This window comes from Ictalurus furcatus, chromosome 28, assembly GCF_023375685.1.
Source record: "Ictalurus furcatus strain D&B chromosome 28, Billie_1.0, whole genome shotgun sequence".
Lineage (NCBI taxonomy): Eukaryota > Metazoa > Chordata > Actinopteri > Siluriformes > Ictaluridae > Ictalurus > Ictalurus furcatus.
Window position 1 is genome coordinate 11,021,885 of NC_071282.1, and position 58,519 is coordinate 11,080,403.

The following is a 58,519-nucleotide window of genomic DNA, read 5'->3' on the forward strand; positions in this document are numbered from 1 at the left end:
TACTGCAAATATGACATAAATTGAGTCCTCTGAGCTCATTGCCTTATAGTCAAATGGGATCTGGAGCTTAATAAATCTGTTATGAGTCACCACTGAAATGGTAAGATGACATATTCCGTTCTGCCTTTGCATGTTTGTTACTGCACGCTCCAAAAAGCCTCAAATAATCTCTATGGAAGTCCCCTTTTACAAGTTTGTATAACATGGTCTGTAATGAATTGTATGAGGAATGCTGAAAAAATCTTCGAGAAAGTGAGTTCTGTGATGTGGTTCAATGTGCCAGCTAAGTGTAGTTTACACTGTGCTAATTACTTAGCACTCAGAGCTTTTACAAACTTTATAAATATGCATTTATCCCAGGCTAGGGAAAAACACTACCTCTGGAAAATAAGGTCATTTTCACAAATAATAACTGTTCCAAGTGCACTAGATGCACTTGAAGAAGAGACTTAAGTGTGAATTATATATCAAAAAAGAAGCATCCAGATACTATAGCAGTAATTACTATCCTGTTTCTGGAGAGCTACCACCCTACAGAATTTAGTTTCACCCATAATCTAACACACCTGCTTCAGCTCATCAGTCTTCTTTATTAGCCACATCAGCTCTATTTGATGATAACTTGAACTGATTTCTGTATATGGGTAGAGCTTGATTAACAGGGATGGTGATCAGTGCTCTGTAGGACTCCCCCTTAACCACAATCCCAGTTGGGAATGATCAGAGTCCTTCATTACAGATACCCTCACTCCCTTTGCTCACGTCTTCAGTGGTTCTATGTGGTAGCTATAGACTTAAAAACATTATTAAGCATTATTAAACCTGTTAAAATGCCCTTTTACTAAGTTGCCTTGATATGTAGAAGTTGCAGTGCTTGCCATGGGCCAATTAAATAAATCACACTCCTCATTGGCTTAAAGGGCGCAACCTAGAGACAACAGAGTAGATGAGTCTGAGGAAGGAGCTTGTGCTAAAAGTGCTGGTGGAAAAATGGGAATAACTTGGAAGAAATGTTGCAGAGCCCCAGAGAGTGACTTTCTCATGCTACAGCTGGAACGGGTTTCTACAGCAGGTGGGCCTTGACAAGGTGGGATTTAGGGGTCTCTCCCTCTCTCTTTGGTAATGGAAAACAGGCTTTTACTGAGATGGGCGGATGGGGAGAAGGGACATGGGAGAGAAGGTATCAGATCTTTCCCAGCTGAACGTGTGGTTAAAAGAAGATCCCCTAGAAATGGGACATTTCTTTGGGTTTCAAATGATACAGCCCTACACAAAAGCCCCATTTACCTACTTGTACATGGTGACCACAGCTGCAATAAGCCAGTGAAGTTATTTGGTTATCTGGACTGTATTATGATCAATATGATTATATTGTTTTGTAAAGTCTTGAATTCTGGTGAAAAACAAAATCCCTAAACATGACAAAAATATAACATAAGCTTTCTTTTAACATTACTAGAATGACAAAAGGCATTAGCTAGTGTGTGAGAAGTGCAGTATATCAGATTGCATGTTGGAATTCTCAGAGGAACCAAGGCCTGGCTCCTGTCACTGTCTGTTTAAGTCGTTCACAGAGTACTGTTGAACCAGATTTGTACAGCTCTGAATGCTTGAACTAACTAGACTATCCACTGAACTTTGGATCCATGTTTATGTAAGCTACACTACTGAATCTCCCTCTCCCCTGTGGACCACAAATGATTTATGTAGTCCAATATGTCCATGTCCTTAGAGGGCAATAACTGCAATAACTGAAAAAAATGCATGCAGGAACAAGCTGCACTTGGGCTCTGACACTTTGCTGTCTCTCAGCAGAGAAGAAATGCTAAATCTTCAAGATCACTGGCTCAGGCCACGTGTGACTCAGGCGCTTAGTTAGGGGAAAAAGTCTGGTGTGTGAAGGACTGGCTGAGTGCCTGCACATGTGGGCGTTCCTGAGCAACAGCTGACAGTGAATGCTGACTTCAGTGTAGGTTTGTTAGGGGTGAATCAGTGCAAAGCATTACTCTTCTGCATGTTTTAAACACAAACTGTAGAGATTGAAATCTTGAGCACTGCTGCTGTGAATATAAACAGGCACAGATATGAATGAGCAGTCAAATGAAGATATGCATAATGTCTGTCCTGTACACATGACTGTAAAGACAGCATGTGAGACATGCATATTCTGCGTATCTACATGCTCTAACTATGATTAAAGGGTTTTCTGTTCATGTCTGTGTAATACTCTACATAATTTAAAGTAAATTATCTAAAGCGGACGTGCTACATTGGTGTTTTGTGTATTTCTTAGGTGCACAATAAGATCCATATTCAGTTGCCAAAGGAGGCAGTAACTTGTAGTCATAACTGACCATTTATAACATTTCATTAACCCAAAGAGTTACCCTGAGGGACAAGAGATATACACTATTTGTACCTTGTACATTGTGCAACAATACTCCAGTGATCAGAGTGGGTTTAGTTCTGATGTTTCTTTCTTGACTGAGACTAATTATGAAGGACAACACTGAGTGGGTATGTATTTGAAATTTTCACGTGATGCACGTACATAACGGATAGGTTAATATTTATATTAAGTCACATATAGGAAGCAAATTCACAAATGCTTATAAACCAATTGACATGATGGCTGCATCATGAATACGGATATCACGCAGCTTTTCCTCACCTCTCTGGTGAATAGGATGGCGGTGTCCCAATACTCCGGGTGCTTGTCGCTGTTCTTGTTCATCTTCTTTTGCCACGTGCAGAAATTGCGCAATGTCATGGCTGCGTTGCCGGTCACCTTGGGCCCTTTATCCTCGTCGGTAATCACTAGGAACTTGACCACCACGATGTTAATGGGGTTCAGGATGCTTGGGTGTTTGTAGAGGCGAGCCGCCACTGCCATGAGTGTAAGCACGTAATGCCTCAGATCGTCACCGTGGAAATTGGCCATGGACTCGTCGGCCACCACAAGCGTTTCAACGTACCGAGGCACCGATGCGAATCGCTTGAGCCGGCTCCTATGTGCGGTGGTTTTATCGCCAGCATTAGCTTCGTCGGAGCGTTTAAACTTCTCCAGGGACCGTGCAACCTCCAGTGTCGGGCCACCGTCCACGCCACATCGCGTCGTGCCGTTGCCTCCAAGCTCGGCGTTGGCGCGTCGTCGCAGAAGGTGCTCGCTCTCCGCGCTCCGGCGCGCACCCGAAAACACGGAGTCGTCGCTTGCCGGATTGACAAAATATTCCCAGCCGTCGTATCCAAACGCGCCGTGCAGGCCGTCGCACAGACTGAGAGCCACGTACGAGAGTGGATCTGAATTCACGGTGCCCGCGTAGAAACAGCGCCGAAGGTCCGCGCGCTCGGACACAAGGGGCATACCCAATGTCGAGAGCGTGGGTGCGATAAAGCTAGAATCCGCGTGCAAGTCAAGAACAAAATCCTGCCCAAATGCACTTATTTGGAAAGCCACTTTATTCGGCGGTGCGCTCATTTCAGAGCCAACGAAGTTGTTATTTGCATAGTCATGATTATCCACTCTGACAGGTTCGCACAGTTGACTCTGCATGGAGCGCGCAACTTTGCAAATCACAAATAAAACGTTCACAATAAGCACAGCCCTTGTGAATAAAAACATGATTGCATATGCAAAATGCTATAAGATTTATACGAACCAGTAGGGACAGGACGCAATGTTTATAGCTTCCTGCACAGGCTTCCTGCACAAACTATATTGCTGGACCAGTTAAAGGTGCATTTAAGAATAATCCGAATAACGGAGACGGACTAAAATGTCGTCCGCGAACGTTAGATCCATTCCCTTCTTGCACCTGGATGCTCAAACGTCCTTCCGCGTGTGCCGGCTTTATGCGCGCAGGTCATGTGTAAACAGTGAGTGCCTGTCACCGGAGCTTTTGAGGAAGGTCTTCAGTTGAGCTGATTGGCTAGCGCCTCTCTGCTCGCGACATCATTGTGGCGCGCGCAGTGCAACTAAGGTGGGGCTTCCCTCCCACTTTGCCTATTCTTGCGCACTTGCAGCCATGTGAAAAATGATGAGAACAAAGGTACACTTATTATACACTTGCAACATGCCAACCCGCATTCTACCATACTAGTAAGTAAAATTAATGTGACACCATATATAGATACTTTATTTTAACATAAAATTTAGCATGGTACTTTGGGATTTGGGATGTAATCTGTGTTTCTTAAACGGTTTCAAATTTTGAAACATCTTCCTTTCTTTGCAGTGTTAGAGCAAAGAAAACATTTTGACAGTTTGAGATATTGGCAAACTGCAATGCCTTCCTGCACATTTTGACAGTTTGAGATATTGGCAAACTGCAATGCCGTCCTGCACAAACTATATTGCTGATCAGGACTTAAAACAAATCGACAACTTTATGTAAAAGTACACAACGTATAACTTTTATATTTGTTTTGTCATCAGTATGTAAAAAAAAAAAAACATTTTGGAGGCTGTCACATAAGCTTTGTCAAAAGTAAGAAGCTATGCAGATATCAAACCTTGCAGTGGATGCACTACAACAGCAAAAGACCACATCAGGTTCCACCCCTGTCAACCAAGATCAAGAATCTGAAGCTATCATGGGCACAGCCTCAGCTAAATGGGACAGTTGAGGAACACCTGGTCTTTTTTCCAGTCTTCAAATGTCTGTGCCCACAATAGCCTCAGCTTCTGACTCCACAATCCCAGGAGATCAGCAGTTTCTGAAATACTCAAACCAGCCCATCTGGTACCAACATCCATGCCATGTTCAGATTCACAGAGATCACACTTTTACTTCATTCTGATGTTTGATGTGAACATTACCCCAAGCTCTTGACCTCTTTCTGCATGATTTTTTGCATTATGCTGCTGCCACATGATTGGCTACTTAGATAAGTGCATGAACATGCAGGTGTACAGGTGTTCCTAAAAAATAGGTAATTTTGAATTTTTACCTATTTCACAAAATAGGTAATTTTGAATTTTATGGTCGCAACACGTCTCAAAAAAGTTGGGGTGGGGGCAACAAAAGGCTGGGAAAGTAAGTGTTACTAAAAAGAAACAGCTGGAGGTTAGATGGCAACAGGTCAGTAACATGATTGGGTATAAAAAGAGTATCTTAGAGAGGCAAAGTCTTTCAGAAGTAAAGATGGGATGGAATCTGGATGGACGCATATCTTGCTCTAAAACCTGTATAAACCTTTCAGCATTGATGGTGCCTTTCCAGCTGTGCAACATGCCCATTCCATAGGCACTAATGCACCCGCATACCATCAGAGATGCACACTTTTTTCGTTGAGGAACATCATTCTGAAATTGTTCCACAAATTGTAGATGCAGTTTATCGTAGATGGGTGAACCTCTGCCCAGCTTTACTTCTGAAAGACTCTGCCTCTCTAAGACACAATTTATACCCAATCATGTTACTGACCTGTTGCCAATTAATCTCAAGCCGTTTCTTTTTCGTAACACTTATTTTTCCAGCCTTTTGTTGCCCCATCCCAACTTTTTTGAGATGTGTTGCAGCCATCAAATTAAAAATTACCTTATTATTTTCTTAAAATAGTAGATTTACTCAGTTTAAACATTTTATATATTTTCTATGTTCTATTGTGAATAACAAATGGGTTTATGCGATTTGCAAATCATAGCATTCTGTTTTTATTTACATTTTACACCATGTCCCAACTTTTCTGGAATTGGGGTTGGATGTGTGTGTGTGTGTGTGTGTGTGTGTGTGTGTGTGTGTGTGTGTGTGTGTGTGTCCAGCCGTTGTCATTCATTTCTATGTATGGTATATAAATGGGTTATCAGTTCTCTTTGTCATAGATGATATCATTTCAATGATGAAAATATTATGATTTTGTTTTGGATTATGGAATGCTTGAAAAACATGTACTGCATATGCGTATCATGATCACTTTCAGGAACTACTTAATTCTGGTCAGGGTTGCATTTGATTCAGAACCTATCCTGGAAACACTGGGCGTGAGGCAGGAATACACCCTGCAAAGCCAAGCCACCTACTGGAGGTGGGAGGAAACTGGAGAACTTGGAGGAAACCCACACAGACATGGATAGATCATGCACAGTATCTCCACACAGACAGTAACCCAAGCTCAGGATCGAACCTGAGACCCTGAAGGTGGCAACACTACCTACTGAACCACCACATCGCCCATTTGATGTTTGTGTTGTGTACTGTATGGTGTTATGTATAAAACTTTATATGGTTCACAAACTCCTGCCCCAATGACTGAGTGCTTGTGGCCACAAGAACAATGAATTAGGATTTCATGTCAGAAAATAACTGTTATGTCACCGTTAAAAAGTACAGCACCATTAAAAAGTACAGCAATTTTCATTAAAAACAACAGTCATAATAAAAGGTCAGATCGTGCACCTTTAAGGGGTTTTTTTATTGTCCATCTAGGAGAATCACTAAAGGTTTTGTGTAGAACCCTTCAATCAAGTGGTTCCCATCAGGAAGGGTTTCAAACTAGAACCTTATTAATGGGCTAAGAAAAAGCCTTAAACCCATTTTAAGTGTTGATGTGGCAAATATATATATATATATATATATAAAGTAATTCAATTAATTGCATCTCTTCGCAGTGCAACAACAACAAAAAAATAAGTTAAAGCTGATGTATGTAGAGTCTTGTAATACAAACGTGCCATCTGGTGGTGAACGAACCTGAGTTAGAATTCGACCTATGGATTTGCTGATGCTTTATACAGCAATGGACATTAAGTATATTTTGTGGTCTTTTGTCTTTTGTATTGTTTCTTTTTTTTTCTTGTTGATGTTTGTTTGTTTGTTTGTAAAAGAATAGCAAAGCAAGAATATCACAGTAAAAATGATGCAGTGGCGTCACCTACTGGAGCTGTGAGAATCGTCAATATCTAAAAGTTTACAAACTACTTTGCTACGTGTTAAATCTACTTTGTTTTCACGCTTTTGCTCATTTTAACAGTAGTCTATTAAAGCAATTTGTTGTTTAATACTGTTAAAGATATGCAATTTATTAACAGAAAGACGTGACATAAAAAAACAAGCTGTACATGTTCACAATCCCAATCGAGTAACTTGCAGAAATCACATTTTGCCTAACTTGCATCTCCTCATTCATTTTTTACAATAAAATTTTGATAATCATTGATGTCATAAATAGCCTAACTTGTACTGTTCGAACTGTTGTTCAAATCACCTTCATTCCAGGGATGAGTGGTTGGGAGTGCCAGACTGTTTACTGTTTTCCAGCCAGTCACGAGTTAAAACCCACCCCGACTCGCACCACCATAAACTTGTATGAGCTGTAACTGTGCCAAACAATATATATTGGGCCAAGGCCATTTTTCCAGCCCATTATGATTAAAAATAGCCTAATTTGCGAGAAACATTTCAGACGGGAAACACTATCACCGGGGTAGAGCAGCTTGTGCGTGTGTGCGCGCGCGCTCCATGCAGTCGGGTAATAATAGGCAGCGCTGCGCTGTTCAAAAGGGGGCGTGGCCGGGAGTCCCCATTGGCTCGGAATACTCGCGGTCGGTGTGAGTATCGGAAATAAACCGCGCAAGTTCAAGAAGATTGCGAGTGTATAAATACCGCGGTCAAGGACGCGCACACACTGAGTGTACACAGGTCGAAGAGCGTTTTCTTTAACGGCGACCTCATGTTCAAAAGTGTCACTTTGGTCTTTTCTGTGAATGGAAACGGGCCGTTTGTTTCAGCTCAAGCCGGTGACTTCATCTAGTTTCATCAAGTACAATAAGTGTAGTTTGTTGTTAAAACATTTTGCATTTATATTTGAACGTAAGTAGCGAGTTAAGGTCTTGTATTTTATGTAAACTTTTATGACAATATTTGCATATCACCAGTCACCATGATTTTCACCGCACATTTAATCTTGGCCACTGTTTTGTTCTCCGGACTTGTGAAATGTAATAATGTGGATTTGGACGAGACCGAGACAGTACCTGTCAAAATGTCTTTAAAAAGAAATGGCCTTTGGACTGAGGACTGGAATGTTTTCCAAATTAAGGCGTTCGGGCACGTTTTCACGCTGTACCTGAGGCCGGACGACAGTTTCATGGCTCCAACGTTACAGGTTCAGCGCGTAAAAGTCAAACAGCTCTCGGCTGTTGTGAACGGTTCCGGGCACGAGCGCGTCCCGAAGGATATATTGCCTGAGCCCAGAAAAAGCGAACAGGAGCTCAGGGGCTGTTTCCACACGGGTACAGTAAATAAGGACGAGGAGTCGCTGGTCTCCGTCAGTCTCTGTCGTGGCATCCGGGGAACTTTCGTAACGCGCGGTCAAGAGTACTTCATTGAACCAGTCGGTGCGCGCACTGGAGACGCGAGAGGCACTTTCTCTCAGCCTCACGTCGTTAAAAGGCGAGTGTTCTCCAAAAGGTCCGGCGTCGAGGGAGAGGAAGAGGACAACAGTTACGTGAAGAATGATATAGATCAGTCTGACGAATATGAACAAAGAGAGCAAAAGCGGGAACGGAGGTTCGTGTCAGCAGCCAGGTACATCGAGACCCTGGTAGTAGCGGACGCTTCCATGACGCGTTTCTATGGAGACGAGATCAAGGTAAAGTTCCTGGAAGTTATGTCTGATACGTGTTAGCTTCTTAGCAGAATAAACTGAACTCACTGTTCTAATTTTCAAGGAAGTCACCTGCCCTGAAACGTCTATCCTTATAATATTGATTAATCTGATTATAATAGGCTATTGTTGAACCATTATAGCTTTATATTGTTTAACCATTGTAATAGCTATTAATGTTCATTAGTCTAAGCAGGAAAAATATCTAGAGTAGTATTTGTGAAATTCGTACTAATAAATATGTATTTATGCACTGTAATATTTTCCGTTTCAACTGAGATATGACGGATTCCAAGAAACGATTCATTGCGTGTGAGGTCGGACGTGCGTGGGCGGAGGAACATAGAGGAACCACGGCGCTCGCGCGATGAACCCGAGCAGAGCCTATGAGATGTCAAAAACAGCAGACTGCCGCATTAAATTGTATGGGTGTATCTAAGTGCTGTGGACGAGAATACGAGCCAACAAACAAATGTGTGATAAAACCATGTCCGAAAGCGCACCAAAAGCGTGTCCGTAGCATTTAAACTTGTATTATTCGCGTCTCAAGGAAAATACAGGCTTCCATTTTAACGTACACTTAAATACATATCAGTACTTAAACATCTTTCACAATCACGGATGGATTTTAAAATGTAGCTGATATGGTTTGTCACCTACATTACCTACATACTAAGGGTCTTGGAAGGAAAAAGAAAATAATCCAAGCAGGGTGATACTGCGGACTGGTTAAATAGGTTATTATTATTACAACAGTTGGTACAGTGCCTAACCTTATAAACACATAGGCTACAATATCATGATTTAATATATATATATATATATATATATATATATATATATATATATATATATATATATACACACACACATTAATGTATGTGTTAGGGTTACTCCGGGTTCTCTGGTTTTCTCCCACTTCCCTAAAAATGTTGGTAGGTTGATGGCCTACTCTGAATAGTTCCCAGGTGTGAATAAGTGTGCAAATGTGTGCAAATGTGTGCTTTGTGCCCTGCAATGGACAGGCATCCTATCCAGCATGAATTCCCTTCCCACGCCCAGTGTGATAGAGCGCTGAAGTGATATTTTTAATATACTTTTGGATCAGTTTGTGCAGCAAACTATTACATTAAATTTTTTAATGGACTACACATTCAAAAAGTGGTAGGACATTTAATCATACACAATTATACACCTACGTATATGCTAAATACTGTAGTATGTAAAAATAGGGATCATCAACAGGCAACCTACTCTCTGGTCCCATGTATATACCTCATTTATGTATATGAGTAAATGAAGTTTGTGAATGCATCATGCAGCATTGCTCGAGAAACATACTGCATACACTTACATATTAATACACTTACACATTAATGAATGAGACTTTTTTTTGTCCTGCGAGCTTCAAATCCCACTGCCCACTCTCCACCTGCTCCCATGACTTTTATTGCTTGTCGGCAAAGTATCCCTGTCCCAATGCACACCTCTACCACATGCTACTGTATTAAATGGTACTGTCAATTTTAAACATAATCTCCAGCCTGGGGAACAAAGTAAACTTTTCCAGCTCTTCCTCATATGCATCATGCATTGCAACTGCTTGTTCAGCGCATCCCTCTCTGTTTACTAATAACAGGGTCTTTAATACATTTCTTTACATGAATGAGGCCACACAATCCAGCCATGTTTATCATCTCAGACTTTGCACACAAAGTCTGCGATCACAAATGTTTACCATGCTCCCTGTTTTGTTGATAGCATTTTACCATCATCATGTCCCTCTGTAAACAGAGGATACAGGGGAGAATTCTTTCAAACTATGCTGTTGATACTTCCAAATCATGTGTAATTAACTGAAGGTGATGGTTGACAGAGCTGCTTGAGACAAACTTTTTCTGTCTTCTTCTTCTTCTTTTTAATATAATACAGAACATTTCCTTTTACATATTGACTGGAGTGAACAATTTTTTGGGAAACTGTTATGATATTATCAGTATAGTAGCAGTTTTTCTTCATGCTAGATGCAGAACTAATTTTAGCATTTCAGACTGTGAAGAAATAATATAGATTATAGATTTAAAAATTGCTTATATGGTGTCTAACAGTTTCCCCTATAATAACATTAAGTACTTGTATTATATCATAACAAGAGGGTCATCTCTTCGCAGCAATACTTCTCATATCTTAGCTTATGTATCATGCCATCAGACCTTAATGCAACTGTCTGAGCATGAAATACTCTACCAACTCATTAGTTCATTTGTTCATTCATTGCTTCATCTTCCCGAATGTGAATGTTGTGTTACAGCCCTGAATGGGATGCTAGTCAATCGCAAGGCATCATGCACACACACATTCACCCACTAATTCACACCAAGGGAAATTTAGAGAAGTCAATCCACCTGCCAGCATGTTTTAGGGAGGTGGAAGGAAACTGGAGAACCTGGAGGAAACCCACATGGAGGCAAGAAGAACATGCTCAGTAACCCGAGCTCATAATAAAACCGCATACCCTGCAAGTGTGAGGAGGCAGCACTACCTGTTACGCTACCATGCCTCCCCATTCCAATTACACAGAATATTTAGTATATGATTGGTGTGAATGGGTCTCTCAGCATATGTTGGTATTGTCAGAATTAGAAAATTAATCTGTATTGTTATTAGATGTGATATCTCCATCTGCTGTGACATGATATATAGAGACAAAGAACTAAAGAGATCAATGAAATAAAAATGCTGGCATTAGAGACTTGGAGTTAGATGCACCACCATCTGGAAGAGAGGGAGGCCAAGAGGAGTTTGTTTTTGAGCTGTTTCCACCCATTTTATTGACAGAAAAAAAAGTTGTGTTATATTATATCTAAATATTTGACTTCAAGAGGCTTGTAGATTTTAGTGGCTGAACTGATCAGCTGTACAGTGTTTGAACCTTCAAAAGACTAGATTATAACTGTTCTATCATCGTCTTTTTCTGCTATTTCTCTGCAGCACTACCTATTAACCATAATGGGGATGACTGCACAACTTTTTGGCCACCCTAGCATTAAGAATGCAGTGAGCCTAGTGGTGGTCAAGATGTTGGTAGTGGAGGATGAGGATGTTGGACCTGAGGTGTCCAGAAATGGCGGGATGGCCCTACGCAACTTCTGCACCTGGCAACAGCTCTTTAACCCAGCAAGTGCACGCCACCCTGAGCATTACGACACAGCCATTTTGTTCACTAGGGAGGTGAGCCATTATCTCTGTTTCAAAAGTTGCACATTTAAAAAACTAGTTTGGTTCTTTTCATGCAAGAAACGTCTTTAACAATAAAATGGGACCCATATTGTGTATCTACCCAAATGTGAATGATGTGTTAAATTATAGATAATCCTTCAATGCATACATTTTCATTTTTTGAGTGGTGGGAGGAAACTAGACAACCCTGAAGAAACCAACATGGATACTGTGAGAATCCAAGTTCCACACAACAGTAACCTGTTTCTCTGAGAACAGTTCTCTGAGAACTAAACAAACTGAACAAAAAACTACACCTTGCATTCTGCATTATATACCCAAGAAGCTCCAACATAGGAAAATATTTGGCAGAATTTTGACCACATGGCTCATCAGAGAACCACTTCTTAGGTGAAAATAGACAAAGTGTGAGACTATACTTCTGCCAAGTACTGAAGGTGACCAGTAAAAGAGCTGAACTTAAAGCTGATGTTTGGCCAGACCTCCTGTCGCTAAAAACAACAGAATTCATGTTTGTCTCAGTTGGAGACAAAACTGTTTGTCTCAGTTTGTCTCAGTTGGGCCAGATGTCTTACAGAGGCAAAGCTGTCCCTACTTTTCTCCAAAGGTTTCTGTGGAGTCCTAATTCATGGGCAAGGTTACTCAAGTCAGGGATGGCACACATTTGAGAAAGGTCTCAGTTCTGGAAGTGAACTGTGCAAACCAGCCATCACACAGTTAAAAGTCTTCCCTCACTTTTTTTAGTCTTCCATGTATTTGCTTCATTTTATGATGGAAACACTGACAAATATGTTTTGCTGGCGAGAGCCTATTTGGGGGGAAAAAGGTCTGTCTGGAACTAATGGAGCGATGTCTGGATATCAGTGTCTGAAATCTGTCCCTCCTCTCCTCTGCTCTCCTCTCCAACATGTTTCTTTTCTCTCTTCTGGTTGCTGTCTCAACCTGTCCATCTTCCTACTGAATCCCTTATCCACTCTGTCTCTTTTTTCTGTGCTGTCCAGGATATTTGTGGACATCAGCATTGTGACACCCTTGGTGTAGCTGATGTGGGAACCATGTGTGACCCCAAAAGAAGCTGTTCAGTCATTGAGGACAACGGCCTTCAGGCAGCCTTCACTGTGTCACATGAGCTCGGTACAGGTCACATACATACAGACACATACACGTACCCTCAAATGCCACCAAATTCCACCCCATGCCTCCGTCTGACATCTCACGCCATGCTGAGTGTCTGGACCAGAGTGGACGGCCCAAATTTAGACTTAGCCATTCATTAATGTGTCTCTAACCGTCTCAGCTTCCCTTGAACAGTTTCCATGATCATATTTGCACCATTACAGAATGACCAATCTGTAATGGCTTAAGGGAATATTTTTATTCCATTAGATCACCTTAATTGTAAAGCTGTTGGAATTAAGTTCCCAGTAAGTATGTCATAGATGATTATGTTCACATAAAAACATATTTCTAAACAACAAGCAGTTTCAGTAGCAGCTATGCTAATCAGGTACTCATATGTTCATATGTGGTTGTGAAACCCATGGTCCATAAGTGTCATAGTATTTAGACACAAACTTTTTCTCCTCTCCCTGCCTCCCCATAGGCCATGTACTAAGCATGCCACATGATGACTCCAAAACCTGTGAGAAATTGTTTGGTGATATCAATGGACACCACCTAATGGCTCCTTTCTTTGTCCACCTCAACAAGACACTTCCTTGGTCACCATGCAGTGCTCTTTACATCACAGAGTTCTTCGACAATGGACATGGTATGACCGAGTCATTATACTGATCTGATCATGTTTGCATAAAAGTTCACAGCCAGTTCATCAGCAGTGCAGTTGAGCACTGGGAAAAACTGTTTTGTCTTAGACATTTGGTTGTCCAAATAATTTTTTGTTGGTCTTTGCATATCTAAAAACAGCTACTGCAAATTTGGTGGTTGAAGACAATTAAGTTACAGGAGCAAAAGAAAGGAAAACAGACTGCTGTGACATTAATCGGAAGAAATTAATGGACCAAAATCATGACAAATTAGAATTGGAAAAGCACGCTGGACGCTTACGTTTGAAATGGGGATATTAAAGAGATACAGAGATACGACACTCTTTTTACTTGACTAATAAGTCTGTGATAGTGTGAACATATCACTCAAACAAGGGGGCATACTGCTTTGAGTAATTTTTATGCTTTTTATGAGAAACACACTAGAATATTTAAGATACTGTACATGTAAGGCTTTGAGGAACAGCATTTTAAGTGTGTGTGAAAGTATTTAAGAATATTCAAATGTAAACAAAGTCATGCCTATCTTAAAATTACATGGCTCCCTTTAAGATGAGGTTTTGAGTGGTCCTTTGGTTTTGGCGCAAGTGCAGGTCATGTTTTTTCAAGATCCAGACGAGAAAAAAAAAACAGTATCATTCAGTAACCATTTCAAGACACTTATCCTAAATCTTGAAGTTGACATTATTTAGTTAATGGAAACTTGCCACAGAAAACAAACAGAAAAGTGCAGTGGAAATCTATAAAATGGAGGTCTCTGTTTTACAAGTTTAGTCACACTTTTTTCATATGTCTATTCTGCCTTTACTTGCTCCCTAACCACTAATAACAGACCTGGAAAACCACACTGTGTAATTTTGCTGAGAATGTTAAAACTAACCACCTATGTAGAGTATGTTCTCTTTTTTCATTTCGTTCTCTCTCTCTCTCTCTGGGTGGTTTTTGCCCTCACCACAGCGTACTGTAGTCAGGTGACTGATACATGCCAGGCATGTCTGATACTGTTACAGGAATCTGTTCAAGGTTTCCCAAGTTTAGTGTCTGTACAATCTCCCAGAAGAGTACCTCACGCTTCAGTAGAGCATTCCCACAAAGCCAGAAAAAAAGAGAACAGTGCATTGAAAAATAGCAAACATATTTTTTCCTGAGATTGATTTATCTGTCAGTATTTCAGTCTGAGCTCCTCACGCCTGCTTCCTTGTCATCCTCAGTGACTAACACATTCCAGCTTTAATAGCTGTTTTCCCTCACTCAGATGCCGCTGTTGGCAGGCGGAGGCTGCCTCTACTGAACTTGCTGTTGCTACAGGTACACAAGAGCACTGATAAAACTGCAAGGCCTAAATTCGTACAATTATTTTACTTATGCAAGCTGTTAAATGACTGGCGAAAGCAGTGGAAATACTTAGTGACTGAAGCTGTTGGAAGTTAGATTTAAGAATCAAAATCCTAGGAATCCAAATAAACATACAGAGTCTGGGAGCTGAAAAACCCTAGGGAGAAGGAACTGCCATTTGGTTGTCCATGAGGTAAACATGATGGTATTGTGTGATTCAGAGCTGTGCAAGGACGAGTGTTAATGATTGAGCTGAAGTGAGTTCAAATGGAGCTGCAATATTATAGGTTACACAATGGAAATCTCCAGATGAGACCATTTTGATTTACGCACATCATGAAAATACTTCCCTCAAGCTACAAATGTGCACACCTGTTTATTCCAAATAAGAGGTGGTTTCAGCAGACTTAACTTACAGATGCTAGTGCTGATGATGTCAATGAATGGTGGATAAAAGAGAGCAGACCAGCTAAATGGTATAATTAAAGGGGCATGACTGTCTCTTTATTTCTTGATGTCTCAAGAATGGCATGTGTAGTTTATTGATACAGCAGTATTAGGTGTTCATTTTTTTTTGTGTGTTTGTACATTCTGTCTTTAGGTGAGTGCTTACTGGACATGCCAGAGCAGACTATTCCCTTAAGGGGTGAGCCTCCAGGCCACATGTTTGGTCTGGACCGTCAGTGCCAGCAAGTATTTGGGGAGGAGTTTGTACGCTGCCCCAATGTCCCGGAGGACCAAGCATGCATCCAGTTATGGTGCCGTGAAGAGGGCAAACTACAGTGCACTACCCGTAATGGGAGCCTGCCCTGGGCTGATGGTACACCCTGTGGTGAAGACCAGAGCTGCCATGGGGGTGTGTGTGTGTCAACCATATTGGCAGAGAAGGAAGATGAGGTATGTGTAGCATGAGCCAAGCTTGAGTAAGACTCATTTTGATTTATCAGAAAATAATTATAGTAAGTACAAAAATATTGGCTAGTAGCAAGTAGATACAAATCCCTATATGAGCAATGCCGTCATTTTTTAATTGTACTGTTATTACTACTCTCATTCTTCAGTGTCTGAACATGTACCACAAGCTTTTTCTGAAGTGTCCCCCTTTATTCAAATTAAGATCAACATTTGCCTGGTCACACATATTCAGCATGCTGTTTAGGTGTCTGGACAATAAGTCTGATTATTGATTTTTCACTTTTATAAATTGAACCAGATGCTGCTGTTTCTCAGAGCTTCGTAAAAAATAATCTACTTAAAATCCAGTTCATGAGTGCCAGACAATCCTGTAGCCAGAGAGATAGAGAAAAGTAACAAATGGCAGGAGTGAGTGAGAGAAACATGGAGAGAAAGAGAGGCAATAAAAAAATGGGGGGGGGGGGGCATGGGAGATGAGAGTATGTGTGAGAAGTGTGTTGAGGTGGATGGCTTAGAACAGCAGAAGACCACATTGGGTTCCATTCCTTTCAGCCAAGAACAGGAATCTGAGGTTATCAATGTCACAGGCTCAACGAAACTGGACAGCTGAAGAACAGAAAAACATCACTTGGTGTTCAACTGTCCAGTTGTGGTGAGTCTGTGCCCTCAGACCCTCAAGGATTTTGCAATCGTAAAAATTAATGCAAAATCAAGCAAACTTGGATTTTGCAATCGCAATATTCAGAGGAGCTTGCAATTTTTCAAAATTACCCCATTTTCCGCAGAGTTGGGCCAAGACATCATCACATCATTCAGCGAAAACCCTCCTTGATTCACGTGTAAAACATGAGTACAGCTAAAAGGTCACATTTACCAACAAACATCACTGTGAAAAACTGCAAAACAATTTTGTGTAACTGCAATTTGACCAATTCAAGTAGTTTTTCAGGGGAAAAAAAAAAACTGCAAGGTGCATTGAAAATTTTGAAAATTCTGCAGCACAATCAAGCATTTTTGGCTGCAACAATCACAAAAGAAATCCTGGATGGACTGCATGGTTACCTCAGATTCTTGTTCTTGGCTGACAGGAGGGGAACCTGATGTGCGCTTCTGTTGTTGTAGGCCATCCCCCTCAAGGTTTAATGTGTTGTGTGTTCTGAGATTCTTTTCTACTCACCATGGTTGCAAAGAATGCTTATTTTCAGTTACTTACATTTTACATTTATGGCTTTTGGCATTCCCCTAATCTTACACTTATCTCACTTATACAACTGAGCAATTGAGAGTTAAGGGCCTTGCCCAAGGGCCCAACAGTGGTAGCTTGGCAGTGCTAGGGCTTGAACTCCTGACCTCCTGACCTTCTGATCAGTAACCCAGAGCCTTAAACCACTGATCCACCAGTGCCCCAGTTACTAGTTACTATAGACTTCCTGCCAGCTCAAGCTAGTCTGGTCATTCTCTTCTGATCTCTGTCATCAGCAAGGTTTTTCAACCTTTAGATCCTCCGCTCATTGTATGTTTTTTTGTTTTTTGCACCATTCTGTGTAAACTCTACAGACTGTGAGTTACTGAGATTCTCAAACCAGCCCATCTGGTACCAATAACCATGCCACTGTTAAAGTCACCGAGATAACACTTTCTGTTCATTCTGATGTTTGTTGTGAACATTAACTAAAGCTCTAGACCCATATCTGCATGATTTACATTTTTTGCATTGCGCTGCTGCCACATGATACACTGATTGGACAACTGCATGAATGTGTAGGTGCTCCTAAGAAAGTGGATGGTGATTGTATATAAGTTAATAGACAGGGATGTGAAGTTAGAATGAGCACACAGATGTTTTGATCATGTTTTTGTCAGTGGCAGTATTGGTCTAAACAGGGGTGTCAACCCTATAGAGATTTGCATTATACTGCTTTCAGTGTACCAAATTTAGCCCAAGGTAAGTCTAGATAGTGATAGTCATAGTGTTAAATTGGTGAATTGGTTAAATTGTTTATCCATGATTTATTTTCTTGTTTTTCAGGTACCGGTCAATGGTGGCTGGGGTGAATGGGGTGCCTGGGGCCCATGCTCTCGGACCTGTGGCGGTGGGGTTGAGTTTTCTCATCGCGAGTGCACAGATCCAGTGCCACAGAATGGAGGATCCTACTGTGTGGGCCAGAGAGTGAAATACCAGTCCTGCAACATTCAGACCTGCTCAGGAAATCATGGTAACATTTTATTAACACTGTACTCCTACTCTCTCTTCTTTTGGGAACATTGTGCGCAGAAATGCTTTTTAGGTAAAAGTTTGTATATTTCACACTTTTACATTGTTTTCATTTTGCATTGGCTCATTAATAGTCTTTTCATTTCACAGGTAAGAGCTTCAGAGAGGAACAGTGTGAGAAATACAACAGTGACCGTTACTTGAACGTGCATGGCAAAATAAAGCAGTGGATCCCAAAGTATACTGGTGTTTCGCCCAGGGATCGGTGCAAACTTTTCTGCAGAGCCAAGTACAGCAACGAATTTAAAGTCTTTGAAGCCAAGGTGCAACTTTCTCAGTAGTCTTTGATTAAATGTTGTTCTAATATATGAAACACATTGACCAGTTCTTCCTCTTTGTATCTAACAAATTATTAACCCTGATATCTGAATCTGATTCCTTTCTTTCCACAACACTGATGATATTTTTGCACTCCACTAAACTCGAACACATTAAATATTTGCTCTGTAGTAAAATGTGATATCTGAGCCCCTTAATCCCCACAGTCTATTACCTCATTTTCCTAATATTGATATTTTGTATATGAAATGTAATTGGTTCACGTGGTCTTGTTGAACAGCTGTTTTTGCAGTTTTAACTTTAAACACTCAAAGACATCTGTTGCTGATGTTGTTGAACAGGTCGTGGATGGTACAACCTGTGGTCCAGATACCACTTCTATCTGTGTCCAGGGACAATGCATCAAGGCTGGCTGTGACCAAGTCATAGGCTCCAATCTTAGGCTGGACAAGTGTGGTGTCTGTGGTGGAGATGGGGCAAGTTGCAGAAAAATCAGTGGCACTCTAAACAAAGCTACGTAAGTGAGGAAAATCTCTGAAAATATTGCAGGATTGGAATAGATACATAGCTGGAAAAGTGCTTCTACTGGTATAAAAAGAATGAAGCTTTTTTACAAATAGTATTATATTTCCGCAGCTTTGGATACAATGACATAATTACCATTCCTGCTGGGGCCACCAACATTGATGTCAAGCAGCGTAGCCACCATGGCATTAAGCATGATGGTAACTACCTGGCAGTGAAGGCTGAGGATGAAACCTACATTCTCAATGGGAATTTCTCGGTATCCACAGCTGAACAGGACATTCCAGTGCGTGGTGCTGTCCTTCGATACAGTGGCTCATCCACTACCCTTGAGCGGCTTCTCAGCTTCCAGGTTCTCCAGCAAACCATCACCATCCAGCTTCTGTCAACAGCAGGTGACACCTCACCACCCAGGGTTAAATACACCTTCTACCTGCCCCGGGATCTTCCATTCAGCAAGCCAGATGCAGACAGGAGCCTCTCCCCACATGTCATCCTGCCATTTGGAGGAGCTGAATGGGTCCTGGGTGAGTGGTCCGAATGCTCTAAGAGCTGTGGTTCTGGCTGGTCCAGGAGGAGTGTTGAGTGTCAGGACAGAACAGGAGCCTCATCTTTCTCATGCGACATGGAGCTGCGGCCAATTGACATCCGACCGTGTGGTGATCTGCCCTGTCCTGTATGGCAGATGGGACAATGGTCAGCCTGCTCTCGGACTTGTGGTGCTGGTGAGCGCCGGCGCAGCGTGCGGTGCATAGACTACACAGGCAAGACCGTGGAGCCAGAGAAGTGCAACCCAGATAAAAGGCCAGAGGCTGTTTCCACGGAGTGCTTTTATCAGGACTGTTAAAACAGACTGTTCCCTGCAACAAAGAACAGGGGCAGGTGGTGGCAGAGGTCTAAGATCCATAGGGCAGGTAGTGGAGGAGAGAGCTATTAACCCAACAACCTCCCTTTTAAATAGGAAGCTGACCATGCTTCAGAAGCAAGCTAGGAAATTGTAACATACAAAATGGATACAAAAATGATTAATTTTCATTGTTATTTTTCTAATATAACTTTTAATAGGAATGTCACGATACCAAAAATCTAGTAATCAGTACCGATACCACCAAAAGTACACGATACTCGATACCAAAGTCGATACCACAGTGTGGTATGAATATAAAATTAAAAAAATAAAATAAAAAAACTCTCCTGGAGGACATCCTCCTCTGGTTGATACTGGCAAAGAGAGTGAGAGGGGGAGAGAGAGGGAGAGAGAGGGAGAGAGGGGGGGGGGTATTTTAGTTATCAAACACTGACAATGAGTCTCCGGAGGTGCACTCCTAAACGTGCGCGTGCACAGACACACACACACACACACTCCTTATACTCTGGATGCAAGCATTAGTTTAATTTCACTGATATGGTGGCAGGCCAAAAAGATTTATTAAAAGCATGAACATTTGAATAATTATTAGTGACATTAGGCTACATTTAGCTGACAGGCTGAATGGCGATGCATGGTGGTCCATTCAGAGGTAGTTTATAACATCGCAATGCGTTAGCATCGTTAACAAATAACTGGCTATCGCAAACATTACATGGAGCATAACGTTAGCTGGTTTCACGACAACAATGCCAGCTGCCTCAAACAAATATAATATAGGACCGTCTTTCAGGTACTTCGCCAAATTCCAGGTGTTTCCTCGCTTTGTTTGAAATGAACGATGGCATCGGTTGCACATCCGAAACCGATACTAGCTTTCCTCTCAATGAGTCGGGGCGGAGGTAAACTTTTTAAGCTAAGCTAAACTTCTGTAGTTTTTCCCGTGTGCTCGTAGGCGTTCCTCTTCTTCTTCACCACTTGTGGACTGACTAAAACACTTGCGCGTATTTGCTGCCCCCATCAGGTCCGAAAGAATCGCAACCTCTGTACTTTCGGTACTTCCGTTACAACGGTACGTACGCTACTGCAGAAAAACAAGTACTGTCATGTTTTAAGAATGTTGGTACCAACTTGGTACCGAAGTATCGATTCTCGTGACATCCCTAACTTTTAATCATCTAACCAGTATTAAATATATTTTCCTGCCCCACTGAGATCTACCTCAAACCATAAAAATGTTGTAATACTAAAGGAAAGGATTCTGTTTTAAACTTTACTACAAAGGAATATTACCTTTGCAAAAACCTGCTGAATTTTATTCAAATATGACTGGTCAAATACCTCCATTTTCATGCATTTCAGTCCACATCAGACTGATAGATTATCTAACTGAGTCAAAATGTAAAGCTACCTGAGATATGAACATACTGGCTTCACAAGTAGGAGTGTTCCTCTCTTTAGGCTTAGTCCAAATCCAACTGCCTTTTTAGTAGATAATACTTCATACACATGCTTATGCGCTATTTCACATGTTTAATTTATTTGCCAGTTTGTATTCTATAAAAGTGTGTTTATTAACTGTCAACACTTCTCATAACTTAATGCTGGGTAATATGAAATATTTCAGATTTATGCATTTCAACACTGGAATTTAGTACAGTCCTTAGCTACATAGGGATAAACAGACATCATCTAGGCCAATGTGAGAGCTATTGAATAGTGAGGGCATTTAACGTCTAAGTATCTGCTTTTAACATTTGTCTGCTTTCTTTTAAAATTATCAAGCTGCTTTCTACTTTGTTACAGAGTCACAATGAACTTACTCGATCTAGACGATAAACTCTATTTGGTACTATAGCCAGGCCATCATAGCCTCAATCTTTTCTAAAGCCACCTTTTACTATGTGTTTTCTATCACCATCCTTAGTTACATAAAACAAAGTCAAAGTCCTCTGGAGAAAAGTATTTTTCAACTTGTAATGCCTGGGAATTAGTAGTAAAGAAAAATCTGAATCTAGTCTTATAAGGGAGTGTAGAGCAAAGAGAGTGATGACCCTTCACAATTAAATAAAAGGCTCTTTTTTCAGAAATAGGTCAAATCATTTCAGAGTTTTGAGTTTAAAAGTAATGAGTATTAGAACAACAGTGAAATCAAAAGTAGACAGTATATATTAAATTATAAACAGTTTAATTGGACAAGCTGCTTTCCAAGAGTGTGACCTCACTGATACATTTCACTGTTTGTATCACTCCGCTTGTCTGTGTTCACTACATAAAATGCCAATTCTAGCAACAGTTTGTTACATTGAAACCGTTACTACACTCGCTACAGTCTGTCAGTCAGTCTGTCCGTTGCATAGCAACACGCACCACACTATCCACCTGTGGCTTCTTTGGGAACGATTTTCATTGACGAAACAAAAATAAACAACATATTTGGCCATATTTTGTCTGAAATGTCAGTTACTCAATATTAATTTCTTGTTTATAGAGCTGTTGTATAAAACCAACATCACACTCACAGCTGTGCTGTTGTACTGAATATCAGCATTACTGTGATTACCAGTGGCCAAATCACAGCTGTGCTGATATTCAGTACAAAGTCTTGTTATATTGTGATATTGCTTAAATGTTTGCCTCTCTGCTCAGACCCCAAAAGAAAAACTAAAACAACCGCATAAAACCCAAATTGAAATGTGTTAGTCCAGAGATTTGCATTCCTTCTGAATGAGGTGTTCTGAAATTATGTAGATCTGAAACTAGAGCACTCTATCCCTTCAGTGAAGGTCTGTATGATGCTATTGTTGTAGCTTCCTTTTTAAGGTATTTATTTTTTTTTTTCTAACTTAAAACACCCAAGTTGTGTTTTATTTCTTGTTGCTGTTGTCTGTCCTATATAACTGATATGAACTGAAATCATTAATTAAATGTGTTTGAACATGTTCAGTATGTTGTTTTATTTGGTGTGATACCTGAGTAAAACCAAACCTTATATTTCCTGTAATCAAATTATATATATATATATATATATATATATATATATATATATATATATATATATATATATATGTGTGTGTGTGTGTGTGTGTGTGTGTGATTTCCTTTCATGACGCTGATAACTTTGACTGTCAAAGTCATCATGTTGTCCTGTCTATATAAATGCACTTGCACAGATTAGGAACAATTAGATTAAACGTGGTTCCACATCCTATGTAGTGCACTTAAAACAGGAGCTATTTGGAAATTAGCCAGAGCGTTTTGGGCTCGTCAGTCAAAGTAGATATCCTGAGGGCTACGCGAACGGCATGCTGGGATAGAAGATGTAAACATCAACTGGACCAGGAAAGGAGCTGCAGCTCCAATACGGAAATATTTTTTTTTTTATACCGGATACGTTTATAAAGACTTTTCTCAGTACAAGTTATATCAGTTAGTTACGGCGTACAGGAATGTGACATTTTTTCCTCGAAAGAAAGGGAGAGAACTCCTGTGAAACCACAGCACCACTGCCGAGCTAGCTAGCCCACGCTAATATGGATAGCTCGCTGGTTAGCTTCATGCTCACGTAATTTTTCACCAACCGTCGTGTTTATCCTGCTTTCGTTTAAAAGGTGAGTAAATGAGACTTTTATATACCGTGTACAGAACATGTCATTGCTGGGCCGTGAAAAGAATCAAGACTTTTAAAGGTCGGCGTCACATAACGTTACTCACCTAGCAAGCTAAAGACTTAGCCAGCCAGCTAGTTATAGGAGGTTGTGGCTATTTATTACTTTTCCGTAACATTTCGTGAGAGACTTACCAGCAGCTTTATGGGCTGAAATTATACGCGGTTTTCTATTTATTTTATGGGTCTTATGTTGTTAAAAGACGCGGTTTTAATTTTGTCTGAGCGTCGCCTCGAACTAAGCTGAAATATCATAGGAAATGAAAAAGTGCTAAAAACAATGAATATTCTTAAACGCGCGCACAGACCCGCGGGCTGATCTGAGAGAAGCTCGTGCTGTTTTGACTGGAGGCAAGTTTACTGTTCAGGATCGGCGCGTAAACAAAAGCAGCTCGCGCACAGAGCCACGCCCCTTCAACTGTTCCTAAGCAGGCCTTCTCACAAGACCTCAATCCACAAGTTACGGATTGTTTTTTACACTTGGGCAGTGGCGTTACACAAAATATCTGTGTCATGTATAAATGTCTGTAGGTGCATGACCAACCTCTTGAGAATACGTTTTTTTTTATTTCAGTCTTCTTACCAAACCGCCCTACCGCCTTTACAGGCTTTAGTAAAATAATACCGCGAGGTATGTTTGTTACAACACCTGTTACCCTCTGTATATTTGCCTTCAGCCTGTGATGATATGTTTGCCTTATACCTCAGCACTGTTGAAATGTTGAACACTGACTAGTTTACATGGACAGAGGTAATCTAATTATTGACCTTATTCTGAATAAGACAATATTGTGATTAAGGTGTTTACATGAGTTGCTTTTAGAATACTCCTTTCATGTTCCTGTTTTACATGTTAAAGAACATAGTGATTAACGGCACACGTCATTACGTCACCACGCCGTCCGACGTTCCCTCCAGAATTTCACCTATCAACATACAGTTCGTCTTCGTTATGGTACCGTATACAGTTTTGGGTGTTTCATTTAAAATTTTTACGAAAGCTTCAAGTGCAGTTAATTATTTGTTATGCTATACGTGCTAATAGACGACTGCTTGAAGCTGTGGCTGTGTCCGAAACCGCGTACTTACCTACTATATAGTAGCTGAAATACATGTATTTCACCTACTATATACTATATAGCAGTTAAGTATGCGGTTTCGGACATAGCTGTACTCTCGTTTGCCGTCAAACGGTTGAGCGCTGCCGTGTGTGTGTCCTGTCGCAAAATGCGGTGAAAACTCCCACACAATGTTAATATTGTGATTAAAGTGAGTACATGTCTATAATGCACTTTGATAATGTGACTAAAATAGGAATACTCTACACATCTTAATTCGATTTGTTTTTACTTCGAGTATGACTTTAGCCGGATTAAGGTAATCAATAATTGCTGCTTATATGGTAGTTTCTTTATCAGAGTATTGTCTTAATTGGATTAATATCGGTTTATTGTTGTCCATGTAAACATACTGACTGATTGGTCAGAAGATGTTAATCAGTTTTCTATAACAGTAGTGCTGGCTGTAATTAATATCACATGCTTATATTAATCTGCTTGTTCTAATGTTGTTTCTATAGTAACAGCTTACCTACAGGATCTTGTATAGCAGGTGCTTCACTTTGTGTTTTCTGGTTTCTCAGTAACATGACAAGCTACTTTTTAGATTTTGTTAGCTATGCGAGATGGAAAAAAAGAGGAAACGACTGTTTATGGCTGCTATAAAAAAACTGATCTTTTTCAAATGCTTACAACCTTAAATGTAAGAATAAACAGTTAAAAAGTATGGCATCATTTATTAACAAATTCAACATTGTAGTCGTTGGCAACTTGTTGTGGTTTGAGTAATAAAACACTCTGGTAATGTCACTCTAACCGGTCACTGTTTTTGATAATTTTCTAAAAGTACGGCCCGTCTGTGGTCTTTACTCACATCTATCTTTTAAAACAACTCTGCTATGTATTATTTAAATGGCTTGGTTTGATATCATAATGAAATCCGATACTGATATCACAACAATAAATATTGGCCATTAAATTATATTTGTCCAATACTGACAACCTTTCAATAAGCCTCTGTTGCAGTGTTATGCAAAACATTAGAGTGTCAAGGAAGTGGTCTTTAAGACAATTTATGCCCTCAGTATAAAAGCCAGGTGTATTGTCATTCAACAACAAACATTCATGCTATAAAATACATCAGTGGTTTAGAATATACAGAGTATAGGTAAAATCTAAATTGTTCCAATAACAACACTCAGTCTAATCCTACTGCACATTACCTTTAATTAAATATAGTGCGGGAATGCTTTCAAAAATCCATTATGATTTTGAATCTATGCACGCTTTTTTTTTTCTGCTTTATCTGTCAGCTTTCCCCTCAGCATTAGTCATTCTTTTGCCATGGAAGAGTAGGATACTACATGTCTGTCTGCACACAAATATTGAGTCCCAAAATAATTTCCAAACTCGGTTACAATTAGTCAGCCACACTCTTGAAAAACCATTAAATGTAAGTTTCTAACTCTGATGCACACTAAGTATGGATTATTTTTCACTTGTGTTTTGAGAAGATAGCTTCTAAGCATGTCCCATTGCTCAGTTAAATGTCATCTGAATCAGGCAGCAGTGATACTAAACAGATCTTAGTATCACTATTCTACAGTTTATTTTAGCGTAATAGTACTACAGCATCTCCATGTTGGACATTCCACAACACATAGTCATAGAGTGTCCGTGTTTTCCCTTAGCGTCATACGGATTCCAGTTTAAGAAAACTCAGTCATAGGGATCAGTGGAATGTAAATATCTCTCTCTCCCTCCCTCTCTGTCTGTCTCTCTCTGTTCCTCTCTCTATCCCTCTCTCTCTTTTTCTCTCTGCGACATGCTTGTTAGGGCTAGATTGTAAGATGGTTCTCCAGACTTAACGGGATCCAGCAATTCACTTGCATGAGTCGGTGTTAGGAAATAACATTTTTTTTTTCCCTTGCTTGGGTCATGTTATAATCTTACTTTTATGTATTTATAGCCTATTGTCCCTCCTACAATTTTAATAAATATTGGTCTGCTTTCCCCCAAAATTAGGGTTCCTAGTAATTTTATAAATTTAAATAGTTATTTTAATTAACTTTAACACCAGGCACACTAGAGTCACATGTGGTGTTCATGTCACATGTGGCTCATATTACACCACAGTTGAGTGACCATGAATGTAAAAGAGCTAAAGCAGCAGCACTTTGGGAAGGGTCAAGTTTGGAAATAATTTACATTTATCTCATTTGGCAGATGCCCTTATCCAGAGCAATTTGCATTTATCTCCTTTATACAACTGAGCAGTTGAGGGTTAAGGGCCTTGCTCAAGGTCCCAGCAGTGGCAGGTTAGCAGTGCTGGGATTTGAACTCATGACTGCTCAGTGGTAGCAATGGTGGCAATTTAGTGGGGTAATAGTCGGGTTTTGATTTAAAACATAAAGCTGTGGATCAGGTCAAGCATGGAAAGAATGTTCATACATTGCAATATTTCTGTAGTAAAAGAAGAAAATTGGCATTGTTTTTTTCCCCAAGAGACGTTCATTGTTTCTTTTTTAGTGACGCCATTAGTATTTTAGCAGCCATTCTATTAAATCTCTTTCTGTTTCCAAGGAAATCCAACCTTTATCACTGATGAAGATGGGAGTGAAGACGTTTACCCACAATTCACCCAGTCACAGCCAGGAGTTGTTGGACAAGCTCAATGCGCTGCGCAGCGAGGGCCACTTCTGCGATGTTACTATCCGTGTTCAGGGCCAGCTTTTCTCTGCCCACAAGGTAGTGCTGGCTTGCTGCAGCGACTTTCTCAAAGCTAAGCTCTCGGGGAAGCCAAGTGAGGATGAAGCCAGCACAGAGGACAACAAGGCAGTTTTGGACCTCCACCATGTTACTGTAGCAGGCTTTGCTCCACTGCTGGAATACGCCTACACATCTACACTGTCTATCAGCACAGAGAACATTATCGATGTCCTGGCCGCCGCCAGCTACATGCAGATGTTTGCAGTGGCCAACACCTGCTCAGAATTCATGAAGTCCAGCATCTTGTGGAACTCGACCTCAGCTTCCAGCAACACCGCCACTCTTCACCGGCCCCAGGAAGCTCCAGAAGGTGCGACAACTTGCACTCTGACTCCACTAGATGCCCTATCACCCTCGCCGGTGTCTTCAGAATGCAGTGCACCTGAGCGGCCCGTCCCTGTGTGCCGTGAGTCGCGCCGCAAACGTAAAGGCTTCACTAGCCCACAACCAACCTCCTCATCCTCACCACAAGTCCCAAATCCTTCACCTTCATCGTCTTCCTTCCCTGAGAGCTCTGCTCAGACCCTGGAACCCTCCCTTGCATTTTCATGGACTTACCCGTTTGGTGTAGATCGCCGCTTCACTTCAGAAAAGGCCAAACTTCCTGAGGGGTTGCTGGAGTCTAGTGGACCATCCGGACAAGACGGAGGCAGCCGGGCATTGGTGGAGTACTTGTCCTGTGAAGGCCCTCGGGCACTGGGTGTGGGTGGGACGGCCGTGGTAGAAGAGGAAGAGGAGGATGTGCAAGTGAAGGTGGAAAGGCTGAGCGATGAAGAAGCACACGAGGAGGCATCGCAGCCAGTCAGCGCCTCACACAGCTCACTGACCGACCAGCAAACTGTGCCTGGCAGTGAACACACCCATGAGGACCTGCTCATCAGCCCTCAGTCTTCATCCATAGGTATGATACTTTTAGTGTCCCAACCCCTTATTCTACCATGCTTACACAGCTTATTATTATTATTATTATTATTATTATTATTATTATTGTGATTTATTTAAAAATGTGCTCACAAACACCCTTTTTGTCTATCTACTCCAGGTTCAGTATACCTTGCAATACCTATGCAATGAGTGATAAAGGCAGTAGGGCTACAACAAATGATTATTTTTATTAATTGAATTGAATCTGTTGATTTTTGTTTTTTAATTGACTAATCCAACCATTATTCCCTATTCCAATTAGAATAATTATTTTAAGCAAAAATCTAATAATTGGAAACAATACTTGAAATGAGCATTTTTAAATGGGATTGTGTGTATCTTTTTGTGTGTTTTCTCTTTATTCAAACAGCACTAGGTCAGAATCCTGCACATGCACCTTTCCTTACATTTAAAATCAGGCTTCAGTAGTCAGCTTCAATAGCTGACAAAAAAAACAACTCCTTTTTGTTGCTAATTAGTGCACAATGTGTATTATAATGAATAATAATTGCAGCCCTAATTAATGGCAGGGTTTGTTCACAGCAGAGACCCAGATGGATGCAAGTGCTTTAAAACCAGCATTGAAAGAAAGATGTTTAAATAAAGTCAGTGTCTTAGATTGTCTTTTGTCATTATTTTAAGTTATCATTGTGCATCATTAGGGTTACAACTTGGGTTAAAACTGAGGAAAATAACTCATTAAACTGAGTAAGATTGGTTACCTAATTTTGTCTGAAGCCTACTTTTGAAATTGGGCTCCTGAGTATCTAATTTGTGAGGATAAATGCTAAATTGATATCAGTATGCTCTAAATGAAGAATGACAGGTTTGTTTTATTATGTTTGTGTTAAAACCCCCAAAACCTCGATAAGTTGTGCATGTTACCAATATGCAGACTCAGAAGAGTACCACAAAACATTGGCAAAATGTTATGCTTTATTTTTGAACCAGACAAGCTCCCAAAATCACTCTCTTTACAGACAGGAATGTCAAAAGGAACAGGGGATTAGTGACATTTTGAATTGTCCAACATTATATAAGCAGTATATTGTGTGTGTGTGTGTGTGTGTGTGTGTGTGTGTGTGTATTAAATATGGGGGTAGATCATAATAATGTGAAGGCTTACTCTTGTCTGCAGTGTTATGCATGGCTGACCATAGACATTCCCAATTAAAGTAGCAATATGCCCTTATGTTTTCCATTATGTTAGCCAGAACTATGTTACTGGTTTGCTCTCCAAACATCATGCCATGCATTGACATCATTACATTCCATAACAGTGTTGGCTATAATAATTAATAAAAAAGAAATTAATAATTACATAAATTATTTCACTATGTTTTTATTATAACTAATGTATTTTTTAAATCATATTAAGTACTATCTAATTGCACATACCTAACCACAATCTCTGATTCTTTAAACTTTTGCCTTTATTTGTTTTTGTTTTGTTTTTTTTTGTTGTTGTTTTTTTTTTAAACATTAAAAAAAAATTAATTCTTATTTATTATATAATCTAAGAAATAAAAAACAAATGGCTATATGCTTTCATAGGCTCCATGGATGAAGGGGTGACAGAGGGCCTTCAGTCCATCCAGGGCACCCCAAACACTACTGGCCACATGGAGGAGGACGAACGGTACAGATGTTTTACAATATTGCAGTGTTTTTACAAAGTATCTTTTTACGATGTCTCACTTTTACAATTTTATTTTTTTTTAAATCCTAAGAGGAGGGCTATAATTTTTCATCCTTTCAGTCTCCATCTTATACTTATTTATAAGTGGAGGTGGCTTAGACGGTGTTGTCGTGGCTATTAGACTTTGGCAAGATTTGTTGCCAAAGGACCATAAGCTAGTTGGCTAGCTGTCTGGAAAGTTCTTGGCTCTTGAATTTTGTAGAAACACTGGGAGAAAAGTGAAGTGTCGTGATGCAAAACAAAAGGGAGAAGAAAAGAAGCACAGCTGTACATCTCCAAAAATGACCTTTTTATTTTTATTGGATAACTTGATATGCCTGAGTAAACTTGTGATATGTTAGTCTGAAACCTTTCTGGGCTGCAGATTGTGGAATTTTGGAAGCAGACAGTGTTGGTATAAAAAAAAAAAAAAAAAAAATGTAACGTTGCCAATTCAAACTATTTGCCCACAACGCTTTAGTAATTATTAATAGCATCTGCATTACACATGCACACTGTATTTAAACTTGTAAAAAAAAATAAATTTAAAAAAGCATCTTGTTAAGGAGTTTAACTTGAACATTTAGCTAAATAAAGTAAATTTTTCACAGAAATTATCCCAAATGTTCTTGCATCTCAAACATAGACGTGATTATACTCATTGTCTCTTTCGTCCTCATGACTCCTCGTTTATTTGGTGTCTTGTGTTTTCTTTCTTCTTTCCGTCTCCTCTTTACTTCTGTACTCTATTGTCCTGTAGGCTGGAAAATGTTCAGTATCCTTACCACCTGTACATCAGCCCTTCCACACGCCCGGGACTCAACGGGCCTGAGCGACCATTCCAGTGCCCCACATGTGGAGTCCGCTTTACTCGAATCCAGAACCTTAAGCAGCACATGCTCATCCACTCCGGTGAGAGCAAGAGCCTCTGCTCTTACATTACTTTTAGGATAATTTCAGATCCCAGTATTAGCTTGGGTCCCTTTTTGGCCCCAGTCTTTTCAGGGCTGTTTTTTTAAATATAATCTAGCCTATAAGTAATCCATTTTTTTTGTGTGTGTGCTGTCCTTTGGTCGTTTTCATTGTCGGTGTTGTAGTTTTCTTTGGAGGAGAACTGCTCCAATCTATACATGCATTATGTGGATAAAGGCTTGGTTTGGTAAATATTAAACTGTGGACTCTCTTGTGACTGCTGACTCATTTGCTCGGCAGGCATTAAGCCGTTCCAGTGCGACCGCTGTGGGAAAAAGTTCACGCGGGCCTACTCCCTAAAGATGCACCGTCTGAAGCATGAAGGTAAACGCTGTTTCCGGTGCCAGATCTGTAGCGCCACATTCACATCCTTCGGTGAATATAAGCACCATATGAGGGTGTCCCGCCACATCATCCGCAAGCCTCGGATTTACGAGTGCAAAACGTGCGGCGCCATGTTTACCAACTCCGGCAATTTAATCGTACACCTGAGGAGTCTGAACCATGAGGCATCAGAGCTAGCAAACTACTTCCAGACCAGGTGAGGAGGAGTTGAAAGTAATTAGACATGTCTGTGCGAACAGAAACACCAATGCAGGCTTAGCTAGTCATGAGGGTTTCAAATGGCAGCGATTAAGGCGCAACATGCCATTAGTCTATAATAAGTGTAGCTGTATACACAGATGAAGTAATTAATCTCTACCAATTTCATCTTTCATTTATAAAGTCCCAGTATTAGAAGCGGAAAAGCGGTTTGTAATTTTTCACATTGAAGGTTGCAAATTCATTTTGCTGTTTTCACCAGAAAACATTCTAACCAATCTACCATCCCTCACCTCTTTTGATGAGGATAAGAGCCGCTCATAGGTTTCATGATTTTGTTCTTACTTTGTGACATGGCAAACTTTTTATTTTATTTTATTGTTTTGGTGTCAAAGTTATTAAAGATAGTAGACTCTTACAGTTTGATCATAATATCTTATCCTTGGTTATCCTTGTGTTGTGCACATCCCAAAAGATTATGTATTCTTTGAGTTGATAATGGTGCATGGGCTCTTTAGGCATAGATATCTACTTAAGTTCCCAGAATGCAAATCTGTATTTATAACACTGATATAATGAAATAGTTATGTGGTGTTTCCAGATGGTGGTTGTGAAAGGTTCTTAAATATGGGCTTTATTAGGAATGGAGTCACTATAAAGGCTGTATAAGAGTAGGCAAGTAGACAGTACCATATTTGAACGACTTGGATTTGAACACTTAGTTACATACAAGGGTGTGAAAGAGAGAATGTACATGAACAACTATTGTAAACCAATTCTTAAGAGCTTAGTGTCGGCCTAAAAAAAGACCACTCATTAGAACCAGTATATCAATCCTGAACTAGCATCCCCATTAGATTCCTGGAAATGTTGAGTCTTCAGTTCCTAAACCACAAAAATCCACTATTTCGTCACCCATTCCTCTCTCTCCATCATTCTCTCCCTGTCCAATCTGTGTGTATCCAGCACAAATAAACAATGTATGAGCTGAACAAGCCTGCAAGAATGAGGCAATAATTTGGCACTTTCTCAAGATATGAAGCAAAGACATCCAAAGAGAGAGCAGTTTCTGGCAGAGAGTGTGGCTGCAATTTGTGCAGAGATGTCTGTTTCTCTGTTGGAATAACAAGAACCAGACCCTGTCTACCTTGTATCAACCCATTGACCATTCCTGCTGAAAGCAGGTATAACTTTGACTGAGGATGGAAGACAGAGACCAGGAGATTTGCATCCTTAACAGTTAATTGGATTTGTTAGTAATGTTAGGATAACAGTGACTGAAATGCTATAGTGATGTGTTACTTAAAAGTTATATTCTAGTTATTCATTAATGGTTCGACACTAGAGCCTACACAGAGCTTGTAGTTGATCGTAGACTATTCATAATCCAAGCGCAAACCATTTATAGAGCAATACTAAATGTTTATATCAACCATTTGTTGATCAACACTAAACAGTTAGTACTAAGTAATGATGACATTCACTAGATTTTTTATATATATATATATATATATATATATATATATATATATATATATATATATATATATATATATATATATATATATATATATCAATTTGAATTATAATAACATCTTGCCATGAGGTCTCGGTGGAAATAATGAAATAACTATGTCTCTGTGGTGTAAGATTGGAGAACATAGCTAAACATATAGCATAAAGTGCTCTAATGTCAGCTACTGAGGTGCCTCTATTTCTCTCTGGTTTATGGACAGCCAGACTACAAAAGAAAATAATAATTTTCAAAATAAAATTCCCTTTCATAGATAATCTGTTCAAAAAACAATCTAAATGTAATGAACACTTATAGTAGCTAACATTATTTCTATGGTCATCCCTTTCAGTGTTTCCTCATGAGGGTTTCAGGAAGACCCATTATAATGTGACCCATTAAAGGGTCCCATTGTCCCTTCTTTCCCCTCCCATCTCTCCCTTTTATTTTAATACACATTCTTCTTTAGAGGGTTATAGTCCATTGCTTTCAAATAGTGCGCAATCCACTGAACATTGTTTATTATTACTTCATCTGTCTTATTTAAAGTTTGAAACAACTTCCATCAATTTTGTATTGTTTATCACAGCATTGTTGAATTCTCGAATCTGATTGGTCTGAAGGTGTTGATTAATTAAAATTCAAGCAATAGCTTTATATCAACATGCTCCTTCTAATGCGTTATCATTTCTATCATTAAAATAAAACATTGCCAGGGATTTGTTGGGCGAACACTCCACATAATATAAGCATAATAATAAACTGATTAAAAGATGCATTGTTGAAAGAAAAACATATAATCATTAACTGGGAGGTCATCCAGTACCCTCCCCCTTGTTAATTTTTTCACATTAGACCTCCACCTTCTTAGTATACCTCGAGCTATCAACAATACAAATATATATATATATATATATGTCGAATCATGTCTGTTTTATAATGAATTTATTGTAAAAAGTTTATAGGGTCGCTACTGACCCGTGGTATGTAATAGTGTAAGTATATTTTTCTGTGTATCAATATGGAATTTCTCATGGCTATTAATTTTTATTCCTCAAGGTGGGAATGTTTGGTAAACAGTGGTGATGTAAGGTGTCAATCATAATTACTTCAGACATAAAAGAAACATTACAAAACATGACCCGACTTAGCCATTTACTTAAGTTTCTTATCAAATATTAGCGTTGTTTGACTGTGGATCTGATGATGAAGCTGTCAGCGAACAAACTATTGATTTTGATGATTGTGAACACAATAGTAGTCTATTGAGAGTAATGTATCGAATGATCCGGATCTAGAATATGAGCCAGATGCTGAATTTACCAGGTGAAGCGCAGAAGGTGCCACATTTGCCTATCACAGTATTACTTGATTATATTGTTTTTAGCTATAAAAATTATACATGATAAAATGACTAAAATACTTTCACTATTTTAGCACGTGAATTATAAATGTGTAATTTTAACATGTTTTTTTTTTTTTTTTTTTTTAATTACATCTATTTAATGACAAATAAAATGTCAAAATATAAAAAATTTTTCAAAATGTGCTGTATTTTATTATTTTGTAATTGTTAATAAAATATTAGGGCAGTTTTATACTATTGGTGCAGTTTAGAGTTCTATCCACGTTCGATATATACTCTGGGTCGCTAACAACCCGAATATGTAACAATGATTGTGAAATGTATGCATTTAAACGTTAATATGGTGAAGCTTTCCATAATTAGACATTTATGGAAGGAGTTGCTGGTGCCAGCGCTTTGTAACTCTCAGTACCTTTTCTGCCATGGGAGAGTTTTCAGGGAGTGCTGTGCTTTTTTGGTTTCTCAGTAACAAGTCATTGTGGGGTTTTTTTTTGTTGTTGTTTGTTTGGTTTTTTTTTTGGTCTTCTTAACTTCAATAGAGAGAAAAAGTGATGCTGTTGAGGGAATGACTGTTTATAGCTGCTATAATGTAGGTGACAGGAATGAACTTGTCTCGTGGACGTTCCACAACATTAACCGTAACTACAAACCGTTAAAAGCATGACGTGTTATTTATTTAAAAAATTGTTGGCAAATCTCTGGCAAGAGTTATAAAATGAGCAAAACATACCAGACCCCTCACACGTATACTCAAAAAAAGAAACGTTCTCTCACCTTCAACTGCTTTTATCTCCAGCAAATTTCTTAACACGTGTAAATATTTGTATTAACATAAAAACATTCAACAGCTGAGACATAAACTGAACAAGTTTCACAGACATTTGACAAACAGAAATGGAATAATGACTCCCTGAACAAAAGGGGGGGGGGGTCAATATTAATAGTAACAGTCAGTATCTGGCGTGGTCCCCAGCTGCTTTAAGTAATACAGTGCATCTCATCCTCATGGACTGTACCAGATTGGTCAGTTCTTGCTGGGAGATGTTCCCCCACTCTTCCACCAAGGCATTTGCAAGTTCTCGATCACGTATGGGGACACACACGTTTACATGTAATTTTCCACTGCAAGGAAGATCAGCTGTCCTTCCTGTCTCCCTGTAGCACTGTCTTAGGCGTCTTGCATTACAGACATTGCAGTTTATTGCTGTGGCCACATCTGCAGTTCTCATGCCTGCTGCAGAAGGCCTATGGCATGTTCACGCAGGTGAGCAGGAACCCTAGGCATCTTTCTTCTGGTGTTTTCCAGAGTCCGTAGAAAGGTTTCTTTAGTGTCCTAAGTTATTGTAACTGTGACCTTAATTGCCTGCCGCCTGTAAACTGTTAGTGTCTTAAGGACTGTTCCACAGGTGCATGTGCAATAATTATTTATGGTTCATTGAACAAGCATGAGAAACATAATTTAAACCCTTTCCAATAAAGATCTGTAAAGGTTATGTGGATTTTACAAAATGATCTTTAAAATACAGTCTCCTGGAAAAAAAGGATGTTTCTTTTTTTTTTACCTGAGTATATATTGTACTTATGCACATGTGTGATAACACATCACATTTAATGGTTCCTTGTGAGTCTCTTTTTTTTTTTTCCTCTCTCTCTCTCTTTTTACATGTTTAACCATGTTTTGTTTTTGTTTTGTTTTGTTTTTTAATCTTTTTTGTGTAAGAGCCCACAACAGTAGATTGTTGAAGTCTGTGTTCAAGACTGCATAGTTGGCTAGTTCTTGTTTTCATATGTTACCATTTCACACTGGGTGTGGATTGCACTTGTCAGGACATGGAACAATTATTTCTGTTTGTGTCTCGACTACTTATTATGAACATGCATTGTCACTTTACATGATCACCGACAGTTAATGAATCCAAAACAGTTTAATTTCTGTGTTCTGTAACTGTTAAACCTACAGTCCCATTGAAAACATTGGAACAACAAGGCCAATTCTTTTGTATTTGCTATAAACTGAAGACATCTGAGTTTGAGATCAAAATATGAATAAGATGATGGATCAGAATTTCTGCTTCAAATTCCTGATATTTACTTCTAGATGTGTTAAACAACTTGGCACATGGCAACTATGGTGGCAGACCACCCCATTTTTAGATGACGAAGTATAGGAACAGAAAGTAAATAACACTTAATATTTGGTTGCATATATCATATCACAAACTGGTGACCCTCTGACATCAGCAAACTGTTGCATTTTTATTATTTTATTTACTTTCTTTCTTTATTTATTTATTTTCTTTTTGTAGGTTCATTTACTTGTTTATTTTAGGGGAGGTTTCTCCCTCCAGTCTCCTTTCAGGAGGTGAAATGCATGCTGAATTGGGTTTGACTTGGCCAGTATAAAACCTTCTATTTTTGACCCCTGATGAAGTCCTTTGTTGTGCTAGCAGTGTGTTTTGGTTCATTGTCTTGCTGCATTTCATGGTCACATATACATTCCAGCACAGTGAAATTATTTTCTTCGCATACCCCAGCATGTTAGGAAGGTGGGGTCAGAGCGCAGGGTCAGCCCTGATACATGGGTTAAAGGGCCTTGCTCAAGGGCCCAACAATGGCAGTTTGGCAGTGCTGGGGCTTGAACCTCTGCCCCCATTTGCTACATGCTACATTTGTCCCAATTAGATTGGATGCACTTATCTGTAAATTGGCAGACAGAATGTTTTGTTAGACTTCTGAATTCATTCTGCTGCTATCACCATGAGTTACATTATCAATAAACAGTAGTGAGCCTGTTCCAGAAGCAGCCATGCAAGCCAAATCCATGACACTACCTCCAGTGTGCTTGACTGATGAGCTGGTATGTTTTGTATTTATGTGTCGTTCATGAACGATTCGTTCATTTTAAACAAATTTTTAATATGACTTGGGAACAGCGGGTTGTCTCAGAGCGATTCGTTCATTTTTGATTGTGCATGTGCTACAACATCCCCGTAGGTTCTGTACAGGAAACAGAAATTATTAGTTCACGTCTTGAGTCTTCGGGTTCAAGTCATCTGTTCATCAAATCACAGCCCCACTGCGTTCAGCCTATGGGGCGGTCACTGTGTGAGTACTACATGTGTTGGGGAATTTAACATGTAACATTTTAATTATATTCTGCTGAAATGAACAAAACACATGAAGTGACTCGAAAAATGACTTGTTCATTTTGCTGAACAAGATTCAAAGACCTGAGTCAGTAAAACGATCCGAACTTAACATCACTAATGTTTTGGATCATGAGCAGATCCTTTCTTTCTCCAGACTTTAGCAGTTACATCACATTGGTAGAGGTTTATCTTGGTTCCAAAATGTTTGTGGCTCATCTGATTGTTACTGCTAATGAGTGGTTTGCATCTTGTGGTATGGCATCTATATTTCTGCTCGAAGTCTTCTTCAGACAGTGTATTGTTATACCTTCACCCATGCCCTGTGGAGGACAATTTTTTGGTCAGCCACTGCTGTTTTTTCCTTGGATGATCTGTTCAGTGTCTGCCTGGTAGTACACCACTGGTTTCATTCTTTGTCAGGACAAATTGGCTATACCTAATTATGTGCAATGGCTCTGATTTAATTTTCTCTCTTTTCTCGGCTTCAAAATGGCTTTCTTTTCTCCCATAGACAGCTCTCTGGTCTTCATGCTGGTTTTTCCTTTTTAACAACAAATGCAGTCACAGGTGAAACACAGGGCTCAAACCAAGAGTAGACATTCAGAGCTATTAATTCTTTAAGTAATTAATCTAACAGGCAACAAGAAATGCCTTACAGTCACATGTTCCAATATTCTGATCGCTTGGAAAAATGGGTGGGTTCAAACCTGTTTAACACATAGGTGTAAATATCAGGACATTAAAGATGGAATTCTGAGCTATTGTCATATTTTCATCTGTTGATCTCAAACCCAAATGTCTTCACTGTGTAGCAAAAACATAATTGACCTTGCTGTTCCAATACTTTCAGAGAGGACTGTAAGTAAAGTGTACCGGCGTAGAACTTGGTTGGTAAAAATCAGCTCAGAACACATCTGCATATCAGGCAACCCCAAGGTTGAGAACCTGTGGTGTGGATCATCATGTAAATCATTCACATTGTTAAATATAAAGGCACAAGACATAAATCATGTTTTGGCTGACAGATTTTGGGTAATTTGAACTAATATAAACCCTTCATGTTCCAATATTCTGATCGCTTGGAAAAATGGGTGGGTTCAAACCTGTGATGGCCTATTACCTGTCTGCTAGTGTTTCTTTAAATTTGTGTGCTTTAAATGAATTTTTAAATGTATTTTAATGAATATTGCACATGACTGTATTTAACCTTCTGTGCTCTGTTTCCCCAGTGAGTTCCTCCTCCCAGACTACTTGAGCCACATGCAGGAGGAAGAGGAGGAGAACCTGGCCCATTTTGAGATGACCGAGCAAGCCTTCGATGTCACCGCCACCTCCTCCTCCTCCTCTTCCTCAGTACAAACACCTGTCATCTCCCAGGTCTCCTCAACCATGAACTACGACTCTCGATCCTCTGCCTCCATGGCCCAGAATTCACCAGGCTCTAGAGCAGGCCATGGAAGTGAGGAGGGAACAGCAGGGGAGGAGGCAAAAAATGGCATAGTTCTCACCTCTTTACCAGAGTTGGAGAAAGAGGAAAAGGAGAAAGAGGGTGAGGGACAGAACCAAAAGAAAGCACTTGTGTCAATTACAATCGAATGAGAAGCATTCCATTTAATTATTTTTGTGTGTGTTTTTGTTTTTGTTTTGTTCTTTTAAAGATCTTGTTGCCTGAATCAGTATAATGCAAAAGAAATAAAGTGAACACTGGACTCTGTGTGGAGAATGCAAGTTGGAATACTTATTATAGTTGACTTTTTAAAAGCTTCATATGTAGTCGTGAACAGTTCTTTTATAGGAATGTTATTCTTTTCATTTGCTTTGTATAGGAACATAGTTATATGTCGTGATTTGTTTTAAGAAGTTGCTTAATCTGAAATTCAGACATTGTAAACTTGAAATGTTTAGACATTTTTAACTGTCCTGTAATTGTTTTTTGTCCCTGAAGCTTTATCAGCTAAATTATGACCCTCTGTGAGGCCATATGTTAAAGGATTTTGTGTATGAGTAAAAGCTGTGAGATGATTACACCTTCGCCTTATTCAGTCAGGCTCGGTCATGCTGGACAGTGAGTGGGAAAGTTGTTCCTTTAAGATCTGTTTTTTTGTTTTGTTTTGTTCTTTCTCTTCTTTCCTCCCCTCTTGTCCCTTTTGAAGTAATTTGTTTAGTCTTGTAAAACAGAGCGCCTTAACTGTAGCACACTGCGCTTCCTGGCCTACAACCTGAAGAACCTTGTTTGAAGCCAACAAGCTGAAATGTGAAAGACTGTGCTACTACTTCATCTTCATTCTTCTGCACCAGAAGAAGTCCAGTATGATGTGCCATTTAGCCTTATTTGGTCAAATAATCTTAGACTCCATTCAAGGGATTCTTTGTTGGTTGTCCTTCTTTTTCCAAATGAGTGAAATATCAGAATTTGTTGTGATATTAATTGGGTATTTTGAGCACTGCATTGTATTTGGGGTAAGGAAGAGTTAACAATCACTCACCAACCCCACCGAGCCTCCAATTTATTTTCTACTGTATAGCTAAATGTTGACAGCTGTGCCTCACATCTAGAAACCATTGGGTTAAGCATTTCTATTAAGAAATTATCGACAATTTCAATACATGCAAGAAGGTGAAAAAAAGGAAGAAAGGAAATGATTCCTTTCCTCACTGGCTATACATCTCTCCTCAATTCCACTGATCAGGCTAATCAATGGAATTTTTATCAATAGTGCCAATACGATAGGTACCTAATATATTTCCAGTACAATCTGTGAAATGTGACATGACAAATTGTGAAATATTTATGTAGCACTTGCTCAATTTGGTAATTAGCAAAAGCACACAGTCTTGTGTGTCTTTTTTGTTGTTGTTGTTCTTTATATTTGACATTGCACAAGGCAATCATTTGGTCAAAAGCTGCTCCATTCCTATATGATTTTCTCAATAAACCAATTGTTTGGTATGCATTGTGCAATATCCAGCTTTTAGATGACACCCGTGTTTCCAAATATGGCTAAAGAATGTGTTTATTATTATTATTCTTTCCCAAGTCCAATAAACAGTTGATAAAGTCAATGACAAGCAGATAATTAGCAGGAAGAATGGGTTTAGCACATTCTCAAGAAATGACATTTCTTTTGAAGCTCTTTGAAAACCAGGTCCACTTCATTTACTGACTAATACATTCAGTAACATCTTGCTTCCTCTATCTCACCAGGGCATTTGTGGTAGATTGAAACACCAGTGTCTTTAGTCTGAGCATTCATAGTGATACACTTTCCACAACACGGTATTGCCTTCTGTATCCGCTTTCTTTCTGTGGTGTCTGCATGTTGTCCCAGTCTAAATGAAATAAGAGCAAAATTAATATAGCATGGGTTGATTTTATTTGTTGGATGTTTTGGAAGTGTGTGGAACTACAGTTTTTATGTACAATATTCAAACTTCTGTGTCTGAAATGTTTCAACAGAGAAAAAACTTGGTGTTTTGATGGTCATGATACTCTTTCTGATCCTGCATTATAATACAAGTCACCTTAAAGTGAAATTTTGTACATTTCTTATAGCAATGTGAGTGAATTGTTATTTGACTTGAGCCTTGTAGTGTCTGCTTTTGTGACAATGTCTTAATGGTATTTACTCAAACCTTTTTGTTTTATTATTATTTTGTTTTTGTATCTTGTGCCTTGGATATTAAATCTGTAGTATATTTTAATGGCTAAAAACATGCATTAATATGACTTCATACCATTTTGTAGACAGAATGCTGGTAGACTTATGATGTAGCTAGTGACCGAAAATATTTTTGAAGTGCTATACTATTGGTTTAATATGTGTGCTTGTGTTTATTTTGATAATGACAAATGTACCTTTATTGTTTTGTACCTTTTTGGTGGTCCTTATGCCAAGACAGATTTGCTGAATGATGTTTTGTAAAGTCAGCAAGTTGAAACTGAAATTAAATGGTTACAACCTAGCACTCCAAAATATGGCTTTGTCTCTGTTGTAAGTAAATGCTGTTGTACCTAGTATATGAGATATACAGTGCTCTCCACCAATATTGGCACCCTTGTTAAATATGAGCAAAGAAGGCTGTGACAAATTGTCATGGATATCAAACAATTGCAAACAAAACACTGGTTTATCAAAAAAAAAAATTATATATATATAAAATTGTTAAATATTGGTGTGCAACAATTATTGGCACTACTTTAATCAATACTTTGTGATACATCCCTTTGCCAAGATAACCGCTCTTAGTCTTCTCCTATAATGCCTGATGAGGTTGGATAATACATAGCAAGGGATCTGAGACCATTCCTCCATACAGAATCTCTCCAGATCCTTCAGATTTCAAGTTCCATGCTGGTGGACTTCTCTTCAGCTCATCCCACAGGTTTTCTATGGGTTTCAAGTCAGGGGACTGGGATGGCCATAGCAGGACCTTGATTTTGTTGTCAGTAAACCATGTTTGTGTTGATTTTGATGTATGTTTTGGATCATAGTCCTGCTGGAAGATCCAACCACGACCCATTTTAAGCTTTCTGGCAGAGGCAGTCAGGTTTACATTTAATATCTGTTGATGTTTGATAGAGTCCATGATGCCATGCATCCTAACAAAATGTCCAGGTCCTTTGGCAGAGAAACGGCCCCAAAACATTAAAAAGCCACCACCATATTTAACCGTGGGCATGAGGTACTTTTCCATATGGCTACCTCTCTGTGTGCACCAAAACCACCTCTGCTGTTTATTACCAAAAAGCTCTATTTTGGTTTCATCTGACCATAGAACCTGATCCCATTTGAAGTTCCAGTAGTGTCTGGCAAACTGAAGAAACTTTAGTTTGTTTTTGTATGAGAGTAGAGGCGTTTTTCTTGAAATCCTTACAAACAACTTGTGGTGATGTAGGTGACTTTGGATTGTAGTTTTGGAGACTTTCTGACCCTAACTTCTGCAATTCTCCAGCTGTGATCCTTGGAGATTTTTTGGCCACTTCAAGAGCTATCCTCTGCACAGTGCGTTGAGACAATATAGACACACGTCCAATTCCAGGTTGATTCAGCACATTTCCAGTTGACTGGAACTTTTTAATTATTGCCCTGATGGTGGAAATGGGCATTTTCAATGCTTGTGCTATTTTCTTATAGCCACTTCCCATTTTGTGAAGCTCAGCAACCTTTTGCTGCACATCACAGCAATATTCCTTGGTCTTACCCATTGTTATGAATGACTAAGGGAATTTGGCCTGTGTTACCTCATGTTTATACCCTTGTGAAACAGGAAGTCCTGGTTGAACAATTTTCTGTTCCTAGTCACCCAGGTGTACTAAGTAAAATATCAATGGAAATATACTTCAAATATATTTTTCTCATATGAATTCATATTTAACAAAGAGATCTCTTTTTGATAAACCTGTGTTGTGTTTGCAATCGTTTGATATCCATGAGAGCAGAGTATTTTTGTGAAGTTTTTTTTTTAACAAAATGTTAAACAATAAAGACAATTTTTCACAGCCATCTTTGCTCACATTTACCAAGGGTGCCAAAATTAGTGGAGGGCACTGTAGCTATTAATTTTGACTAATTGTATTAACAGGAATAAGCTCCTAATATAATAGCAACAAAAATTTACATTAAAAGTTATAGTCAGTGATTTTGATGCAGGTAAGTTAAGATGTTTCTGGGTCCTGATTGGTTAGGTGGTGGTGGTACTCATATGTTTTGTTTTTGATTTGTGTTGTTTTTGTTTTATTCAGAGGCTGGGTGCTATTGAGACAGAAGTTTTAAATCCCTGAGAGATACTTTATTGGATCTGCCAGAATGAGGAGAATTTTGCCTAAAATCACAAAAAGCCTTCTGTCTCCGACCCCACCTTTAGGTTACGAGATTGCAACCTGAGATACCATGCCACAATCTAATAACCTACAATGTTCAGACGACAGATGTAGAGGCTCAGCATACTGACTTGACTGCACACTGTCCAGCTGCACAAACAGATGATGAGAGGAAAAAACTCTTTAAGTTCTAACTTTGCCTTGGCCTTTCAGATAAGGTTTAAATGACACAGCGCATTGGTCGTGGACTCCAAGCACCTGCTTGTAATTTTGTGTCCTTTCATTTCTGTGACCTACATTGGCCCAGAGAGTGAAAAAGGATGAAGGGATGGGTTTAGAGGACTTGGAAATTGGTGGTGTGCTCCAATAAACAGGTCAGAATCTGATAATGTGTCAGGATATATTGGAGAATTAAAATAGATAAAAGTCAGCACTGAAACATTGAACACTGAATTCTTAATACTTGGATTAGGAAGGCACATTTATCTTAATTTTTTACAATATATCAGGGCAGCTATATATAGATTTTTGTAAGGGCAAAAGGCCAAAAAGAACCCACACTTGCTTTGTTCACTCCATCAGTTATATAACTCTGGACAACCACCTACCAAGACCAAGGCACCAAGGTGGTGATAGATGGTAGACTCTCCACAATGCTGCACTTACATAGCCATAAGAAGACACATATGTGCAAAACTTAGTATTCAGTGTTGATACAATGGTGTGGTGAACAACTTGACTGAGTTTGTCCCAGACTTGCCAGATGAGCATGAAATCCATATCTGTCTATAAAACATATAGTACCACTAAGTCAATGCATCCGTTCTTAAACGGTAACTTAAATGCATTTTGCTAATTTCTCATTGGTTTTATTGGTTAAAGTCCTTAGAATGAATGGTGAAATATGTTTCTACTAGATATCTCAAATGATTCATCTTCAATATTATATACAGTCTGCTCTGAAATTACTGGAACGTCAAGGCCAATTATTTGTTTTTGCTATACACTGGGTTTGAGATCAAAAGATGAATATGAGACAAAGATCAGAATTTCAGCTTTCAGCTTTCATATCTACATCTATATGTGTTAACTTAGAACATGTCACCTATTGCTTGAACCAACCCATTTTTCAAGTGATCAAAATGTTGGAACATGTGACTAACAGTGATGTAAGTCATGTTGGTAGCAGCAGAATGAACTCAGAAGTCTACAGAAACATTCTGTCTGCCAATTTATAGAGAAATGCTTCCAATCGAATTGGGATGAACTTCATCATGCAGCAAGACAATGCCCCAAACACACTGTCAACACAACAAAGGACTTCAAAAAAGTGGAAGATTTTAGACTGGCCAGGTCAGTCATCAGGCCTTAACGCAATTGAGCATTCATTTCTCTTCATAAAGAGGTGACTAAAGGGAGAAACCTTCCCTAAAACAAACAACAATTGAAAGAAGTAGCAGTAGAAGCGTGGAAAAGAAGAATGCAACAGTTTGGCGATGTCAGTGGGTCACCGGCTTGATGCATTTTTACCAAATAAGGGATGTGCAACCAAAGATTGTATTTATTAATTATTTACTTTACATCTATCTGTTCATAAACTTTTGCTCACCTAAAAATTGGGTGGTCTGCCATGAAAGGTGCCATGTTCTAAGTTGTTTAACACATCTAGATGTAAATATCAGTAAATTAAAGCTGAAATTCAGATCTATCATCTCATATTCATCTTTTGATCTCAAACCCAAATATCTTCATTGTATAAAAATTAGAATTGGCCTTGCTTCCAATACTTTTAGAGGGAACTGTAACTCCAGTCTTTTTTGTGTACTAGAGGCATCTTGGCTGGTCTTCACTGTCTATGACATGTGACCATTATACATTGTTTAAACATCAACCAGTTAAATTACTGCAGTGCATGCTGCTTTTCCTGGCTTTGTTTGCAGTAGTTTTACACAGCAGGTTACTACAGCCTGCTTCTTGGGGAGAAGAATTATTATCATGCTACAAAAATGATGCAGGAATCCATATGTTACTTTGCTGAAATAGTGGATTTCCTGTGACATTTTAGATGCATTTTCAAAGATTCCATTCACAATGTGTGAAAAAAATTTTGTACCTGGATTATGTACATGCGGAACACTATAGAGCAAAGCCTTTATGTAATGGCCAGACAGAAATGGTGCTGTATAAGCATCTCCACAAGTTTCTTGCCACAATGACTACCACTTTCAACAGGACTGTTTCAACACCTTGATTAATTTACCGTATTTGTTTATCGACAACAATCCGAGGTGGCCTAGCAGTCTGGTGGAAACCTCTAATAAAAGTTCCAGGATGGAGGCCAAGAAAATCATGTCTTCTATCAAACATGGCCCTATTAAACAGAGCAGACACATGAACAGATGTACGCAAAAGTCCCTGTGAGCACTGGAAACAGTGTGTTCTCTTTGTTTTTGGCAGACATCTTTCACTTGTTTAAACTCTAGATACACATAGTCAACTTTATGGTGTACTATACTAGTTTGGATCCTAATTTGTCTAAATTGCATGACAAAGGCCTCAGATATGCACAGAAGGTCTTAAAATGCCATTAAAACTGGATAAATTCTCTTTTTACAAATCCATAATCCCAGCAAACTGGACGAAAAACATCTGATTTTGGTCAATCAGCTAATTTCAGCTCTTCCCTGTGGTTATCTCAACTATATTGTTAGAGCTATCTGATACTGAAATGCTGTTGTTATTGTTATGATGGTGATTTTGACTGCCTCTGGCTAAAAGAGTGTACACATATCCACCTGTGCAGGATTAGACTCAGGGCCAGCAGTACAGTGTTAGACAATTTACCGGGACATACTGGGATGTCTAGAGAGAATTGACTGGCAAACACAGTGAATAACATAACACAGGTATGTTTTTCATTTTAAACTTCACTTTAGGATCAGAGTGCATACTCAGGCATTTTTGTGTTCAAATATGTTTATTACCATATATGCAGAAATTCTGCTTGGTCTGCTTCTCTCATTATAAGAGAAAGAAAGTTCCTGTGCTAAAAGAGGCAATAGCAACAGGGTCAAGTTATGTTCATCCACAAAGATGAATAGAACTATCTTGGCTTGGTTTTAGACAATATAAACACTTTTTTTGCTGTTAATCCAATGAGGTGCTAAAGCAGTACAGAGCTTTCTGTTTGTCTAGCCACAGTCCAATTTTAGGTATTAAAGACAAAACAAGAAGATGAGAGAACATTATATGAGGAGAGAAGCATCCAATTATATACAAGCTTTGTGTGATGAGGGTAAAATGCACAACATGTCACTTGCTCCACATTACAGTGAGGGGAAATAGGCATTCGGACACATTTGTTTATTATACTGTACTTCCAAAGTATATATCCACTTCAGATTCACACACAAAAGATAATATTCACAAAAAATAATTCACAAAAGATAATATTTGTGACTTTGTGCTTATAAATGATGTTGGTTGGAAGATTTTGTGCTACAAGTAGCAATTATGGTGAAGGTGAAGGCGCATTTTAAAGTTCTCAGGGACTACATCATCGAATCACACTCAAGTGCTGCACAGCTACAGCATCCCGGGTTTGATCCTGAGCTCAGGTTAATCTCTGTGTGGAGTTTCTGTGCATGGTCTCCCAGTGTCTGCATGGGTTTCCTCCAGGTTCTCTGTTTTTTCCCACGTCCCAAAAAGATGCTAATGGCTAAAGATGGCTAAGCTAAGGGGCTGTTTACACGACAACATTTTTCAGTAAAAACAGAAAACTTTTTATGCATTTTGGCTGTTTGTTTACACAACAGCGTTTTGGGGCCTGAAAACGCAAACTTTTAAAACGGGTTTCAAAGTGCAAGTTTTTGAAAACGATACTGTCATCATCTCCACGTAAACATACGAAAAAAGCCAATTTGTGAAAAAGATGACGTCATGCGCACGTGTATTACATGTTCAGTCTATAGGTATGCGCGCGAGTACTTCAAAACAATGCACAAGACATTCAAAATTACAGTAGTGGACTACAGGACTGTATTTGTGCTGCTCAAGATTTTGAGTTTATTGACGCTTCTTCAACGAAGAGTAGATTTACTGCATCTTTTACTAGGGCAGTGGTGGCTTAGTGGTTAAGGTTCTGGGTTACTGATTGGAAGGTTGGGGGTTCAAGCCCCAGCACTGCCAAACTGCTTCTTTTGGGCCCTTCAGCAAGGCCCTTAACCCTCTCTGCTCCAGGGGTGCCATGTCTCTTTATCAGTGGCATTGTTGACGAGCGTGAATGGAAGGAAAACTTCCCCATGTCAAAAGCCTACATAATACAGCGTTTTTAGTCATTTTTGTGGAACTGTGTGACAACGTTGTCGTCTGTACGTGAAACTTTTCAAAAACGCAAAGGAAAACCTTTTCCATTTTTAGTACAGCGTTGTCGTGTAAACCTGCCCTAAATTGCTCCTGTGTGTTATTGATTGTGTGAACGTGTGCATGTGTGCTGCCCTGTGATGGGCTTCCCACATCACACCCAGTGTTCCTGGGTCGAGGCTACAGATCCACTGCAACTATGACTGGAATAAAGCTATTACTGAAAATGATGGAATGAACAATCTCTGTAAGCCCACTGAATCAGGTTACCATATACTGTCTAACTCTGAGACTACCTTCTTAAAATTCTTGAATGATCTTTCTATTGAGAATGAAATTCTAGACATGTTTGTGTATCTCAAAACTACTTTCGACATTGAATAATAACATACTTTCTCATTTGTCAACACTTAGTTCAAGTTAAGCTTTCACATGGTACAGATTCTCTCTCATCAACAAATAACACTTTAATTATTGACAAATATAGCATGCAAGGTGTCTCTCAGGGCTCAGCCCTTGGACAACATCTTTTTATTGTTTAAATGCAGCTAAATCATTCGACATCATGGACAAATTGACAATCCATCAAATGAATCGTTGCCTCCTGTAGATGTTATTCCTAACTTAAAGCCTGGATCGTTTCTGACTTTCTGTAACTGAACACAGAGAAAACTGAAATTCTGTGTAATGGCCCTAACATATCAGCTCCTAGGCATTCCAATATTGCCAGTGCCATTGATAGTCTTATGGGAGAAATAAATGTGTAAAAAAAAAAAAAAATCATACAACCATATTTTTAGATTTTTTTTTTTGTCTTCCTGTTTCATTGTGTACAAACAGTACAAACTGCTCCTTTTGGCCTGCTCCTTTTGAACTTCTCCAATTGTGCAACCATGCACACTCACTCAGGTGATAAGTTCTGCTCTTTCTCTTTTATTGTGGGTGTTTGTATCCTGTAATACATCTGTCTTTCTTTGCTTTAAGTAATTTTTATGACTATTCTTTATAAAAATTTGAAAAGATGCTGTGTACTGTATATTAAATTGGCCAGCAATATGAAGATTCTTTTAATGGTAGTGCGTCACACACACTGTTGGAACTGAATTCAGAATGCAGTAATATGGAATCTCATCTTTTTTTTGGAGAAAGCATTTGGGCTGATATCATATACTATGACTCATTCCAAGCTGCAGTGTCCAAGGATGTTATAATTCTTGCCACGATGGTGGAATCAGTTTCTTGACGCATGAGTCGGCCGTTACGTCCACTCAGGCATTGTGCCATTTGATGTTTGCAGCTGTTGCCAAGGAAACTGTCCACGTGGCTTACTTTTTGCAATTTGACGTAATGCGAGCCAGGAAGCTGTCCTTTGTCTACACAATGTCAAGAAAGATAAAGTGGATTAGCACAGCCTGCAGACAAAAGAAATAAAGAAATCATTTCTTCTTTCCCTCCTTTCATCTGCTACACAGATGATGATGGATTTTAACTGTTCCTCTAGCTGAATCAATTAAGGTAATTCTACAAGGCATTTGTTTTATGTTCAGATTGGTATAATCCACCTTTATAGCTGTCAGTCCTACCTTTGCCTGATCATAAATATGGAATCCAAAGCAAATCTGTTGTTGGACAAGAGAGCCTGTTGTAGAGTCTACATATTGTGGGCCAGGAAAGCTGGCACTGCTATTCCTATTTATTTTTCAATTTAAATCACTCAAATAGTCCTATTTTCATAGTTGGACTGTTTGATAAGTTTTACGATTTCATTTAGCTTGCTTTTTACAATAAATGTGAAATTCCATACACTGTTTTTTTACTGCAGTTTGTATGTTCCATCTGTTCTGTAGTTCATTAAAATGGGTCACGGTGGGACTTTCAGATCTTTCCAGTGTTTTACTGTCTGGACTTTGTGCAGTTATAGGCTGAAGAGCTGGCTGTTTCATTGTAAAGCTCTTACTAACGTTCATCACTAATTAACAGTTGGCCAGACATGTGTTCTATTTTCACTGAGTAAAGTATATATATTTTTTCTTAAATTGTTCGTATTTCTTTTATTATTAAATAGAAGGTATGTCATGAACACCATAATTTCTGGTGTCTCTGAGACACAGCCAAGTGTTGTGAAAATAAGTGATAGGTTATATTGTTGTTTTTTTCAGTTCTCATGTGTATGAGACCTTCTTATTTTCCATTGCTGTTTTCCATTCCTCATTGGAGAATAGATGGAAAAGCCAACCTGATGCAAATGAAAGTTTAAAACAGAAGGGAGAAACATCAACTGATTAGGGAAAAAAAGGTTTTAGACTTTTAAATTAGTATTATCGTTGTTGTTATGCTGATGATGCAAGCCCAAGTGGCCTCAAAGTAACTTGGTCACAGACACAAAATCACAGACAGCTCAGGTCTGTGTATTGTTTCTGCACATGTTCTCTTTGTGTCTGCATAGGTCTCCTATTTACCTAAAGTAGTTACTGAAGTTGAATGAATGAATAAATGTATTATAAACTGTTTCATACAATAGGTGAACATTTTAACAATATGTACAGTCATGTGAAAAAATAAGTACACCCCATGGAAATGGTTGGCTTTTTTGACATCTTTGGACAAGAAAACATTTGATCATCTTTGAAACAGTGCCGATTAATAAAGTTGATATATTTGAACAAAACCACAAGGAAAGATAGCTTTTTCAATCATTTATTCAACAGAAAGTCAACAGAAGCATCCCCAAACCATAACATTTCCACCACCGTGCTTCACAGTTGGTATGAGGTGCTTCTCCTGAAAAGCTGTCTTTGGTCTGCACCAAACATGTCTGCTGTTACTGTGGCCAGACAACTCTATCTCTTATTCGTCTGTCCATAGCACATTATTTCAAAAGGCCTGGTATTTGCCTATATGCTCATTGGCAAACTGTAGTCTTACTCTAAAGTTCTTTTTAGACAGCAAATGCTTTTTCCTGAAATACCTCTCATGCAGTTAAAAATTTGTGCAATCTTTTTCTGATTGTAGAAGCATGCACTTTGACACCAACAGCTTCAAGACTTACTAGCAGATCCTGTGATTAAATTTTGTGAGACTTCTTTTTGCGTCAGATGGCCTACTGATTGGGCTGAATTTGCTGAGACGGCCAGTCCTGGACAAACTGGCAGTCACTTGAAATCTGCTCCGCTTGCAGATTATTTTCCTTACAGTCGTTTTCCTTAGAGTGATGTATTTCAAATAATTTGGAAATCATTTTAAATCCCTTGCAGGACTCACAGGCATCCACAACTTTCTTTTCTGAAGGTCTTATAGTACTTTTTAGATCTTGGCATAATACCATACACCTCACTAACAAATGGAACAGCTTTTATTTCCTGGTTTTTACATATAGATGTGTTAAACAACATAAAACATAGAACCTTTTATATCAGACCACCTAGTTTTTAGGGAAGCAAAACTACAGGAACATAAGTCTTGAAGTAAATTTTAGTAAATAACAGTAAATATTTGGTTGCATATCACTTGCTTGCAATAACTGCATCAAGCTCGAGACTCACTGACATCACCAAATTGTTGCTTTCTTCATTTGTGATGCTTTTCTATTCTTTTACTGCAGCCTCTTTCAGTTGTTTGTTTCGGGGGATTTCTCCCTTTAGTCTCCTCTTCAGGAGGTGAAATGCTGTGTAATATTGGGTTAAGGTCTGGTGATTGACTTGTCCAGTCTAAAATCTTCCACCACCATTTTTATTACAGAGTCTTTCACATTAGAATAAGATGGTGAATTGTTAATGTTGAATTTATGGATTACATATGTCTGGATGGATACACCCCTGCACCACCACATTTAACCATGGGCATGAGGTACTTTTCCATATGGCTACCTCTCGGTGTGTGCCAAAACCATGGTGTTTATTGCCAAAAAGCTCTATTTTGGTTTCATTTGACCATAGACCCCGATCCCAGTTTGAAGTTCCAGTAGTGTCTGGCAAAATGAAGATGCTTGAGTTTGTTTTTGGATGAAAGGCTTTTTTCTTGAAACGTTTCAGACAAGTTGTGGTGATGTATGTGACTTCAGATTGTTGTTTGGGAGACTTTCTGACCCTAAGATGCAACTAACCTTTGAAATTCTCCAGCTGTGATCCTTGGAGATTTTATGGCCACTCGAACCATCCTCTTCAAAATGTGTTGAGACAATATAGACAGACATTCTCGTCCAGGTTGATTCAAAAACATTTCCAGTTGACTGGAACTTCTTAATTATTGCCCTGAAGATGGAAATGGGCATTTTCAATGCTTGTGCTGTTTTCTGCTAGCCACTTGCCATTTTGTGAAGCTCAGCAACCTTTTGCTGCACATCACAGCTATATTCCTTGGTCTTACCCATTGTTATGAATGACTAAGGGAATCTGGCCTGTGTTACCTCATATTTATACCCTCGTGAAACAGGAAGTCATGGTTGAACAATTTCCTCTTTATAGTCACCCAGGTGTACTAAATTTTTTTTAAATATCAATGGGAATATACTTCAAATATATTTTTCTCATATGAATTCATAGGGGTGCCAAAAATTGTGGCACACATATATTTAACAAAGATATTTTTTTGATAAACCTGTGTTGTGTTTGCAATTGTTTGATATCCACAAAAGCAGAGTATTTTTGTGAATATTTTGAACAAAAGATCAAAAGCTTAATCAATAAAGACAGCCTTCTTCTTTCTTTTTTTCACAGCCTTCTTTGCTCATATTTACCAAGGGTGCCAATATTAGTGCAGGGCCCTGCATGTTTAAGTAAATTATCCAGTACATTTCTAAGCAGTTGCAAACACAGAAAAGGTCTAATTCCTTTATATTAATACCATGATTAATGCATGTCCTCTGAGCATTATCAATAACTGCACTACTGTGCAACTACACCCACCAGTGTGTGGCCTATGTGTACCCATGTAAGAGTGGGAAAGAGCCAAGACCTGGTGCTTGCCATTATAAATAAAATGACCTGGCCTCAGCCAGCAGCATGAGAGAGGCTGATGACACTAACATGTGTGCACGTCCCCGTCGGTCTCGGAAATCCACTGCGATGGCTTTCACAGACTCCAACCGGAACCCAGACTGGGACTAAGCCTCGATCCACCCGCTGCCTGTCTGTCCTTCCCATCAGGCTGGCGGCCTTCCATCAAATTCCTTTTCTCAGCTTTACACACACAATCCCTTCATTTGCCACTGAAAGTATTCAATATTCAGTCATTCATTCTATCCACTATTATTATTGTTTTTCTTATGATAGAAAAGTGTCAAATATATTATCTATGCAAAATTTCATCTCATGATGACTAAGAAGAAGATCTCTCTAAACTAAAGCCAGGCACAGAATAGTTAAATATAGACCGTACAGTGTGTCTTTGCATTACTGGCCTAGATAGAGATTATATGTCCATTGCCATCAGGCCAATAAGTCACATCATGGCTGAAATCATGCTGCAAAAATTTTTATTATGACATAACAGAAATCTGGGGGAAAGGGCTGTTGAAAATTGTGCACTTGTTGTCTCACATGACCATGGTTAGAGAATACTAGCAAAGACATACAGTTGAGGACATACATTTACATATGCCTTGCAGAATCTGCAAAATGTTAATAATAATAATGATTATGATGATGATGAAGATTATTGGTATTATTATTATTATTATTATTATTATTATTATTATAAAAATTGCATTTAGTTTCTCATTTAGTACTGTGCTGAATAAGCTATTTCACATAACAGATGTTGACATATAGTCCACAAGACACAATAATAACTGAATTTACACAAATGAACCAGTTCAAAAGTTTACATACACTTGATTTGTAATACTGTATGTTGTTACCTGGATGATCAGTGACTGTACTCTGTCAATACACAACCCACCACTATCATCTGCGCCTCAGATGTCAACAAGCTCCATAGAGCTAACAAAAAAATATTACTCATATTCACACCAGTAAGTACAGATGTTCATCTTAGTGGTAAGTATGAGGTATAATCCTGACTCAGTGTGTGAGGGCAGCAGGAGCACATTATTGTTATACCCCTGGATATTAAAGGGAGAGGCATTTCTATGGTAGCATCATATCACAGAAATGAGATTGGGAATAGAGCTACTGTATATGAAGCTACCTCAAGCTTGCCATTCCTAAGCAGATGTGTAAGGTTGTAACTACAGATTTCAGAGCATAGTCTATCTCTCCCTTCACACATCTGGCCACAGCTTCCCACTCACACAATCAGGCTCTGCTAGCAGCATGGAGCAACATGAATCAAAGGTCACACACACACACACACACACACACACACACACACACACACACACACACACACACACACACCCCAAAGGGTATTTTATGTAGTTGAGTTCTCTTATGCTGGAAGACACAGATTTTTTTTTTTTTTAATATATATATATATATATATTCATTAAAATATTATGCATTAGGCATAACAAAAGGAAAAGCTCTCAGGGAGGGAAAGAGTGGAAAAGTCTGGGGGAAACCTTAGGAAAAAAATATGGCAAAAAGACTGTGTTTACGATTCTAAATGTTAATCTCTTTTAGTGTTCTTGAGAGATTAGAGATGATGACAGCTAATAAGGTTATGTCTGGATTTAAAACCCACAACCACTGAAATCCACTAACCACAGGCAGATACTTTCTGCTACCACATTCATCAGGCAGACTGCATGGTACTTACACAGCTTAAATAAAGTATTACTGCATTTACACATACACACACATATATCATGCTGACCAGTATCCACTTGGAATGCTATTAAATTCTGAAATTTAAGCATATGGTTGACCAGTTTAGCTGCATAAGACCATCATTAAATTTTCTTAACATGGACAAAACACATTACATAATCTCCTGGGCAAAGACATTATTCTTATTCTGTTATTCTGCCATACTATGCCACTCAAAAATACCCAAGAAGAAAAATTAAAAAGCATAGCAAAAACAGGGCAGCTGGGATTAATGTTAGAATAGTGATTTGAGTCACAGACCTCCTTATGTAGTCTGCACCGCTGTTGTCCCCATCTGAACAGTGTCTGCCATCTAAATATCATAACTGCAGTGGATTATTTTGTCAACACAATTGTAAGAGAAAGATTTACAGTTCTGGTTGCCCATTATACAAGTGTAACATTGAAGAATGCTGCCCCCAGATGGTGTAATAAGAATCAGTTCATGAAAATGAATGTCCAGTAATATAACTGTTTATAAATGTTAATCTTAAATTACTTAGTTCCAGTTTACCTGTCTGATATATAAGTCAAGCTGTCATCTTTCATGATTACAGTGTAGCTGAAGGGATGACAGCACATCAAATCCTTGGGCATAGGACAGACAAACACTGTCAAGTACAGCGGAATTACTACCGATTGGCACTGTGATGATGTCACCATCACCATTACATGCCCAAGTGAGCTCACACATGCTGCAAACACACCTGCAAAGTGATCAGCTGCTGTCACTTGCCTAGGGGTAAACACAGAGACTGCTAGCTAAGCATTTACTCACCATTATAAGGTTTCTACCAGCTGGGTTCTGTCTATGCATCACACAGGAAATGACTTTGGGCAAATAATTAATAGATGGACCAGGTTGATGATGCATGTCTCTCATCTGCTGTCTGACAATCAAATGTTACCAAAAATGACTAATAACTTACTGACTGCAGTAGGAAGACCTTTTTCCAGTGAATTAGTCACGGAGATCAGGAAGGTAGTGGAACTTTGGAACTAAGAGGCCCAGCATGACAATAGCCCTATGCACAAATTGAGGTCCATGAAGACATGGCTTGCCAAGGTTGGAGTGGAAGAGATCGAATGGCCTGCACAGAGCCCTGACCTCAACGCCTTTTGGATGAACTGGAATGCCAATCGCATCCCAGACCTCCTCACCTGACATCAGTGCCTAACCTACCCAATGCTCTTGTAGCTGAGGCGGCACAAATCCCCACAGCCATGCTCCAATATACACTGACCATTCACTTTAACAGTATACCTGCTCATTTATGTAGTTATCCAATCAGCCAATAATGTAGCAGTGGCACAATGCATAAAATAATGCATTGTTTACATCAAACATTAGAATGTGGAACAGTCTTATATGTTTCCCACACAACAGTCTCTAGAGTTTACACAGAATCCTGTGAAAAACAAAGGAAAACCACCCTGTGAGCAGGGGGTCTGCAGTCTGAAATACCTTGTTCATGGAGAGATCAGAGGAGAATGACCCGACTGGTTTGAGCTGACAGGAAGTGTAAAATAACTCAAGTAAGCACTCTTTACAACCGTGGTGAGCAGAAAAGCAACTCAGAATGCACAACACATCAAACCTTGAGGTGCTCCACATCAGACTCCTCTCCTGTCAGCCAAGAACAAGAATCTGAGGCTATCATGGGCACAGACTCACCAAAAATGGACAGTTGAAGACTGAAAAAAAGACCAGGTTTTTGTTTTTCCACACAATTCTGCATAAACAATAGAGACTGTTGTGTGTGAAAATCCCAGGAGATCAGCAGTATTTAAACCAGCCCATATGGTACCAATTTCCATGCCAGAATCAAAGTTACAGAGATCATACTTTTTGTTCATTCTGAAATTTTATGTGAACATGAAGTTCTTGACCTGTATCTGCATGATTTTTTGTATTGTGCTGCTATATGATTGGCTGTTTAGATAACTGCATGAATATTAAAATGGACAGTGAGTGTGTCTGTATTTATACATGGATCAGATTTGTTTGTCCAGCACATCCCACAGATGCTCGTTTGGATTTAAATTTGGGGAATCTGGAGATCAGGTCAACAACTTCAACTCTTTGTTATATTCCTCAAACCATCCATCCATTTTCTGTACTGCTTATCCTACACAGGGTCGCAGGGAGCCAGCCATTAAGCTGCCATGCCCCCCTTCCTCAAACCTTTCCTGAACAATTTTTGAAGTGTAGCAGGGAGCATTATCCTGCTGAAAGAGGCCACTGCCATTAGGGTAAACAATTGCAATGGTTTACTTGGTCTGCAACAATGTTTAGGTAGGTGGTACGTGTCAAAGTAACATCCAGATGAATGCCAGGACCCCAGGGTTCCCAGCAGAACACTGCCCAGAGCATTCCACTGTCTCTGCTGACTTGTCTTATTCCCAAAATGCATCCTGGTACCATTTCTTCCCCTGGGAAGTGACACACACACACTCCCGGCCACTGGATGTAAAAGAAAATGCAAGTCATCAGACCAGACCAGCTTCTTCAATTGCTCCATGGTCCTGTTTGAATGCTCATGTAGTCATTGTAGGCGCTTTCGGCAGTGGACAGGGGTCAGCATGGGCACTTGGACCGATCTGTGGCTATGCAACCCCATGTGCAGCAAGCTGCAATGCACTGTGTGCTCAGACACCTTTCAATCATAGCCAGCATTTACTTTTTCTGCTATTTGTGGTACAGTAGCTCTTCTGTGGGATTGGCCTTCGCTCCCCATGCACATCAGTGAGCCTTGGGTACCCATGATCCGGTTGCCGGTTCAACAGTTGTCCTTCCTTGGACCACTTTTGGTAAGTACTAACCACTGCATACCAGGAACATAAGACTGGACATTTTGGAGATGCTCTGACCCAGTTGTCTAGCCATCACAATTTGGCCCTTGTCAAATTTTGGTGCTAGTCATCAAGTGCGGGGATGATAAAGTTTACTGGACAAACTGGAAAAATAGTATATGCGATTGTGGTGGCGGGGGCGTGTACAAGTGTCAGCTGTTAGCCCAAGTTTACTTGTGTCTCTGTTTGTGCTTTCAGTGCGTCCTGTAATGAGCGAGCAAGCGAGGGTAAAAGAGAGAGAGCGAAACGCGAAAGTAGAAATAGAGAGAATAAAAAGGCCTTTTGAGTTGAGTCCTCAGCCTGCCTCCTGCCTCCTCATTCCTGACCCAAACCAGATGTGCTACAGCAATATAACAACAAAAACATGAAGTCAAATGAAAGATAAATGTTTATTTATTATATTTTCTTTTACACAATATTCAAAATTATAAACTGCAGTCGTGGAATTAAGGTCTAATAAAACAAAACAATTCAACACAAAAACTGGGTGCAGTAAAATGTTAAACTGCAAGTTTGCCATGTATTTTCATTTACAAAAAAATATTAAAATAACGAAAATCATATAATTTCCCACACTAATTTGAGATGCTCATCAGCCTGGTGACCTTTTCCTCCTGAAGGTGGCTACGCAAGGCTATTTTAATGCAAGCAAATCAGAGTACATGTTACAAGAGAAACATGAAAAAACAAATTTTGCTCAGACTGAGACCTTATGTGGGTGTGCAATTGCAAACATACTTTTTCTAATGTTAGCTTGTTAATATTTTTACCAGACATTGTGTCCGACAATTTTTTATCGGACATTTAGAATTTTTAACGGTCAAAAAGCAGTAGTTACTGGCTAAAGGAAACTCTGATACACATGCTGTATACATACATACAGTTGGCAAAGTTGGAAAGTTGTTCACAAGGTTTTTTTTTTCTCTTCATTTTAGTAATTGAATAGGTGAGATTAACTACAACCAAATTTAATTACAGCTTTATTTATTAATATCGATTAGCCAGGTTTCCATTCTGAACAAAACAAATGTTTTTTATTTTTTTATTTTATTTATTTATTTATTTATTTAATATAAGCAAATCACTGAAAGAAATTAGTCAAACCAACATTGATAAAATTTTACCTGGCATGTTTTAGTGTTTATATGAAATCATGTCATTTTAAAAAGACTTTGAATAGCCTCCCTGCTCAATACAAGTGCTTTATTGTACCTTCTTTATGTTAAAGCACTTATTACTCAAAGAA

General features: G+C 39.1%; 3 protein-coding genes across 4 annotated transcripts in view; 2 read left to right on the plus strand and 1 right to left on the minus strand.

The window, feature by feature from the left end:
* Positions 1-4,765, minus strand: part of adamts15a (ADAM metallopeptidase with thrombospondin type 1 motif, 15a) — a 22,509-nt gene extending 17,744 nt beyond the window's left edge. The window contains exon 1 of the mRNA XM_053618063.1: positions 2,672-4,765. Within this exon, the coding sequence (XP_053474038.1) occupies positions 2,672-3,622 (951 nt within the window). The 5' untranslated portion in view covers positions 3,623-4,765. The remainder of the gene's footprint in view (positions 1-2,671) is intronic.
* A 2,798-nt stretch (positions 4,766-7,563) lies between these two features.
* adamts8a (ADAM metallopeptidase with thrombospondin type 1 motif, 8a) lies at positions 7,564-20,196 on the plus strand. Its single transcript, XM_053618064.1, has 9 exons — positions 7,564-8,592; positions 11,599-11,838; positions 12,849-12,981; positions 13,451-13,618; positions 15,571-15,866; positions 17,914-18,100; positions 18,250-18,422; positions 18,780-18,955; positions 19,075-20,196. The coding sequence occupies exons 1-9, from the start codon at positions 7,882-7,884 to the stop codon at positions 19,808-19,810; spliced, it is 2,820 nt and encodes a 939-aa protein (XP_053474039.1). The 5' UTR covers positions 7,564-7,881; the 3' UTR covers positions 19,811-20,196.
* Positions 20,197-23,012: 2,816 nt separating this feature from the next.
* On the plus strand, positions 23,013-41,014 carry zbtb44 (zinc finger and BTB domain containing 44). Of its 2 annotated transcripts, none has more exons than XM_053618338.1 (6): positions 23,013-23,442; positions 27,140-28,226; positions 29,804-29,888; positions 30,688-30,839; positions 31,140-31,223; positions 38,700-38,825. In XM_053618338.1, exons 2-6 carry the CDS (start codon positions 27,161-27,163, stop codon positions 38,723-38,725), a joined length of 1,413 nt encoding a protein of 470 aa, XP_053474313.1. In that variant the 5' UTR covers positions 23,013-23,442; positions 27,140-27,160; the 3' UTR covers positions 38,726-38,825. The 2 variants fall into 2 exon arrangements, with proteins under 2 accessions (XP_053474313.1, XP_053474312.1); XM_053618337.1 differs by having other exon boundaries at positions 23,015-23,442; positions 31,140-31,440; positions 38,700-41,014.
* The last annotated feature ends 17,505 nt before the right edge of the window (positions 41,015-58,519 follow it).

Coding starts and splice junctions, on each gene's coding strand:
- zbtb44 (XM_053618337.1), top strand. CDS start 27,161: ATGAAGATGGGAGTGAAGACGTTTACCCACAATTCACCCAGTCACAGC. Junction 28,227..29,803: donor CCCTCAGTCTTCATCCATAG/GTATGATACTTT, acceptor ATGCTTTCATAG/GCTCCATGGATGAAGGGGTG. Junction 30,840..31,139: donor GCACATGCTCATCCACTCCG/GTGAGAGCAAGA, acceptor TTTGCTCGGCAG/GCATTAAGCCGTTCCAGTGC.
- adamts8a (XM_053618064.1), top strand. CDS start 7,882: ATGATTTTCACCGCACATTTAATCTTGGCCACTGTTTTGTTCTCCGGA. Junction 11,839..12,848: donor CCATTTTGTTCACTAGGGAG/GTGAGCCATTAT, acceptor TGTGCTGTCCAG/GATATTTGTGGACATCAGCA. Junction 15,867..17,913: donor TGGCAGAGAAGGAAGATGAG/GTATGTGTAGCA, acceptor CTTGTTTTTCAG/GTACCGGTCAATGGTGGCTG.